Genomic DNA, 71,922 nt, shown 5'->3' with positions numbered 1-71,922 from the left:
GGGCTGGGGGGGGGGGGGGGGGATGTTCTGGACCGTTGCATATTGGTGGAGGTGGGGCTGAGAGGTGGGGGATGTTTTAGACTATTGCATATTGGTGGGGGTGGGGCTGGGGGGGGGGATGTTCTGGAACGTTGCATATTGGTGGTGATGGTGCTGGGCGGTGGGGGATGTTTTAGACTGTTGCATGTTGGTGGAGCAGGTGCTGCGGGGTGGGGGATGTTTTAGACTGTTGCATATTGGTGGGGGTGGTGCTGGGGGGTGGGGGATGTTTTAGACTGTTGCATATTGGTGGGGGTGGTGCTGGGGGGTGGGGGATGTTTTAGACTGTTGCATATTGGTGGGGATGATGCTGGGGGGTGAGGGATGTTTTAAGACTGTTGCATGTTGGTGGAGCAGGTGCTGGGGGGTGGCGGATGTTTTAGACTGTTGCATATTGGTGGAGCAGGTGCTGGGGGATGTTTTAGACTGTTGCATATTGGTGGGGATGGTCCTGGGGGGGGGGGGGGTGGGGGATGTTTTAGACTGTTGCACATTGGTGGAGCAGGTGCTGGGGGGTGGGGGATGTTTTAGACTGTTGCATATTGGTGGAGCAGGTGCTGGGGGGTGGGGGATGTTTTGGACTGTTGCATATTGGTGGAGCAGGTGCTGGGGGGTGGGGGATGTTTTAGACTGTTGCATATTGGTGGTGATGGTGCTGGGGGGTGGGGGATGTTTTAGACTGTTGCATATTGGTGGAGCAGGTGCTGGGGGGTGGGGGATGTTTTAGACTGTTGCATATTGGTGGAGATGGTGCTGGGGGGTGGGGGATGTTTTAGACGGTTGCATATTGGTGGGGGTGGTGCTGGGGGGTGGGGGATGTTTTCGACTGTTGCATATTGGTGGGGATGGGGCTGGGTGGTGGGGGATGTTTTAGACTGTTGCATATTGGTGGAGATGGTGCTGGGGGTGGGGGATGTTTTAGACTGTTGCATATTGGTGGAGGTGGTGCTGGGGGGTGGGGGATGTTTTAGGCTGTTGCATATTGGTGGAGATGGTGCTGGGGGGTGGGGGATGTTTTAGACTTGCATATTGGTGGAGGTGGTGCTGGGGGGTGGGGGATGTTTTAGACTTGCATATTGGTGGGGGTGGTGCTGGGAGGTGGGGGATGTTTTCGACTGTTGCATATTGGTGGAGATGGTGCTGGGGGGTGGGGGATGTTTTAGACTGTTGCATATTGGTGGAGGTGGTGCTGGGGGGTGGGGGATGTTTTAGACTTGCATATTGGTGGGGGTGGTGCTGGGAGGTGGGGGATGTTTTAGACTGTTGCATATTGGTGGAGATGGTGCTGGGGGGTGGGGGATGTTTTAGACGGTTGCATATTGGTGGGGGTGGTGCTGGGGGGTGGGGGATGTTTTAGACTGTTGCATATTGGTGGGGATGGGGCTGGGGGGTGGGGGATGTTTTAGACTGTTGCATATTGGTGGGGGTGGGGCTGGGGGGTGGGGGATGTTTTCGACTGTTGCATATTGGTGGAGATGGTGCTGGGGGGTGGGGGATGTTTTAGACTGTTGCATATTGGTGGAGGTGGTGCTGGGGGGTGGGGGATGTTTTAGACTTGCATATTGGTGGGGGTGGTGCTGGGAGGTGGGGGATGTTTTAGACTGTTGCATATTGGTGGAGATGGTGCTGGGGGGTGGGGGATGTTTTAGACGGTTGCATATTGGTGGGGGTGGTGCTGGGGGGTGGGGGATGTTTTAGACTGTTGCATATTGGTAGGGATGGGGCTGGGGGGTGGGGGATGTTTTAGACTGTTGCATATTGGTGGAGATGCTGCTGGGCGGTGGGGGATGTTTTAGACTGTTGCATATTGGTGGGGGTGGGGCTGGGGGGGGGGGATGTTCTGGACCGTTGCATATTGGTGGAGGTGGGGCTGAGAGGTGGGGGATGTTTTAGACTATTGCATATTGGTGGGGGTGGGGCTGGGGGGGGGGGATGTTCTGGACCGTTGCATATTGGTGGTGATGGTGCTGGGCGGTGGGGGATGTTTTAGACTGTTGCATGTTGGTGGAGCAGGTGCTGCGGGGTGGGGGATGTTTTAGACTGTTGCATATTGGTGGGGGTGGTGCTGGGGGGTGGGGGATGTTTTAGACTGTTGCATATTGGTGGGGGTGGTGCTGGGGGGTGGGGGATGTTTTAGACTGTTGCATATTGGTGGGGGTGGGGCTGGGGGGTGAGGGATGTTTTAAGACTGTTGCATGTTGGTGGAGCAGGTGCTGGGGGGTGGCGGATGTTTTAGACTGTTGCATATTGGTGGAGCAGGTGCTGGGGGATGTTTTAGACTGTTGCATATTGGTGGGGATGGTCCTGGGGGGGGGGGGGATGTTTTAGACTGTTGCACATTGGTGGAGCAGGTGCTGGGGGGTGGGGGATGTTTTAGACTGTTGCATATTGGTGGAGCAGGTGCTGGGGGGTGGGGGATGTTTTGGACTGTTGCATATTGGTGGAGCAGGTGCTGGGGGGTGGGGGATGTTTTAGACTGTTGCATATTGGTGGTGATGGTGCTGGGGGGTGGGGGATGTTTTAGACTGTTGCATATTGGTGGAGCAGGTGCTGGGGGGTGGGGGATGTTTTAGACTGTTGCATATTGGTGGAGATGGTGCTGGGGGGTGGGGGATGTTTTAGACGGTTGCATATTGGTGGGGGTGGTGCTGGGGGGTGGGGGATGTTTTCGACTGTTGCATATTGGTGGGGATGGGGCTGGGGGGTGGGGGATGTTTTAGACTGTTGCATATTGGTGGGGGTGGGGCTGGGGGGTGGGGGATGTTTTAGACTGTTGCATATTGGTGGAGATGCTGCTGGGCGGTGGGGGATGTTTTAGACTGTTGCATATTGGTGGGGGTGGGGCTGGGGGGGGGGGGATGTTCTGGACCGTTGCATATTGGTGGAGGTGGGGCTGAGAGGTGGGGGATGTTTTAGACTATTGCATATTGGTGGGGGTGGGGCTGGGGGGGGGGGGGGATGTTCTGGACCGTTGCATATTGGTGGAGATGGTGCTGGGCGGTGGGGGATGTTTTAGACTGTTGCATATTGGTGGGGGTGGGGCTGGGGGGGGGGGGATGTTCTGGACCGTTGCATATTGGTGGAGGTGGGGCTGGGAGGTGGAGGATGTTTTTGACTTGCATATTGGTGGGGGTGGGGCTGGGGGGTGGGGGATGTTTTAGACTGTTGCATATTGGTGGGGGTGGGGGTGGGGCTGGGGGGTGGGGGATGTTTTAGACTGTTGCATATTGGTGGGGGTGGGGGTGGGGCTGGGGGGTGGGGGATGTTTTAGACTGTTGCATATTGGTGGGGGTGGGGGTGGGGCTGGGGGGTGGGGGATGTTTTAGACTGTTGCATATTGGTGGAGCAGGTGCTGGGGGGTGGGGGATGTTTTAGACTGTTGCATATTGGTGGAGCAGGTGCTGGGGGGTGGGGGATGTTTTAGACTGTTGCATATTGGTGGAGATGGTGCTGGGGGGTGGGGGATGTTTTAGACTGTTGCATATTGGTGGAGATGGTGCTGGGGGGTGGGGGATGTTTTAGACTGTTGCATATTGGTGGAGCAGGTGCTGGGGGTGGGGGATGTTTAGACTGTTGCATATTGGTGGAGATGGTGCTGGGGGGTGGGGGATGTTTAGACTGTTGCATATTGGTGGAGCAGGTGCTGGGGGGTGGGGGATGTTTAGACTGTTGCATATTGGTGGAGATGGTGCTGGGGGGTGGGGGATGTTTAGACTGTTGCATATTGGTGAAGCAGGTGCTGGGGGGTGGGGGATGTTTAGACTGTTGCATATTGGTGGAGATGGGGCTGGGGGGTGGGGGATGTTTAGACTGTTGCATATTGGTGGAGGTTGGGCTGGGGGGTAGGGGATGTTTTGGACTGTTGCATATTGGTGAAGGTCTGGCCTGGGGTGGGGGGGGGGGATGTTCTGGACTGTTGCATATTGGTGGAGGTGGAGGAGATGTTTTCGACTGTTGCATATTGGTGGGGATGGTGCTGGGGGGTGGGGGGATGTTTTGGACTGTTGCATATTGGTGGGGGTGGTGCTGGGGGGTGGGGGGATGTTTTGGACTGTTGCATATTGGTGGGGGTGGTGCTGGGGGGGGGGGATGTTTTGGACTGTTGCATGTTGGTGGAGGTGGTGCTGGAATGAGTGAACGGTGCAGTATTGAGTGTTTGACCTGTATTCTGACATTTTCCCAATTTTTTCGCAGCCGCCGGTGATTTCGAATTCTCGTCTCAGGACGTTTTTCGAGGGTCTTTCACACATTTTGATACCACATACGTCCAAATCTGACTTACTGTTGAAGTGTCACATGACAATCGGTTGTCAATGTCCTACCTAAAAAAAACTGCAATTTTTGCACATGTTTACGTGCAACAAACACATGTAAATATGGGTTACATGCATTCCAACACTGATGGTGTAAATTAATTGGCCTGTAATTTCTTCTGAGTGTTTAGCAAGTTATCGAAGACATACTGAATAATTATAGAACTATAGAATTGGGAAATAATTAGACATATTAAGACATTAAAAAAATAATTTTACCATCGCGTTCATTATGTGATGATCAATGCGTGTGCGAATTTTCAAGTTAATCGGACCATCGACAGCCAAAATCTGAGCCTTCCCAATCAGGAAAAGCTCAAAATCACCCAGTGCAGGTAGGGTTAAGACCCCAAAGACCCTTGAAGACCCTTAAGACTCTCAAGACCCATTATACCCTTTTCACACCAAAGACCTTGAAGACTTTGAAGACCCTTCATACCTTGAAGACCTTTCAGACTCCAAAGACCCATAATACCCTTAAGACCCCTTTAACCACTGGCATCACCTCAACTCACCATTATATAGAAAACCCAAACCGACATCTCCTCAACTCAGCATTTTAAATAAACACAAACCGGCATCACAACTCACCATTTTAAATAAACCCTCCTGCCTCTGCCTCACCTGCCCCCCCAACCCCAGTAGTTATCCTGCCCATTCACGGTTTGCCCCTGCCCCCCTCCCTCTTGGGCTGTTCTCATACCCCCCCTTACACCCACCCCGTCGGCTCTCCTGCCGCTGGTCCGCCTTGGCCTTCTCAGTCCCCCAGGAGCTATCCTGCTCCCTGCCTCTTTTGCTCCCCCCATTCTCCTGCCCCATTCTCAGTTTTCCCCCTACGTTCCTCCACTCCGCAGGCAACCCTGCCTCCTTCTCGATCCACCCCTACCCCAGAGAAACGCTGAATAACCCTGCTAGTCGAGAGAGAGAAAAAAACAGGACTGGGCCGATGTCCACCAAATTTTGCATACATGTTGCTGGAACCCAGGGTCAGGTTATGTACATGTGCCACAGCGCAAGTGGTTTACTGACCCCTGCTGCAGACAGGGGATATTTATTAGCCATGACACAAAATATATTTACCCCACTATCCTCCCTAACCACCCCAAAGACTGCTCCATAATGGAATGGGTGTTTCTAGTTCATAGAATTCTCTATTTCCGAGTATTTACCATATGTGGTCACACTGCCTTGTTTTCTACGCTCTCGCTCGATGGAAGTGTTATGTCATCATTATCATTCTGAGCCAAACTTCCACTACCTTGCAGGTTATGGTATGAGATGTTGAGGTTTGTGCGGGGTACCAATGGATAACTCTGCACGTCATGCCTTTGTGTGCTCATTCTGTTCTGACGGTGGTTTGTTCTGATAGACGGTGGCTTTTCTTCTTCGTTTCGACTTTGCAGAACATCCACAACGTCCATTTCATTCGGTCTAAGAAGTTTGCTAAAGCTGTCGATGTGGCGTCCTTGGACTTGAGGCATTCCATTGATCCTTAAACATTTTCAGTCCAGAATTATTATTATTTTTAATCATCCTTCTCTTCTGTCATTGTTCCCATTGTCGACATATTTGTTGGCATCATAGCATCACAGATACATACCTTGAAATGGAACATCTTTCAATGGAAAAAGAAGACAGAAGAAAAAGGTGGACATAGGAGAAGGCCTCGCCTAAAGTTACCTTCCAAAGCAGGTACACTCCATAATTAATGTATGAACTTTCGAGAAGAATCCTGAAACCTTATAGGGACCATCTATTTATTACGTACACACATCGGGGTTTTTGGGAAGGGGTGATGTATTAGTTTGAGGAGTAAGGGAAGCATCACGGAGCCTTTGATGGCGTGGATCAAAACTTGTCATATTTACGTACTTAATAAGTAGATGTTTCTGACTGTATTTAGTCAGCAGACGGGACAAGATGATTAATTGGTATAACAACGCAAGTACGCAACCGCACAACGCTAATCAATCATCCCTTCCATCCCATGAGGTTTCAGCAAATTGTTAACCCTCGTTATCCCCACAAGGTTACTTCCGCGGGAGCTGCCGGCACTGATTTTACCAATTACTAATTAGGCTTTTCCCCAGTCACTCACCAGCACATAACTGCACCACGTAAGCGAAGTACGACCAGCAAGTGAGAGCAGCGAGCAGGAGAGCGGGCACAGCCGAGACGAGGTGGCGTAATGTTCGAACAACCGGCAGAGCCATACCATACCAGCTTGCTACTCTTACTCTTCCTCTTCCTCTTCCTCTTCCTATTCTTATTCGCCACTCGCCAGCCTTCCTATGCGTCGTCTTCTTCTTCGTTAGCTACAAACGCACGCACGTGGCGTGCGCGAAGGAGGGGAGGGTGAGAGCTGAGAGAGAGCAGGAAAGTTCTGCTCGAAGTTTAATTTCTTCTCTAGTGTATGGTTACTTTTTCGTGATGATTGTGTCGTTTATCAAGTTTTCGTTGTTTTCTCAACATGTAAGAAAATAATTGAGGAGGATTGTTAAATTTGAGAAAAATAAGATGAAGGAAGATGCGAGAAGTGGGAGAGAAGGGGCGGACCAGGCAAGATATGGGAGATGGAAAGAAGGAAGATTCGTTACAGATACAGGTTTTAGGGGTGAGGGAAGCTGGGAGGGGGCGAGGAAAGCTGGGAGGGGGCGGGGAAAGCTGGGAGGGGGCGGGGAAAGCTGGGAGGGGGCGGGGAAAGCTGGGAGGGGGAGGGGGTGGGGAAAGCTGGGAGGGGGAGGGGGAGGGGAAAGCTGGGAGGGGGCGGGGAAAACTGGGAGGGGGCGGGGAAAGCTGGGAGGGGGAGGGGGCGGGGAAAGCTGGGAGGGGGAGGGGGAGGGGAAAGCTGGGAGGGGGCGGGGAAAACTGGGAGGGGGCGGGGAAAGCTGGGAGGGGGAGGGGGCGGGGAAAGCTGGGAGGGGGCGGGGAAAGCTGGGAGGGGGAGGGGGCGGGGAAAGCTGGGAGGGGGCGGGGAAAGCTGGGAGGGGGCGGGGAAATCTGGGAGGGGCGGGAAAATCTGGGAGGGGCGGGAAAATCTGGCAGGGGGCGGGAAAATCTGGGAGGGGGCGGGAAAATCTGGGAGGGGGCGGGAAAAACTGGGAGGGGGAGGGGCGGGGAAAGCTGGGAGGGGGAGGGGCGGGGAAAGCTGGGAGGGGGAGGGGCGGGGAAAGCTGGGAGGGGGAGGGGCGGGGAAAGCTGGGAGGGGGAGGGGCGGGGAAAGCTGGGAGGGGGTGGGGAAAGCTGGGAGGGGGAGGGGCGGGGAAAGCTGGGAGGGGGTGGGGAAAGCTGGGAGGGGGCGGGGAAAGCTGGGAGGGGGCGGGGAAAGCTGGGAGGGGGCGGGGAAAGCTGGGAGGGGGGAGGGGTGTTACAAATACAGGGTTTAGACCTTAGGGGGTGAGGAATGCTATGGGAGGGATGTTACAAATACACCCTCTACCGTGACATCCCTCATCTTTCATATGGGCTCCAGCGTCTTCCCTCTCTGACCATGAAAAAATTCCTAAGCTGGTCAAACACTTGGAATATGTCTTTCAATCCTGACAAATCTCACACTCTCACTATCTCTTCGATAGGACAATCTGGCAAACCCAACTATATGCTTCCTTAACAATGCTCTTGAGGAAGTTCAGTCATTCAAATTCCGGGTCTCACTATCAGCGATGTTGGGCAAACCACATTTCCAAGTTGGCCTACAAAGCCAGCCACCGACTAGGCGTCCGCCATCATACAAAGTCCTTCCTTGGCACACCTGAACTATGCACGCACTACTGCCTCCTTTCTGGTCTTGCACCCTCTGTTCTTTCCATGCTTTGTCTCCCCAGTTTTCTGCAAGACTCACACGGTCCATCATCAACACCCCCCTCTGCTGAAACTACCTAAATCCAAAATCACTGCTTACCTACACTCATTTGTTCCTCTATTTTTCTGCCTGTGGAACCAATTTCCATATCCTCTTCAATTTCACTCTTCCCTCCAGGTTATCAACACAGCTGTTCACCACCACCTCAGGTTGTCTCCAATCTAAAACGATGATCTTTTCTACCCTTGTTAACCCCACACAAATCCTTCCTCCTTCAAATTTTCCAATTCATCGAATCTCTTTCTGCATCCGTTTGGTCCACCCTAAGTATGTGTGTTTTGCGTCATGTTTTTGTATGTTATGCCCTGATGATCCGTTTTACTCTACTAGCTCTTCCACATGCCTTGAATACGTATTTTAAAAAACTATAACGGCACTCTTCAACGTCATGACGTCGACCGATATGTCTCCGCCCACATTATTACATCATTCTACATACTTGTACTAAGTTTGATTTAAATCCATTCAGCTGTTCTCAAGTATCACATTTTTACCTAACATGACCTCTGACCTTTGACTTTTTATACAGAAGTCTAATCACTTCATCTTTTCATCATAATATATACTTGCACCAAGTTTGGTCAAACCCCATCAATCATTCACAAGTTATTGCTGTAACAGGATTTTTACCTAACATGACCTCTGACCTTTGACCTCGTGCCCCCAAAATCAAATCAGTTCATCTTTACCTCATCATACATACCTGCACCAAGTTTGACTTAGATCCCTTCAACAGTTCTCAAGTTATCGCGGGTAACGAAAACCTATCACACACGGACGGACAGACAAAGGACGGACAACCCGAAAACATCATGCTTCTGGCGACTTCATCGGAGAAGGCATAACAAACATTCCCTGACTTTTTTTTCTGCTGATTAACAGTTTACATAGACATATGTGAGCTAACATATTGAACATAAGTACAGAGTACAGATTGTACAGAACATAAGATAAGATAAGTACAGAACATAAGATTGAACATAACATAAGTACAGAGCATTGACCTATAAATAATTATCAATGTAGGCCTACAGCTAAATTGTACTGGCACTGGTGGAACTTTGGCATCAGAGATCAATTCTTCTTCCGGCATGGTTTTCTATTAGTACATATGCTATCTCACTCAAGATCAACAGTGTCTCTAATTTCTCTGATCATTGAATGTTGCAAATTAACCAAGGCACAACAGAACCGGGAACTTTTAGTGGATCCAGGGTCCAGATTCCCGGAACAGGTCCCGGGATCCACGAAAAGGTCCGAGGGTTCCAGACGGCTTCTCCCCAGAACCGGTTGGGCTCCACGGAACCACCGGAACCCGTTTCCCGGAGCCCACCCAGTTCCAGGGAGCAGCCACACCGGACATAGTGAACAGTTCACGGACGCCAGGACATTTGCCCAGGGAGAGGTCCCGGCTGTTTATCAGTTGCCCTTCTGCGTCGCCTGCGCCACACGGAAATGCTACGCGAGGTGGTGCATATTCCAGGAAGTGGTTCCAGCTCTTTTTCGGTGGGCCTCTCGTGTCGCTTGTTCTCCACGGAAATGTTACACAAGGTAATCACTATGTTCCATTCCGTGGCTGTACTCCAATGAAAGAGCTGGTGAGCTGGGCAATGTACAAGTTTGTGCAGTTCTGACATGGTTTCATTAGTGAGGTAAAAATTTGATGTTCCAAAGTAATGGAGGATTTTCCATCCTCTGAAGTGTACAACTGAGTCTTGAAAACGTCGCACATAATCAGTGACAATGGTGAAAATTGTTTTATTTGGGAGTCCTGACTCCATGAAGACTACATCACCTGTCAATGCATCAACGGTGTATCTTTCCTGCCTGTAGTTTTATTTTTGTTTGAGTTCATTCAGCTCCATTGTTGCTTCTTCTAGTTGCACTTTCAAAATGACATTGTCAACCTTAAGTCTGTTTTGTTCGTCTGTAGCTGAGGCAGATGATGTTGAGCAAGAACCAGGGACACTGGTACTGGTAAAAGCTCCTCCATCATTCACTTTTTGTTTCTTGGTATTTATCTTGGGCAATTCAGTGCATACTTGAAAAAAGCTTGTCAGCATTCCTCTGAAATAACCTCTGGCCAGTGCTGGATCTAACCAAGGGCAACTGGGGCAAGTGCCCCGGGGTCTCCACCACCCAATCTTGTGTCGCTTAAAGGGTTGCATACTTTTGTGGAGTCCATGTGCGGCAGTTTCTAGCACTTTGAGAAGCTAGCTGTGGAATAATGCGGCAATTCAGAGTGTGTTGACATTCAGAAACGTGTACACCGACGCAACGTTCGTCAGGATAACTCAGGAACACCATAGCCAGACAGTTAAACAAACTTATCAACACTCTGCTGCTAGGCATTTTAAAATTACCTCATTTTTGCCAGTTATTGATAGCCTATTAAGTGCGCTACAACAGTAAATAGTAAGCATATGACAAGATCTGCAGATTGTTTGGTTTCTTCAGAAAGCTACACTCACTGATGAAATTCAAGCTACAAGCAAATGATGTCTTTTATCCGTTTTATTGAGTTTTCCCTGCCTGATCTCGGCCAACGATGGTCTGATGAACTTGAAAATTTGCACACAGTTTGGAGCCATACTTTCAAGTGAGGTATTTGGTTGGTGGGTTTTGTTTGACGCTCTGAGGTTCAAGGCAAAGGGGTGTCCGCATTGGATGGCCCATCCAAGGCTGGGGAAATACTGGGAAGGGACATTTTGGACTGTGGGGAGGGAGGTTCCCCCAGACATTCCCCCTTTGTACCTCCCCATTCCAGCTCTCTTCAGAGAAGCTCCCCACTCCAGACTTTGGTTCTCCCTCCAGGGGCATTTAAGGCCATGGAAATTCAGAGGGTGGATGAGTGAGGGTTTTCTTGTTTATTGTTCTCTGATTTTTTTTATTCCTCTGTTTCTGATTCTCCTTTCTTGACTTTGTTTCTGTTTCTTGTTTTGATTTATTTTTGTTGACTTGGATTTGATTATCGCCTTTGTTTTCTTGTTTTGATTTATTGTTCTTTGATTTCCTGCCTTTAATTCTTGTTCTTTGATTCCTTTTTATTTTGCTTATTGTAGTTTTTTTTTTTTTTACCTTTTTTTCAAATAAAAAAGGCTGCGGCCATTAAACCGTCGAATAATTTGTTCCAACACGTCATATTTCACGAGCTTTTTACTCGTATATAATATATATATATTTTATTATTATTATTATTATTAATGTAGAGCGACCAGAAGGATTATCGGGAGTCAAATGCACAGAATGAGAGTGAGTACGCAACTTCTTAAACGTCAACTTTTCCACTTTTCCAATCGATTTTAAATTTGTTTTAAAGAGTAGAAGCGATAAATCACCTTATTTGTTTAATTCATCGTTGTTTAATACTTGGTTCCTTCGGAAAACAATAAAAGCTGCAGGTGTGACTCTCCGATTGGTGATTACAATCTGGAACGAAACACTGCACCATCTTCACAATGCTACCGTGGCCATATTATACGAGGGTTTAGAACCGGGCCGTGCGTTGTCATGCCAATGTGACGTCATCGCTTCAGCGCAGTCTTATCACTTACCATTTACTACCCCCCAGACATAGATATATTACTAGATGCCGCATGGCCTATCAGCGCTTGTTGTCGCGATACGTCGGAAGCGCCGCCATCTTGCGGAGGTACAACCAGCATGTGTGATCATTGGATCCAAGGCTAAAAAATTGACTCCTAGACCGTAGCTCGGTTAATAATGAACGGATCTGTACAATTAATACCTCATTTTAATGCTGAGGAAAATTTCTATTTAATAAGAGCAAAGTTTTTCATAGGAGGAAAGTTGGGGGTACTGTAAAAAGCAGACCGGTCAGAATAAGCAGACCATCCAGATTCGCAGACCACCCTCACAGCAGGAGCAGACCAGACACTGAATAAACATTCTCTGTGACACTCAGGAAATTAATTAAGATTAGATGTACATATAACATGATGTTAAATATGGACTAACCAAATAATACTTTTTAAAAAGGCTATCAATTAAGCGAAATCAATTACTCCCTACCTCAAACAATTGTTGTGTTTAAATGCATGTACATGTATAACATTTATATATATTTATAAGATATTGTACTGTAACCTCTTCAGCTTTTGTTTGAAATAAAAAATCTATCTATCTATCAATTAAAGAACTATTATATTGTTGCAGATCCGGGGGTCGGCGCTCCCCTTACCAAGGGGGGGGGGGGTTAATCCCCTTGTCTATTAAACTGGCCGATCCCCCAGCCCTGGAAATTATAACGCTCCTCCGCGGTCGAGATTGGCCAGGATGATTGGTCAAGATGGATTCCCAAATACCTGCGTGCCAATCCCTCCGCGAAGCAGGGAAATAACTCCCGCTCGAACCACGGACAGGTGGAAATTGCCGAGCGGTTTAGCAATCCGCGATTCGAGCCGTTACCAAAAAGACTAACCCGATTCTGAGCGGTTCTGAAATCGTGCCACCGGTACTCAATTGAGGAAATCACGAAAGCGATCGAATAGAGGAAACCAAAAGGTAAGAAAGAACAAATATGATTTATTACTACAATAATAAAAGAGGAAACGAAAGAAGGGAATGTACAAGAAGAAAAGCAAAAGGACACAGGGCAAGCTTATACCGTCTTAATTAACACGCCCAGGACAATACAAACAGACTTACACGAAAGGGGAATAGCAGGAAGGAAGGTCCAAGCAGATGGGCCAGCGTTGGCTTCGGCCCCGGTTCACACTCCACTCCGGTCCACGCTTCACTTCGGTCCACGCTCCGGTTCCGCGCCGAAACCCGGCAGGCAGCGTGGTGGCTATTGTCGGCACGAGTGGACCTTACATGCGGGGGGGTTCATATGTCAGGGAGGAATCGTGTCTCGTGCCTCTCCAATGGTCAATGGTCAACTCTCCAATGGCAGACTCAACCTCCAACCGACTCGTGTCTCTGGCTCGCTCTTGTCTCTGACTCACCGACTCCCTCCCACTCAACTTCGAAAGTAATCCCACGCAAGCGCTTATATGACACGCTCGCGTATCAAGCCGCGTGCTTTTAGGACACACCCACCGGTGAGCTCCCCTCGGCCCTGGTTGGTCTCGGGGGCTCACCGACTCCGCCCTTAACAGGGCTACGCCTCGCTCTGATAACTCCTCCCCCTTTTTCTCTGCTCTGACCGCATGGTTAATGGCGTCTTGAGCCAGGCAGCGAACGCTACTGGCAAGCAAGGGAACACAATTTGGAGGGAGGGAAGCCGCAAAATGAACGGGATTGAACAAGGGGCCTAGGTTATTTGATTAATGCAACGCAGAGTCAAACTATTGGAAACACAGCCTTGACTAAAACACATACTAATGAAATAGCTGAAGAAGTTCCTATCGTATCCTACGTGTTGCAATATGGACTAACTAGGGTGCGACCTTTGACCTTTAGAAGATGGGGATATTTACAGGGAATTATTTACAAGGCTTATTATTTTACAAAGTGAAGGTTCTAAAAACCGCAACAATATTAATTTATTTGTTATAAATGGAAAAGTCCATAACTCATTATTATAATGACATAAAAAGTTATTTATCATGTTTAGAGGTCAGGTTTGGTTCAAAGTGGATGGCCACAAATATGCACTAGTTTTAAGATATTTCTTCACCAGCCTAACCTGAAAAAATATTTTTCATACTTTTCAATTACTTTACATTTATAAAATGAAGAAATGAAAGATTTGCAGGAGTTATCTTGGTAACAATGGCCATATGATACCAAGGGCAATTCACAAATCTGGCATCATGTATTCACACCGAGTTTAATTGAGAATTAATGGATTAATAGTTGAAGATATATTTTTTAATAGCCACATGGATTTTATAAGGGTAAAACAGGAGTGAGGATTGTTGATGGTCATTTAATATATCTTGGTATAGTTTTACCATTAACTGGTAGGTATAAGAAATCTGCGTTTGGGTTTTAGGATTTCATGGGCAGTTTATGACTTACATTCAGTCATTTTATGCATGCCCCAAATTTATACAAGTTTTAATTAAGTATTTAAATAACCCTATAGTTATAAGATTTCACCAAGGATAAAATGGTGAACATGACAGATCTATATACTATTGAGATATATTATCACTGCTAATTTTGCCAAAATCAGGCTTGAGGTCCTATTTTATCCTATGCCACAGATGGAATTCAAAATTATAACTTTAATAAGTGTTATATATTATATATATATATATATATATATATATATATATATATATATATATATATATATATATATATAGGTGTTCTATCGTGCCACAGGTGTTCAATGGGTAAAAGACAGGGACGATCGGACGAGCATGAAGAAGGCAAAGGTAGGAAGAACAGATATTTATTAATTAATGGTGTACAAAACCAAAGAAACCAAGGGAGAAGGAAAGAAACGAAAGTAACTTACAGAAGAAGAAGAAGACACAGTGCAATCCTTATAACAAGCTTAACTTATAGCCCAGACAACACAGAGGCCAGACGACGAGCAGACTCACACGAATGGGGGATGAAAGGAATGGCAGAAGGTTCGTTCAGCTGGCGAGGTTCCGTTCCGACCCACGACTCTCTCTCTCTCTCTGTCGGTAACACTGGGATTTTACTCTCCAGATCCTATTCCTCCTCGTACCTCGAACGCAGCTCTAGCCTTGAACCAACTCAGCAGCACGTACCCAGCTCTCGTACCAGCTCTGAACCAACGCAGCAGCACGTACCCAGCTCTCGTACCAGCTCTGAACCAAAACCCAGCTCTTGAACCAACACAGCAGCACGTACCCAGCTCTCGTACCAGGTCTGAACCAAAACCCAGCTCTTGAACCAACGCAGCAGCACGTACCAGCCTTATGCCTGTGCGCGATCGTCGCACGCATATATCAAGCGGGGTCGTGACACGCCCTCGGCCGTTTGGGTACCGCCCCCGTGCTCTGTTTTGTGGCCTTATATGGCAATGCCACGATATTGTAACCTTATTTGGGCATGGAGCTGAACAGCCCAGCCCCCATGGCGAGCCACGGGCTTGTAGCCTTATTTGGGCATAGAGCTGAACAGCCCCGCCCCCGTGGCGAGTCACGGGCTTGTAGCCTTATTTGGGCATAGAGCTGAACAGCCCCGCCCCCGTGGCGAGCCACGGGCTTGTCTCTTCTCGGCGACCCCGCCCTTCTTGCCCAAACAGAGCACGGAGCACATGTTCACAATGGCGGCGAACGCCGCTTTCAAACCAGGGCCAGTTGAGAGGGCACGCGCCCCACGCTTGTCAAGCTGTTTTGCACGGAGAGAGAGAGTTTTGCTGGGAAATGAAATCCTTGAAGGGGACCTATCTTATTTTATTCGGTGCAATGCAATGAACTAGTGGAAAAACAGAGCCTTATACTGACATATAATAAAGAGATAACTATTGAGGGAAGCCTATGATTTGCTACGTGATGCGATGGACTAACTAAGGTGCGATCAATTAACAGCCAATTAAGGGGAAATGTACACAGGAAATTTACTACTAAATTTACAAAGTGAAGGTTCTAAAAACCGTAAGTATATATATATATATATATACATACATACATACATACATACATACATACATACATACATACATACATACATACATATATATATATATATATATATATATATATATATATATATATATATATATATATATATATATATATAGGATTTAATATTGCTTTAATTTTAATTTTATTATTTATGAATGTTTAAACTATTTATGATATATTAATCAGAAACACATAAACACGTTATGTAGGCATTACATTTATTTCTTTAATCAGGGCATTTACATGATAAATAAACTGGTTCCCAGTGAAAACAAAATTACCAGATAATTATTGAGACCTATTTCCACACTAAAAATATAGTATATCAGTATTATTTTAAATATCAGTATTTTTATGAATGCTGTAGCATTTCTCTGATAATACCCTTAGTTATAATAAACCGTCATGTAAAACACTCATAAGTTGATTGGACAAAGATCAATAATGACACTACAAGATAACTCACTTGGATTTAAATTGAGAGCTATATTTCATTTCATTTGCAAATGGGACCAATAACCTTAAAGATTAACTTTAGTCTTTTTAGTTCTATTTTCATATTTATAGAATTTTTCATTACATTGTATTTTTATTGTACTTCTATCATATTTTAAATGACATGCATCTCACCATGATGCCCAGTTGTCAAATAAAATCTATATATGTATGAAACAAGAGCACTGCACAGCCAACTACCCAACTTGGTCTTCCAGGAAAAAGAAAAACAAGAACAATCGATATATTGACATGAACCTTTTAATAGTGAGACCAAACACATTATTAATAAATTATGTACAAATTAATATTCACATTGCTTGATTGCTGATATCACTTTAAAAATTTATTTCTTCTCCTTAATATGATATTGTCTGTATACCAAGTGGTATAAATAATGACAATAATAATAACTAGACAGCTGTCACAAGGACAGTTACAAAATCTAACTCCACACTATGTGAGTGTGAAGTTATATTAATATTCAAACAATTTCATGCAGAAAAACATCACTGAAATGTACTGCTAACACCAGAAAAGCAGGACCATTATTACATCTTCATATAACAGAATCACAATGGGTAATCCAAAAGCCTGCAATTATCATAAATATGGATTGGAGTTAACAAAACTAGTAAAAAAAATTCTCCTCTTCATGTAATGAATATTAACACTTGTTACTTCTTCATAAGTACATGTCAAGAGCAGTAAATCTTTTCAGGTACAGTTATTAAGCAGAAAAACTGCATATCAAATGTAACAAACACCAGGAATGTCAGTCTAATGGCCTTTAAAGTGTAGATTTTTACCATGCACTTTTCTCAGATTACCACGTTGCAAATCACTAAAAATATAGTTTTTTTTTTTCTTTCTTTGTTTGAAATAAGTTTTCTTTGACCTCTTCTCTCTGTCCTTTGCATTCCTTAGCTCTCGCTGCAATTGCTCAACACGGGCCTCAGCCACCATTAACTTATCCTTCAGGTTGTCGAGCGAAGATGGCAATGCATACCCATGGTCCTCCGAATGACTGGAGGCAGAGGAGCCCTGATTGTCGCACTCAGCCTCTACAAAGGACCCAATCTGGTCACAAACCACAGCAGCCTGCCTTGATGTTGAGGTGGTTCTCAATTTCTTAGGTTCCTATAAGAGTCAATGAATTTTCAAATCAATGAATTTTAACTGGTATAACTGCAAAAAAGCAAAGTAAATAATTTTGTGTCTGTTCTACTCTCAAAAATCAACTCACTTTAAACAGATGTGATGGGAAATTAAACACCGATGGTGTCACCCCATCTCGGAGACGGACAATTTGACCCGTCCGGTCAAAATTCTCGGACTCAAAATGGTCACTGCAGAGGACGCTGTACTTGGTTGCCTTGAACCCTTCTCTCTTGAGGGCTACTTCCCACAATCTCTTTTGGTGTGCATCTGATGGAAACCTGCATCAAGAAAAAAATTATATATATATATATATATATAACTGTATTTCTATGAAATTTATTTTTGACATAATTATCAACTCACTAATTCATTAATGCATTTCCAACAGTGCTTGGTCTGGAAACAGGACCCTCTAGAACCTTTCATAGACTATTTGTTATGTTTTTATAGGACAATCTCCAGGAATAACCCATTATCATGTGACAAAACTAGTCAAATTGCGAAACTCGTACACAAAGAATCTACAAATAACACCCAGCTCTCCAAATTAGGAAATAACACCTAGCTCCAACTTAACACAGTTAGCATAAACGACAGAATAGATTTTTGTTACTGTTAGTCAGGGAATGACTGAGCTGCTGTCAAACTGCCCTGTTTTCTATTGACACTGACAGTGACAGTACTGTTGACAAGTGTTGTGGATGTATGGCAACACATATCTGGCGGTAAACTTCCACTAAAATTAACGTAAATACACCTGTAAAGCATGACTTACTTGTGGAATGTGATCCCTTTGTCCCTCGACTCCAATGTACGTTTATTTGTACAGCCGTACGCGGCACAAATTGCGGCATTTCGCCGCTTTTAACTGCACCAGCGCGTCAGCTTTGAAGGACCTCCCCAAGATGGCGGACTGTTCTATGTATCCGGGGGATGTGTCGCGCGACATCTAGTGTTATATATATCTATGCTCCCAGATCCTTTTCTTGTATCGCACGCTCCAAGATTGCTCTTGCATGAAAATTCCTGCCGAAGTTTTCTGATTGCAAATGTATGATTCCCACTACTGACATTATCTGGAAGTGCGGATATCACACAGGCATGATGGATCAAAACTCAAAATTCCATTCCCAAGCGATATGACGGTGTATTTATAAGCGGTGTATATCGAACGCTCAAAACACCGAGCACTTTTTTTGTGTAAAATGTAATAAGCTTTTTGAGTTTTCGTCGCTATAGTTTCACTTATTATATTAACGAAAATGTCGTTCAAACCAAGCTATAAGGGTAGCCTACTGTATACTGTAGAAACAATGATTTTTCCCGCTCACTTTCAATAGAATTTTACCAAACTATTTCGCAATACTTTCAATTTATACATGTGTTATACATTTTCACTTTTCTCTAGAAAACTTGGTGGTGACGTAATTGCATTTTTTTATAAACACTTGCGGAACTATTTGTACGGTGTATATGCTGATGTGTTGTTTTTATGGTCTGTTTTTATTGGTATACGTTGATTTACGTAATTGGCCCATAGAATACACGAGTTCTCACAGCATCATCAAACATACCGAAAAAGAGAATAATAATAAAGCTTATTTGAGCTATCCACCAATGGCGTGAAATGTTGAATACTCTACGTGGTAATAACAATGGCGGAGAAGAAGATGGAGCATGACGGGCAGGCTGTGGTAGGGTTTGGCGTATTATTTATTTAATTCGGTATTTTCGTGTGGTTGTGCATTAATTAGTTGAATGAATACTTTTTTCATGGTATTTGGAAACGACGTATTGAAATTGAAATCTGAGCAGCTTCCAATTGAACCCAGTATTATGTACAATGCAGATCGGGAGATCTACACGACTATCAGTATCGGTATCATGATGATTTGGTCGTCTCTGATTTATTCCCTGTACTCTGATTTACCGGCTGTGACTGATACGCTGGCGAGTTCTGTTCTTAATGAATAATGGTGTGGTTAAAGGCACACCAAAAACCAATGCTGATTTATTGTCTGAAAATAAAATATTCGAGTTGCAGAAACAACTTTATCTGAACTACCGTACTTCACACTTGATGCTTCTCACCGGGAGGTTTTCCACCGAGCCTTGTGGATACATTGATCCGGTTTTGCCTCGATTGAGGATTTGCATCGAGAGAAGCAATTGGAGAAATGGCAGTTCGAGTTGCTTGAGAAACTGCCACGCAAGCAAGCTACGTGCGTGCGTGCGTGATGCATGGTGTGTGTGCATGCGTGGTGTGTGTGCGCATGCATGGTGTGTGTGTGTGTGTGTGTGTGTGTGTGTGTGTGTGTGTGTGTGTGTGTGTGTGTGTGTGTGTGTGTGTGTGCGTGCATGCATGCATGGTGTGTGTGTGTGTGTGTGTGCATGCATGGTGTGTGTGTGTGCATGCATGGTGTGTGTGTGTGTGTGCATGCATGGTGTGCGTGCATGCATGGTGTGTGTGTGTGTGTGCATGCATGGTGTGCGTGCATGCATGGTGTGTGTGTGTGTGCATGCATGGTGTGTGTGCATGCATGGTGTGTGTGCATGCATGGTGTGTGTGCATGCATGGTGTGTGTGCATGCATGGTGTGTGTATGCGTGGTGTGTGTGCATGCATGGTGTGTGTGCATGCGTGGTGTGTGTGCATGCGTGGTGTGTGTGCATGCGTGGTGTGTGTGCATGCGTGGTGTGTGTGCATGTGTGGTGTGTGTGCATGTGTGGTGTGTGTGCATGCGTGGTGTGTGTGCATGCGTGGTGTGTGTGCATGCGTGGTGTGTGTGCATGCGTGGTGTGTTGTGCTTGCATGGTGTGTGTGTGTGTGTGTGTGTGTGTGTGTGTGTGTGTGTGTGTGTGTGTGTGTGTGTGTGTGTGTGTGTGTGTGTGTGTGTGTGTGGTGTGCTTGCATGGTGTATGTGTGGTGTGCTTGCATGGTGTATGTGTGGTGTGCTTGCATGGTGTGTGTGTGTGGTGTGCTTGCATGGTGTGTGTGTGTGGTGTGCTTGCATGGTGTGTGTGGTGTGCTTGCATGGTGTATGTGTGGTGTGCTTGCATGGTGTATGTGTGGTGTGCTTGCATGGTGTGCGTGGTGTGCTTGCATGGTGTGCTTGCATGGTGTGTGTGCCGTCCTCATTTGAACAAACAACTCTTGTGATTAGTAGAACGTTTAGCTTGCTTGTAATAGCTGTGACATTCTCGTTTTTAAACGATTGTACACCATTTCAAATATCTTTTTCAAAGAAATGTTAATTACACTGTAACGAATATTGTCGAGGCTCATGGAAACGCTAAATAACCTAGAGTTCATAACTTCATAGAACACCTTGCACCGCACAGCCTGGAGAAACAAGAACATGGGCGAGGTCTACGAGCGGAAAATTAGTTTGGTTGTGATGACATATCTTTTCCAAGTACTGCTAAATGGGAGGGTTTTGAAAGTGCCAATAACCTGATTTGTGTTCTGCAGTGTTCGAGTATATAATTGAATTTAAATAAGATAGAGATTTAAAATGTCAAAAACAAACAAAAAAAAAATTACCGCCATTGATGCAGCGTTTTTTACACCACCTTATTTAACACATTACATGAGTTATTTGTGCCTGTTGTTTGTGTCCTTTATGACGTCCTTACAAACAGTAAGTTTCATGTTTGGAATGATTTTCAGTTTTGTTTTCAGTACTTGAACACTGTAGAGCACAAATCACCTTCTTGGTATTTCCAAAAAATATCCTCATTAGCAATACTTGGACAGAATATTACAATATGTCGACCAATCAATTTTTACGCTCGTGCACTCAACGTTGGGGAGTATCGAGATTCGGACAAAATTGCAGCTTTTAGGAAATGTAGTTTGTGCCCAGAAACGCAAAGCAAGAGTTGAAACGACGACCCTTTCCATATCCGTTTTACCCAAGACCGCCTGGGTAAGGTGTTCTATGAACTCTCTAATGTCATTCGAATCTACATCTTTAGAAGTTACAAACTTCATCTCCTTTTTTAGATGTTTTTGGAATTTATTGTTTTTGCATCTTTAAGCTTGTCCTCTTGATGCAGAATTTAGAGAGTCGATGCGTAGAGAACCATTTTGATAAGAAGGGAGTAAACGGTGAGTGATGTTGATGATGTACATCAGGAAATTGTTCAACACATGACACATATATGTGGTGAAAATGGGAGAGAGACTGAGGAGAGGTCAAAGGGTTGGTGGACCAACTTGAGGAAGAACTGCAATGATGCAGCGGAGCCTTACTCGTGGAAATATTTGAGTATGGGGGAGAAGCCTATGGAGAGTATCAGTAATAATTTGGGGATGCACTTTTGTACTGTGTCTAGCCACTGTCAAGGACATTCCATTGGTCAACTATTATGGAGCGGGAAGCATGGAACCCAACCTTTCTGAACCCAAATTTAATTTGCCTTTTTTGTATAGAGTCTATGCTTGTGGAGGAGTGAGAACACAGAACGGATTAGGAAGTAATGGCATGAAAGGAACAGTTGGAAGGGAGGGCAGGAGAATGCACCAACAGCAGGGTTGAGGGACAAAATAGAGGAAAACTTGGAGGGATAATGAAATTGGGGAAGAATGACAACAAGGAAGGACACAGAGTGAATAAGACGGATGCAGTCATGAACTCTCAATAATACAAGTTGAAGGAAAACTGGAAACCTGGAAGGAGATGGACTTGGGGATGGTTAGTGGGGGTAGAAAATATAATGGTTGTGGATGGAGGATGACCTGAGATTGTGGTGAAGGGGTGTCTTGAAGCTGTGGAGGGAATAGTTACATTGAAGAGACTGAGAAAGTTGTAGGTTCTACAAGTGGGGTAGGGCAGGAGAAAGAGAGGAGCAAATCGGTGGAGGTGGGATTTTGCGCAATTGAATGGCTGGATGGAAATTTGGGAGGCAGGAAATAACTATGGCCCAAAATCACTATTTTGACACGGCGCATCAATATGAATTGGTACGGGCTCAATGGCAACATTTGAAATGATGGCTCCGGATATAGAGCAGTCCTTGACAACTCCATATTGTGACCTGCTTACCAACGCATATTGGGAATGTTGGCACAAGAGATTTCTGTCTGTTCTCTCGGATAAGAAGATTAGCATTATCGTGGAGCTCCAGCTGAATGTGCAGTGAAATCGATCACTGAGGAGACCCAGTGGACTGGACCAACTTCGGCCCATGATTCACAGGGTAGCACCTGATCTGAAAGAGCAGGGAGAGGAGAAAAAAAAAATGCTTTCCACTCTCTTAAAAGGACTTGACATCAGCAGGTTGCTTCAGCAGCAAGCAGAGCCACCAGGAGATGGTCTGGAGTTTACGTGTTGTTGGCTTGTCAGGTGGTAATATATGAGTGGTAGACCTAGTTGTTGAGGTCATAATTTGTGGTCACAAATATTGCCTACAAGTGTGGCAGTGAGGGCCACATGGAGAGATTATTTTGAGTGAGTAGACAAAAAGGTCACATGGTCTGCCTGGGCAAGGTGAGCTAAGGCTCGACCAATCCAGGAAGTAGGCCCAGGGCAGGAGACCTATCTATGACCAGGGAAACTGGTAGACGCTGAGCACACAGGTACTTATATTGCTCTAAATTGCAAATTCTACCCTCAAGGGTTTACTATAGGTGTATGAAAAATAAAACAAAAGGAGAAAAGTGATCAGGTGCTGTGTGGCAAAGTTGTTGGGGCAAACTCAATTTGGTACTCTTTGTGAAAGGTGGTGCCACAATAAATTGGTGCAATGAAAGGTAGTTTGAAGCAGCTGGTTGGTTTAAATGTAAGGAATTTTTAAAAGGAGCTAAAAAGGTTGATCACACTATAATGCAGAACGATATGGGATTCAGATTGGAAATGGAAAGGGTGAAAAATTTTTATTTATGTACTTGGATGTGTTGGTTGTCAGAGGGGGAGCAGAAATGACAAAGGATGAGGATAAAAGTAGGTTGGACTGAAAGGAAAGAGTTAGGAGGTATCCCCTAACCAACGTCCAACAGGTATGTCCCAAGTTAGGGCAGTAAAGGCACGAGTTAATTTAACCTGTATAAGGCCATCCCCATTGTATCGTCGTGAAACTTGAGCAATGATAACGGGAGGTGAAAGAAGAATAAAAAGAACAGAGAAGTGAGGATGTTTATGAAGTGGTGGAGTGATGTGAGTGGTGGAGTGAAGATCCAAGAAACAGTAAAAATCTGCATTATGAAGATTGAAACGAGAAAGAGAAGGCTTAGACGGTTTGATCCATGCACAAGTAGCTAGAAATATAGGATAAACCTCTAAGGAGATTACAAGTTTTGAGTTGAATGGAAAAAAAAAGAAAAAGACACAGGCCAAAGAAAACGTGACAGGAAGGTGTGAACGATGACATAAAAGGAGGTCTGAAGAAATGATGCAAATGAAAGAACAAAATGGAGCTATTCCATCAATAGGACCAATTCCCTAAAATAGGGGAAGAATATTATTAAATTAATATGATGATTTATCTACACTCTGCAGTATAATTTTTGTATTATATTTGAGCTTGCACTTGTTTTTGTCACTTTTATAGTTGCAATTGCTCAAACATGCTGTTTTTTTTTTTTCCAGGATTATTCGGATTTATTGCCGGAGGAGAGATGGAAGTATGTTGTTTTTTTTTTTGTTTTTTTTCCAAGACCTGAAAAAAAATCCATTTTCTAGCTTGTTTTATGATGTCTGCCTTCAGCAAGGTTAATCAAGGGAAAGGTGCTGAGTCGTAGGGCTAAAAAATATACGTTGGCATTGTTACCCCGTGGGTGCGAAGTGAAAAGTGGAGTTAAGCAGTTTGTTCACTTGGTCTGTTTGTCTACAAACGGTAGTTTATGATCGATGAACAACTTTATTTCAAGTGACGAATCGAAAAACGAACCTGCAGTTGAGCAGCACTTTGACTCTGAATTTGACTCAGTCGCACATGCATAGAGAGGAATGAGATCTGGCAGTCAAACAAAATTGAAAATCATTCCAAACAGGAAAGTTTGTGTTTTTAAGGATGTCATGAAGGCCACAAACAACAGGCAGGAAGAACTAATGTAACATGTTAGATAGGTGGTGTAAAAGACACTACATCAACGGTGGTAAACTTCCGAATCTTTTTTTTTTTTTTTCCTCCAACTTCTTACAGCTTTATTTTATTTCAATGAAATTATATACTTGAGCACTGTGGAACACGAATCGCCTTATTGACAATTTCACAACCTTCTGTCTAGCAAACTTCAACAAAATATTACGGCATTTTACATCAACATGACGAATCAAATTTGCCGCTCTCGGACCACGCCCGTGTTCTTTTTTTTTTCTCAAGACTGTGCGGGGTAAGGTTTTCTCTAGTTTTCCATGAAATAAAGTGAATTGCTCCAAGTTGAGATTTTATGCTTCATGATGGTGTTGCCATAGTTATTATGGTCCCAGAGGGAGGCATTAAGTGTTTAGTCTTGGTGTCTGTGGCGTTCCGCTCTAAAATAGAAGCTTTTTTTAATTGAGGCATAATTTAAAGTGCGACCATTGGCTGAAATTACTCTATGGGGAACCATCAGCAATCACCAATCGCTGCCCTCTAGTTGGAATGAGATTGTGGTATGGTGAACAAACGTATAAAGTCAGAGCATTGGTTTTATTTATTTTTGTGATCCTACTCTTAACCCATAAAGCGCGTCGGGCCATGATCGTGGCCGACACACACAGGTCAACCGGCCACGATTGTGGCCCCACCAAATGTGGTCATTATATGGATGTGTTCTAGCCACTATTTGTATGCAAATGAGTTTAAACTCCAACCCAAAGAACGAATTATGACCTTTCTTACAAATGCGTATGTAATTCCCAGGCTAATGTATGAAATCTTGCTTCTAATTGGTGGAGAAAAGCCGATGACAAAAAAGCATTTCTGGGCTACTAACCATTAAATCCAGCACTTTATGGGTAAATGCACTGTGATGGTTGTCGTTGGTGGTTGATGTCTTAATGCACTGATATGTTTGTGTTGTGCAGGTTGGAGCATGCACGTATGCATGTTCGGCACCGTGGTCACGAGGCGATGCACGCAGAGATGGTGCTGGTACTGCTGGGTACGATGGTCATGGCACAAATTTTTCTTGTGCAGTGGAAACAACGACACCAGCGCTCCTACAATGTAAATACGCAAAACATGATCAATCGCTCCACATGACTTGTACTATTCATTCAGCTGTACAAGTTTTTTTAAAGTATTTTTAAAATCGCTTGATGCTCCTTGTTGGTTTGTTTTCTTATGAGGTAAATACTGTTACATTTGTGGGGTATGGGATGACAAACCCTGTACCATATTTGTAGGGATACAGGTAGAACTGTGTAGGGTAGCATGGACCACGTGCGATTAGGAAGCCAATTTCGATGTATTTAAGTAGAAAAACTGTGACCTTAAGATCGTTTACGTGCCTTCACACGGGGGTGGAGTGTGTGTTAACTAGGTAGGGTTAAGATTAATCTCCCCAGTGTGTAATTGCCCTCCTGTGATTTCCCCGACGTTTTATTTCATCAAAAAGGGCCGCCAATACCACAACAATTACAACAATGGCCATCGCATCGTCATGCCGACAGAGACCCGAACATTTGCCGGTCGGCAAGTAAACCCCGCCTGGCATTGGTCCATTCCAGAAAGGACGGCTAGACTCCATCTCCAAGAACTCGTAATGGAGAAACCACTCTCCAAGCTTTGTGACTGGTTATGGGGCCATGGGATGATGTAATGGGATGTCAGGATTGGTCGGGGGTGACGTCAGCGAGAGGCAAAGGAGGTTGAGTCCCTCTCTCACTTTCTCTTTAACTGGCTGCGTGGCGGACGGTCGAAGCATTTTTGTCTCTCTCTGTCCTGGGCTTAATGGCGGGCGGTTGCATTTAATCTCTCTCTCGTTCTGGGCTTTGTCGCATTGTTCCTGGCTCTTGTGGACTGTGGAGGAGGAAGAAGAAGCGGACTCGCTCTTTCTCTTGTGCCGGCTTTGGGATCGAACGGGGGGATGTTTGGCTGCCTGCTGCATGGTTCAGGTGCGCTTGACCGGCGCTATTGTTCGGGGGCTTCGACGCGCGGTCCTCCCAGTGACCAATCATACCAAAGTACTCATTGTGACCGCACAGCTGCATGCCAAATCAAAGGGGGGGGGGGGGGGGGGAGTTATTTTTATTTTCTTTATCCATTCATTCACTTGTCTGTTTCGTGTCTGAGTGGAGACTTCTAAAATTAGGATTTAGTTTTTACCTCGCATTCATTTTTTATCATCTCACAATTATTTCATTAAATTCATTATTTGTTGCATTTTACTTTTGTGACGCGTCTGTTTACTTGTTTGTGGGTTCGAGTAATAAAACCCGTGGCAGCCTTCCGATTAGATAAGGCTTCGGGCCTTTCCCGCGCGCACGAAAATATAATCCCGCCAAGTTCAGGTATACGCCTCAGAGTTGAAGCAACGTTTGGCTATCTGTCCAAGGCTGGTCTTCATCGGCCACGGACTTGACAATATTATTGTGTCATGTACGGTGTGATCCCAAGTTAAAACATGCCTGTACCCCAGTAGCGACATGTGCTAAGGCGAGTGTAACGAGCCGATCCACGCTATTTTTTAAAATTAGGATGATTTTTCCTCATGTACCCTGGTGATCAATCAAAATACAGTATTGATCGCTACTTCTGTCCCAGGACCATCTAACTATAGGGACTGTGGGCCTAGCTCCAGCTCCCTTGGAATTATACATTAATAATTGTGATAACCACAACGATAACCACGACCACGTCGTATTACCACGATAACCACGTCACGTCACGTCACGTCGTGTGATAACCACGGGGATTGGCCGTAAAACATTGCTTCAAATAGGGGACCGAAAAACAACAACAACCACGGTTCCCGAAAAAGGCCAACCCCCGTTTTGCGGGGAAAAATGGCCTCTAAAGGTGGTTATAATTGTGATTGCAAATATGAATGAATGCATATGGAGAAACCATGTAATCGTAAAATACAAACGATCAATATTTCTTGGATACATATTCGTTGTTCAATGTGAGAAGGGATAATGAGGTTTGGGGGAAATGTGAGTAAGGGGAAGGTAAAAAGGAACGAAAGGAGGCATAATTTGTGCGGTGGTTGGAAGGGGACGGTTGTTCAATGATTCCACAATATTAGCATGGTTATTAGATGGCTCATAATCACTATTTTTTTTGTAGTATACATGGTCGACGATGGGAACAAGTACAATAGTTCGGTGGCCGGAGGCATTATGTTTTTGGGTTGTCCATACGGGCTAAACCTCGTTTTTCTCAGCAACCACATGTCCAATTGAGACGAAACTTTGAGGGAAGGATTAACACCCATGTAGAATGTTTTTATGACAATTGTGATGTCGTAGGTCATGTGGTATGGCAGCCATCTTTGATTAAACTCGAATAATGAAAAAAATATTTCTCAGAAACTGCTGAATGGAAAAATTTTAAACTTGGCACATTAAGTACTCCCAGTGGGGAACAAAATCATGATAATGATGAATTCATCAGTGAAGTGGTATACCAGCCATAAATGCTTTCATTGAATGCCTTATCCTAAAAATCTGAAATTGCAAGCACATGATCAATGACCCATTTGTATTGAAATATTAAATTTATGACATCATAGGTCACATGGTTTGGCAGCCATATTGGGTTGAAGGAAAATATTAAATAATTATATCTCTGAAACCGCTTACCCTATCGATGCAAAATTTTACAAATATCATCTAACACCATTGTTGCTTATTTATAGTTTGACTATAGTCACTATAGACTATAGTTTATAGTTTGACTATAGTTTATAGTTTATAGTTTGAATTATGACGTCGTAGGTCACGTGGTTTGGAAGCCATCTTGGATAGAATAACTAACCTCATCCGATCAACACGAAACTTCACAAACTTGATCCCTTACCCATACATATGCAGAGTGTACATTTTGATGTCGTATGTCACGTGGTTTGGCAGCCATATTAGCTTGAAAGCCGATATTTAAAAAAAATTCCCTCTCCAAAAACACTTCACCGATCAATGTAAAACCTGTCCTGTGTTAAAAATGTGATACTTTAAAACAGCTGAAGGGATTTAAACCAAACTTCTTTATTTTTAGGACAGTGAAAGAGGGCATCTACCCGTTGTAATGGGCGGGCACTGTGTGGAAGCATATTGGCGACACAGTCGCATTGCTCTAGTTATTTTTGTGTTTTGGTGATGATCATTGCATCTCAACCTTTCTCTCCCGCCAGCTGGCCACTCTGTTTCAAATGTGGGCTGTCCCTTTATACTTTACCATGAAGCTCTACTGGTGGCGTTTCCTCTCTCTTTGGGGCATGTTCTCAGTCATCACAAGTTACATCATCTTCCGAGCAACAAGAAAACCATTATCTGGCACAACTCCAAGGTGTCTCAGATCATCAGTATTTTTCAACTGCATCCATTTTCCTCATACTCTTCTCCGAGTATTACTGAATTAGCTTCCACCTCTCCTTTTCTTATAACTTGTTGGTCCTCTTTTCTAATCCGATTCTCTTTGTGCACCAGGTTGGTGTACAAGTGGTTCCTGCTCATATACAAGATGAGCTATGCTACAGGAATTCTGGGCTACATTGCTGTCATGTTCACAATGTTTGGCCTAAACCTCTTGTTCAGGTTTGAGAAGTAATTTGTCAAGTTTACCGTTGTTATGCTGCTATCGTTGGCATCAAATTATGTTGTAGGTGTGATTAATGGCAGACTGATACATTTGTATGATTTTGCAATTCCTACAAGCATAAGCAGTCTTTTATATCTCTATCTCTTCCATTTTGATTAACCGTTGGATAATGTTTCTTAACGTGATCTGGGCAGGCTTCGTTCTGAGGATTCGATGGACTTTGGCGTGGTTTTGCTCTTTTACGGCCTTTATTATGGAGTTCTGGGGAGGGATTTCGCTGAAATCTGTACAGATTATATGGCTTCAACCATCGGAGTGAGTTTCCCCACCTTCCCCCATTCAATTTATTTCTAGAATGGATCGTCTTTGAGCTTTCCCATCGTTCATTTCTTGATGTAAATTTCAGGACAGAGTTGTTTAACTATTTTCCCTTTTCTGATAATGCAACATGCTTTTAGTTTATTATGTCCATGCCTTTTGTAAAAAAAAAAAAAAAAAAAAAAAACCAGGGGGATATTGTAATCGTCTCCGTCCGTCCGTCACGCTATCTCCTCTTAAATGGTTGGACAGAAATTCACCAAACTCGGTCGTTGTGATCAGCACATGGTACAAAAGGTGCAAGAGCAGTGGCATTTTGACCCCGCCCTCTGGGTGGGGTCAATATGTCAGACACGGAAAAACGCAATTATGGGCAAATTTTAAAACATTTTAAATGAAACTTTGTGTGCGATCAACGTTGGGGGCGCATGTAATATGTAACTTTTTACGGCGTAGCCCATAGGGCAAAGCCATCTAGAACAGTATGTGCCTGTCCATATGTCCCCTCAAATATAACTTCGGTACATCACGGGTGATGAAGGTTGTGCTAAAGTTTCATCGAAATAGTGTGTGTAGTTTCAGAGGATAAAGCAAATTCCTATTTTTGGGGGATCAAACCTGGATCCACTTTCACCCCCCCGGTAAACCCCCCTTAGAGCCCAATTTTTTTTTATTTTAAATGCTGTGAACAAACTTAGTCACAACACAACAAATATCATTTGTGCCAAATTTGGTCGCAATGCTATCAGCGGTTTCGGAGGTGTCAAGTGTTTAAGGACTGACGGACAACACGCCATCGCATAAGCTCCCCTGAACGTCGTTCCAGGTGAGCTAAAAATCGGGCCCTAAAGGGGTCTACTGGGGGGGGGGGGGGGAGGAGGGAATGTTCCTCCCTCCACCCCCCCCCCCCTCCCAAAGTAGGTATTTGCTCTTTTCTCTGGAACTACACACACAATTTCAACCATCTCGCTTTGTATTACTACAACCACCAAGGACACATCGACAAGGTATATTTGTAGAAATTCGAAAATTATTTGCTGGTTGAGTTAAATCGTTTGTTGATGTTATCAGTAGACAATAGAGAAGTGGCGGTCGCTTTCACTAGGTGACGTCAAGGCCAAAGTAAAACAGAATATTTTGACTTTTCATTGCCAAATTACCCACTTTACAAACCAGCAATCGGAAAAAGACATCATATCTATTTTGTAGGGTATCAACGGATAGATTGGCATCGAGGTGGTCTGAGCATTTGGTTACCCTTTAAAACTTGTGGCTGTTTCTGTCAATGCAAACTCTGCTTGTAAAAACCCTAATTTTTGGTACATACTTGTTTCGTATTACAATGCGTGTACGATTACATTGTCGACACAATATCTAAATATCATAAGCAGCAAGAGGTCAAAGGTTAAAGGTCAAAGTCTGTAATAGGTCTATAACTTGAGAATGGCTAAAGGGATACAATTCAAATTTGGTACAGATATGTACAATGATGTAAAGATTAACTGATTGGATTTTGCGGGTCCCGAGGTCAAAGATCATGTCAGGTAAAAATGTGAACTTGTGAACAGCTGAAGGGATTTAAATTAAAACTTGGTACAGGTATGTATAATGATGTAAACATGAACTGATTAAATTTTGGTGTCAATAGGTCAAAGGTCAGGTCAGGTAAAAATGTGCTAACTTCGGCACAGCTGAATGGTTTTAAATCAAACTTGGTACAAGTATTATAATGATGTAATAATGTGGGTGGAGGCATATTAGTCGACGTCTTGACATCGAAGAGTGCCGTTCTAGTTGCCTTTAATATTTGCTTTGATTTATCAGGCTGTACCCATAACTATGTGTAATAATATCCAGCTGAAAATTTACAAACACTGAAGATTGTGCTAAATCCCAATTTAAAATAGTACATCACAAAGCAAAACGTTATAAGTCATCTTGATGATAAAATCTTTAAAAAGATTTTTAATGGTTCAACATTCGTCCACAAATTTGCTTATTGTGACAATTAGACACACAAGCTTGTTTCAAAATATTTAATTGTTACAAAGTTAAGAAAAACCAAGGATATCTTGCTTGTTGTACTTTGACCGAGAGCCTTCTTTACCTCTGCCACCAAAGGTGGACGGAGGTTATATTTTCACCCTTGTGTTACGTGGTCCCCTCGGTGACTACCTGGTCTCGGTGACCCCCGGACCGTGAGAGGAACTTCGCCAGAAAGTGGTATTATATATATGCGCTTTCGCAACGCAATCCCTATGAATTCCACCCAAGAGAAAACGGATTTTCAATGATATATTTCAATGGTAATGATACCATACAATTTCAATGATACAATCAAGGATATATTCCCCGAGCAATCCACCATCCACAATTCACACTCAACAATCAATCCCCTAGATGATTAAGATGGCCATCTTACATACGTGTGTCCCCTTTTGTACTCACGACCCCCTTTGGTCTCTGTCCCTCACAATGTCTCTGGGCCCCTCCTGACCAAGATGATGGTCGGCTTCGCCGCACTCGGGCGGTTGAACGAACCCCGGGTGGACGTTTTTCCACCGGGCAGGTATCGTACCGGGAACCAAGGTTGCAGCCCCCTCTTGGCCACGCGAAGCGGGTACTGTACCGCAGGCAAAAGCCACACGCCGCTTGCAACGCCTGTTAGGCCCCAACGTGCGACCCGTACGCGTCTTTGTAGACGGTGCCGCGAACGGTGCCAGACGCTGGGTCGGTGCACGGCCCCACGGCAGCTTGACGTGTCCACCGGGCAGGTATCCGTCCCGGTAACTCCTCTCGCCAGACGGGCTCGGGAACGCCGCTTTTCCACACGGCTCAATATCGATCCCACCTCTCGTCGGAGCGGGGCGAGGAAGAAGAAATCTCGTCGCTTCTCTCGACCTCGTGTTTTTTCTTCTTCCGTTTCCGGTCTCTTTTTCCAGAAGGGCTCCTGACCCTCCAACCACAACAACCCTTAATCGACTACCCATTGATAAGCAAAGACCTGAATAGTAATTCACATACATTCCCATAAATATGTAACACTTGTCTCTTTGTCTGTAAGTAGAATATCTCAAAAAGTTGTGGACGGATTTGGACGAAATTTGATGGACAAGTTGGGTGTGCGACAAGGAAGAATTGATTCGATTTTGGTGAAGATTCGAATGCGGATCCAATAATTTTTAAACGACACAAGTGATTCTTTGAGATATGGGGCCAAAAACTATATGTAGCATGATATTTCAAAAAGTTGAAGACCTGTTATGACAAAATTAGGTGAATGAGTTGGTTATGTGACAAGAACAAGCCAATTAGATTTTGTTTCAGGTCCGGATCCAGATCCGGCCTATTGGTGGGATACAAAATGTAAACTGTTCAGCCTCGCAGAGATATGCTCTCTAAAGAGTGCTGCTCCAGTTTATTTGAGACACCGAGATGTAACTGAAAAGTTGTTTCAATTGACTGGAAAGCCCACTTCTGGTGATTCTCTTTAGCATGCCTTATTCTCTCATCATGTTGCCTTCTCCACTCAGTACTACAGTTCCAATGGCATTCCCAGCAAACAGCCAGCCTCTGACATTTGCGCTGTTTGTGGACAACGTCTCATTGTCAACGTCGATGATGAAGGCATCATTGAGAATACGTATCAGCTCTCCTGTGACCATGTGTATGTCTTGCATTCAATTTGGAGCCTGATTTTGTTGTAAAATTTTAGCGGTGAAGTGGTGGTGGTAGGGTGGTGGGGTGGGGTGGGGGGGGGGGAGGGGGAATATTGAGATTAATTGGGGAGAGTTTGAGACAATGTTTGTTCTTCATTACTGATGGCAGGTTCCACGAGTTCTGTATCAGAGGATGGTGCATTGTGGGTAAGAAACAGACCTGCCCTTACTGCAAGGAAAAGGTCGACTTGAAGCGGATGTTTAGCAATCCGTATCCTTTTTATGTCTGCATTACTTTAAAATGAAAACTGTTTGCTTTCAACATTTCTCGGATGGATGTTTTTACACAATGCAATAGCTTTGGGTACAGTGAATATCGAGGTTTGAGACGTTACTCGTGATTTGGCATCTTCATTTTACTCAACTTGTCAGATTATATCTATCACTGATTTTTAAATGTTATTTTAAAGTAAAAATAAAAAAACAATTTCGATCATAAACCTCCCAAACACTATCCCGGATATCTACCAGGATCTTTGTGTGGCAGTGCTGCACAAAACATCATTGGTGCATTTGGTCCTTCTGCAAATAACATAGTTGGAGAGGCAAATGTGGATGACAAGTCAAAAGTATTTGATTCCCAAATTGGAACTCATTTGAGTAAGCTTCATTGTGATGGAAAACCTGAATGGAAAATTTTAATTTTATGTATGCTTCCTTCTGGAAATCTTTGCCTTCCTTGGGTGTTTAAAAGAGAAGAGTATATATTGGACAAAAGTCGTAACAAATGAGGGAGTAAAAGGTAATGGAGGGATGGGGAATGTGCAGTGGAGAGGGAAGAAAAAAAGGAATTGTGGATTGAGGCTGTCCATATGCTATGACAACATAATTGCTTTTTGCATATGTAATATGTAGATTGTATCTGACAACACGTCCTGTTTTATTGATTTGGGAAACGTTGGAGGAGGCTGCAAATTTTAATTGCGAAATCCTTTTCTCACTAAACCTTTTCCCAGAACTTGTTACCACAATGCACACTGCATTTTGTACGCAAAGCCTCGCTTGTGTACGATTTAGACACTACCAGTCAAAAGTTTAGGTACACCTAAATGATTCTACTAAGATATTCTACTGTTTAATGTGCAAAATGAATATAAGACGTGAACAAAACTCTTTCCAAATATATGTGTATATATATATATATATATCTATATATATATATATACTTATCAACTGATAATATATTGTGCTTCAATGCATCTTTCTTGTGTGAAACGTAGGTTTAAAGCAATTTTTGGAAATAGGTCAAAAAGTGCAACACTGAATCCAAACTGAAACGCGAAGTTAATGTTATTAACGTTTCATCTCAGGAGCAAAAACTGTTTACAAATACTCTCCTCTGTGTGGAATGAATGTTTGTGCTTAGTTTCTTCATCACATGCAATGTATATGGTTGCCAGGCATTGCAAAAAATGTTTACAGAAAGGCCAGCCATACAATCTAATGAGTGTTTTTGTGTTTCAGATTGAATGAACATGGGTGCCAAAGCTTGGCTAACGCCAGAAAAAGACAGGCAATTGTAACTTTGAGAAAAGAAGGCCAATCCTCGAGACAAATTCCCAAAAAATTACAAGTGTCCGTAAATGCAGTTGTTTGTGCCATTAAACAACATAACAAAACTGGTGTGGATAGAAAACGTTCTGGTCGACCAAGAATCACAACAGAATCGCAGGACAAGTAATCCGAGTCACCAGTCTGCTAAACAGCTCCAGCATTGTAACTATTTGAAGGCCTTCTTTTTTCAGTTACAATTGCCTGTCTTTTTTCTGGTGTTAGCCGAGCTTTGGCACCCATGTTCATGCAATATGAAACACAAAAACACTCATTAGATTGTATGGCCGGCCTTTCTGTAAACATTTTTTGCAACGCCTGGCAATAATAGACATTGTATATGATGAAGAAACTAAGCACAAACATTCATTCCACACAGAGCAGAGTATTTGTAAACAGTTTTTGCTCCTGAGATGAAACGTTAATCACATTAACTTTGTGTTTCAGTTTGGATTCAGTGTTGCACTTTTCGACCTATTTCCAAAAATTGCTTTAAACCTACATTTCACACAAGATGCATTGAAGCACAATATATTATCAGTAGATAAGCAGATATATCTTTGGGAAGACTTTTGTTCATCTTTAGTTCATTTTGCACATTAAACACATTATGTTGGGTGTACCTAAACTTTTGACTGGTGGTGTACGTCCATCTGTGAAAATTCCACGTGTAGCTACACCATTTTGCTCTAGCTCTTATGAGAGCCTCGATCATGTATACAAACACTTTTTTTTTAAAGACTAAAGCAAAAAATTACCAATTAAAAAAAAAATAATCCCTTTTGGGGGGCAACCCCAACCCCTCCCTCCCATCCTGTATGCCTCCTCAGAATCCAATTTTTATAATGCCTTGCAAACAAACATTGGTACATCATGGGTGATGAAGGTTGTGGTCAAGTCTCATCAGAATTGCGAGTGTAGTTTCAGAGAAAAGAGCAAATACCTATTTTGGGGGACATCCCCCCCCCCCCCCATACACCCCCTCAGGGCCTGATTTTTTTTTTTTAATGCCATGAACAAACTTTGGTACATCATGGGTGATGAAGGTTGTGGTCAGGTTTCATCAAAATAGTGTATGTAGTTTCAGAGAAAAAAGCAAATTCCTATTTTGGTGGGTCAAACCTGGATGCACTTTGACCCCCGGTAGACCCCCTTAGACCCGACTTTTTTTTAATACCGTGAACAAACTTTAGTCACAACACAACAAATATAATTTGTGCCAAATTTGGTCTCAATCCCATCAGCGGTTTCGGAGAAGTTTGAAGTGTTTACAGATGGACTGACTGACGACACGCCATCGCATAAGCTCTCCCCTGAACTTCGTTCCAGGTGAGCTGAAAAGCTCACCAGTTCCCAATACACTGAAGAATTAGCTACAGTTCCAGTACACTGAATAATTAGCAGAAAAACTTTTTTTCCTTTGTCGCGGTGAAGTCTGACATTTACCCGAATCCAACTCGTTTCCTGAAATTAGCATCCTCACCATGTCCATCTCCAAGCCGGCGGTAGAGCATTTTCTAAAATGGCGTTTAAATGAAAGGATTGCGACTCGTCGTGCAATCCGATTATGTACGAGGGTAGTTCAGTGTTGTGGACTTTTTATAGCAGAACATACAAATATAATAATAGTTCAATGCTGACATTTTGTGCATCGATCTTGTCTATTCTGAGCAAGTTAGCATGAAGTGATGTCAATGCGAGTGTTTGATGTGGAAAAGTTGCATAGGATAACATTACAAGGTGGGCAACAAAGGATTTCCCATTTGAATAAAAGATAGCATGTGTGGGTATTCATTGCAACAGAACTTCTGGAATGCTACCCTCGCTTCACCTACATTTGACCCTTTATAATTGTTCCCGTCACCTTTTGACCAATGGCCCTTTCATCTCGGGCTCGAGGCCCTTTGATCTTCAACCCATACACAACATTTTATAATCTTGTCTCCCCCCCCACCCCCCCAAATTTTCTTTTTTGTGTAGATTAAGGGCTAACACTCTGTCAGCCATGTGTCGTCTCCCATGACTGTAAACCAACTCAACTTTTAATTGGATTACATCCATTATCTTCTTCGACAAAATACACTGACGCTAACCTTCACATACAATCGTATTTCAATATACTAGGGCATGCCCGTACTATATATAAGCTAGGACGTGCCCGTACGTGGGTGCCCGTTCCTTGCCAAAAAAAAAAAAAAAAAAAAATTTGTGTAGGGGTGTGTGTGTGTAAACATCCTAGGGCGTGCCCGTACGTGGGTGCAAAAAAACATGCGTGCAAACAACAGCAAAAAAAAACTTTGAAACCACGTGGCAGTAACGACCACAGAACCCCCCCCCTCTATTTACATGAATGGTTTGGTCCATTCGCAACGACCACAGAACCCCCCCCTCTATTTACATGCAATGGTTTGGTCCATTCGCAACGCCAAAGCGAACGGCGAACGGCTAAATCGCCATAGCTCGGTAAGTACTTGTCCGATTAATTTCAAACCTTGAAAAGGCACATCCTCGGGTCCCCAGCAATATACCTGGCAAGTTTAAAGTATATCGGACCCGTGGTTGTCGAGAAACAGCGGTCACAGACAAACAAACGTACAAACGTACAGAGATTACTGGAATTATAGATAGACTAGGGCATGCCCGTACTATATATATATATCTAAAATTATATCCCCCCCCTCTATTTACATGAAATGGTTTGGTCCAAAGCGAACGGCTTGCGAGTGGTGACAATCCCCCCCCTCTATTTACATGCAATGGTTCGGTCCAAAGCGAACGCGGAGTTTGGTAAAGAAATCGCCATCGCGTACACAAACGCGCAGGAAAGCGAATGAATCGCAAATTCGTTTTTATTAGTTGTAAAACATAGTTTAACGCCAACATAGTTTGCAAACGTGAAATAAATGAATACGCTCTCAAATGTGCCATCCGAGGCAGAGTGTGCCCGCCACGTTCGGCACACGCGATCGTTCGCTGCTCTCTGATTGGTTGAATCGTTTTTTGGACATAGCTCGGTAAGTAATTGTCCGATTAATATGAAACCTTGAAAAGGCACATCCTCGGGTCCCCAGCAATATACCTGGCAAGTTAAAAGTATATCGGACCCGTGGTTGTCGAGAAACAGCGGTCACAGACAAACGTACAGACGTACAGACAGACAGACAGAGATTACTGGAATTATAGATAGACTAGGGCATTGCCCGTACTATATCTATATCTAAAATTATATCCCCCCCCCCCCCCTCTATTTACATGAAATGGTTTGGTCCAAAGCGAACGGCTTGCGAGTACGGTGACAATCCCCCCCCCCTCTATTTACATGCAATGGTTTGGTCTAAAGCGAACGGCTTCCGGAGTTTGGTAAAGAAATCGCCATCGCGTGCACAAACGCGCAGGAAAGCGAATGAATCGCAAATTCGGTTTTATTAGTTTTAAAACATAGTTTAACGCCAACATAGTTTGCAAACGTGAAATAAATGAATACGCTCTCAAATGTGCCGTCCGAGGCAGAGTGTGTCCGCCACGTTCGGCACACGCGATCGTTCGCTGCTCTCTGATTGGTTGAATCGTTTTTTGGACACAGCTCGGTAAGTAATTGTCCGATTAATATGAAACCTTGAAAAGGCACATCCTCGGGTCCCCAGCAATATACCTGGCAAGTTAAAAGTATATCGGACCCGTGGTTGTCGAGAAACAGCGGTCACAGACAAACAGACGTACAAACGTACAGACAGAGATTACTGGAATTATAGATAGATGATTAGAGCGGCACTCAGTGGAGCACATCCCTCCACCAGGCTGAATAGTTTGTTTCGTATCCAACTGATAGGCCAGATCTGCATCCGGACATGAACCAAAATCTAATCGACTTGTTCTTGTCACCTACGCAACTCATCCGCTGAATTTTGTTATAGTCCGTTCACAACTTTTTGAGATATCATGCTTTGTCGTTTTTGGCCCTATCTATCAATGGTGAAGAATTACTTAAATGTTTTTTTTTCAATTCTCAGATCTGGATCCAGATCTTCACCAAAATCGAATCAATTTGTCCTTGTCACACACCCAACCTGTCCACCAAGTTTTGTTGGAATCCATCCATAACTTTTTGAAATATCGTGCTGTATATCGTTTTTTACCCATATCACTCAATGGTGAAGAATCGCTTAAAAATTCTCGGATCTAGAATTGGATCTTCACCAAAATTGAATCTATTCGTCCTTGTCACACACCCAACCCGTCACCAAAGTCCATCCAAATCCATCTACAAATCTGAGATATCCTGTTCCTGTTCACACACAAGTGAAAACATAACCTCCGTGCACCGATAACATGATTGAGTGAATCGGTTTCAGTCTGCATGTGTCAAAAAGCAAGAGTTTAATTTTTCCACCCGACTTACGCATTGCTATCAGGGTTTTGCTGTTATCTGTATGTGCACACAACTGATAATAATCATTTTTTCCTTGTAATGTTTTTTTAAAAGAAATATTGCATTGCAATATTGGATCTTGTCCAAAAGCAAGAATCCATAAATATTTATAATGCAGGTAGGCAGTTTGCTTTCCTATCTGGACTTGCTCGTCCTGGTTGGCTGTGTTTCGGTTTGCATAAATGATCGAATTGTATTGTTCGTTGTGGACACCTGCGATCCCTTTTCACACTGGTGATATATTGTCAATGCAATGCTTTTCGGCGTGATGTTCGGTTGGAGATATTGCCTTTGTTTCGGCCTTGATGGTTCGTCACAGTTGGGAACGTCCACACGTATTGTATGGGCAACTGCTGGACTGGCTGCGCTACCTTGTTGCTTGGCAGCCGGTTATCGTCGGTGTGGTGCAAGGCATCAATTTCTCGCTTGGCCTCGAGTGAGGCTGTGATGATCCCATTTCCTTTTCCAGCATCTACGGTTGAGCCACTTCTGTCTCTTGCATCTGGAAAAGTGACTTATGTGCAAAGGAAGGAGTTTGGTGCTGTTGTCACAGCATTACCTCCAAAGTGCTCACCAGCCGTGCTATGAAAGCTTGCCACATGGTCCACCTGGTGCGGAGGCAATTTTAGTACCATTTTTGATGTCGCACTTTCATTGTATATAGCTTGTATACATATGGGAATATTTGAGGTGGTTTCAAATCCTCTTAAAATGTGTAACTTATGAATCACTTAAGCAGATAAACCATGGAATATTTGTGATGCACATTTTGGAGATTAAATTAAATGGCTGCTGCAAGTGGTTGGAACAGGTGGCACATGCTGTGAACATTGTGCTGTTAGGAAGGAAGACATTGTTGTTAATGCTGCCATATCTTCCTCGCAGCTGCTTCGCAGAAGGCTGTTTTGGAGTTCTGCAGCACCACTATTTTTTGAGAAGGTGGTCCCAAGTCTTTGGATTAGGTATTTTATGAGAATCACACAAAATATTTCTATTTGGAAATGCAAAATAAGATTTAATTTACTGTTCCACAAAGTAAAGATTTATGGTGAAAGCCTTATTGGAATAAAAAAACTTTCCACACGAGTTGATGGATACTTGTGCATCACCAGACATACACTGGTAATGCTATTCAATATTTCAAAGGCATTTGGCCATGCAAAAAGCAACATTGACAGGACTTTTCATGGTTGAGATATAAATTGATGTTCCTTTGGTGAAACTAATCAATTTTTAAAGTTATCATCCTCAAATTGTTCTCATTTGGCAATTAATTCAAATTGGAATTGGCTAAGAAACTTAATAGTCCCTGTTTTGGCTCATCTATCCAAAAAAAAAAAATCCTGGACAACGCATGGTTGTTTCCACAGCAACTGTTGGGAGATTTTCCAAGGTTGCATTTCTTGCTTAATGGTCCCCAAGCTTCCCACCGAGGTAAGGACGTGTGATAATGATATCACTGTATTGCTTCCTTTGCCTGAAAGTAGAATTTGTTAGATTTCTTATTTCTTTTTTTGTATACAGGGTCAAAGGCTTGTGTCGTAAGAGCTAACGCATTATACACGAAAACATGCACAGACCCATAAAACATACAATAAATAAAGGGAGTGTGAGACAAGAGGGGGAGAGAGGAAAGCATACAAGCACAACGACAGTAGAGAACAGGGACGGCGGTAGATCTGTGGAAGGGAGAGGGCTGGGGGGAAAGGGGAGGGTGGGGGTACATATTATAAAGCAAAGGAACACTACTAGGAATTTCAGGAAAGAAGTTGGAGATTGAAAGAGATGGATTTGGGGTGTTTTAACAGGGGTAGAAAAGATCAAGGTTTTGGATGGAGGAAGATAAGAGATGGTGGTGAACAGCCCATCTACTTTCTCAACAGTTTGCTGTAAGTTCCATCACGAGCTTTTGGATCTCACTATCTGCAATGATATCGCCTGGAAAAGCCACATTTCCAAGCTAGCCTCCAAAGCCAGTCACCAACTGGGCATCCTCCATCGTGCAAAGTCATTCCATGGCACAACTGAGCTGCTCACCACTTACAAAGCTTTCATCTGTGGCTTGATGAAATACTGCTCTCCCCTCTGGGCTGGTGCTCCTGCCTCACACCTAGCTCGGCTTCACGCTGTTGAAACCAAAGCTCTCTGAATCATTGGTATCTCCCGCGATGAAGCCGATTCTGAGGGGTTTCACTCTCTCACCATAGGCAGGTTGGTGGTCTTTCTGCCTTCCACCGACTCCTCTCCGGCCTTGCACCCCCTGCTCTGTCCTCACAATACTTCTGCAGGACACACAAGATCTGCCAGCAACCCCTTTCTGGTGAAACTTCCAAAATCAAGACTCTCTGCTCACCTTCACTCTTTCATTCCCCTTTTTCCCTGCCTTTGGAACAATCTCCCACACTATCTTCAATCCCACTCTTCTCTCCAGGTCTTTAAAACAGCTGTTCATCACCATCTCATGTTCTCCCATCCAATACCTTGATCTTTTCGACCCCCATTAATCCAATCCAAATCCACCTCCTTCAGATTCTTTTTCTTTCCTGAAAGCCCATGTAGTGTCCATCTTGTTTATCCGGTGTAACCTGCCCCAACCCTCTCTCTTCCACAGATCTCCTGATGTCCCTGTTCCCTGCTGTTATGCTTATCTCTCTCGCCCCTTTTGTCTTCTGCTTCTTTTAGTACATGTTCTATGTGTTAGCTCCTAAACGAGCCTCGACTTGGTATACAAAAAAAAACAAAAAAAAAACGCATCACCAGGAGAGGCATCATTGGCCCTGTTTGTTAAGATACTGCAAATGACAATGGCACCCACGTGTGCATTGTATGATCTTGGTGTTGGCAGCTCTTGGTTTCCAAGAAGTCTGATGGACCAGTACATCTGGTATCACAATGCCCGCTTCACCTGTAAGTTCATTGACCATGTCCTGATCTCATGTTAATGATTCTCAAGTATGCATTTCTACAGGGTTTACAGAAGTGCTGAGATTGGTTCGTCAAACCATTGATTTCTGTGTTCTTTGCCTCAAACCAAGACCATCACATGCTGTAAAAATAGTGCAACAACCAACAGTTGTGCCATCAATACAGTTGCTCGATCACATCCTACCCACAAATATACGATTCATATATCCAACTGTTTGACCTTATTCAGCTGCTCCCAGGACCCCAAGACTTAATGGACAGATTTTAAGAGGGATGTAGACACCACCACCAAAAAGACACTTGGAAGGACCTCCTGTGCGTAAACAAACAAAAACGATAACGGCATTCAGTAGAGAGCATACCTCTGCCTGGTTGGCCATATCGCTCAATGGTGAAAGAATCACTTTAAAATTATACTATCCGGATCCGGATCTTCACCAAATTTGAATCGATTCTTCCTTGTCACACACACAACCTCTCCACCAAGTTTCGTCCAAATCCGTCCACAACTTTGAGATATCGTGCTATGTATCGTTTTTGGCCCAATCTCCCAATGGTGAAGAATCACTTTTAAAATTCTAATAGCCGGATCCGAATCCGGATCTTCACCAAAATTTAATCATTTCGTCCTTGTCAGATACGCTACATCTCTGCCAAATTTCGTCCGAATCCATCCACAACTTTGAGATATTTTGTTCACAAACGGACAAACAAACAAAGACAGACAGGGGTGAAAACATAACCTCCATCCATCTTTGGTGGCAGAGGTAAAAAAACAAAAAACATGGGTCTCCAAGCCTGGTCTCGGTCAGCATTTTTGAAGCTAGGTTAAAGGTTTGAGGTGATGGTTTGAGGTTTGAGGTTTGAAGCTAGGTTTGAGGTGATGTGAAACAAGACGACTGATTTGTGATAAATGTGGCACTTCAGCAGGATATTGCTACCTATTTGGATAAGGAGGACGAAACCCTCATGGCTGTTACTGTTCACGCACCCTGACTTGAAACAGTCTCCTTGTCCTGCCAGAAGAAGCTAGCCACATAGGGATGAGCATCAACTTGTGCGAGATCAGGGTAATGGCAATACCACTTGAAAACGCCATCCCAGCCCCGATATTGCTTATGAAGGGCACCAGCGATTCCTCAGGAGGAATTTCCACCAACCCTCTCCCAACGACGTAATCTCCAGCAAAGTGGTTTAATTTGTCAAGTTTACTTACTTGGATCGGTCATTGACAAATCTGGGCCGTTGTCCCGTGACACCACTTCCTGTATCACTAAAGCAGCTGTTTATCCAGACTGCTTTTCAAGAAGCTATTAATCCAAAAGAACACAAAGCTGAAGATGTATTGAGTATTGATCATTTGTGTTATCGTATGGATCTGAGACCTGGACCACAACTGCAACACATTTACAAAGGCTTTGGTGCCTTCGACATGCGGTGTATCTGACACATTGAGTGAGCGTCAATTTCACCATGTCAAGAATCATCAGAACGTCAAAGGACACATCAGCCTCTTGCCTAATCTCTCCTAGACCAGTGCAGTCTCTGTGTGGACATCTCCATTGTATCCTAGCTCATCTGCCATCTCACCAACTATTCAACTTCAATCCTTCCCAGGCCAGATGGTGTCGACCCAGAACTAGGGAGCTTGAGTCAATGAAACATGACTGGCAGATAGCAAATATCGGCTCTATCCTGGCCCCCTCACCTCAAAGATTGAACAATATGGAGTCAGATCATCCACGGAGTGCCAACGCTGAATCCCCAGCAAAGAGGTCCTTCCGTCAATCAAGTCATAACCTAAAAGTAAAAAAAGGCAAGTTAATAAAAACTTAGATGACAGGTATTGTGTACTTCTTCCAATACAACAAGTCATTAAAGAATGTGGTAGATGATTAGAAGGTAACTAACAGGGTAAGTCAGAGGAAGTATACTTGACTTTGAGCTGTCAAGTCTGGATTCTATTCTTGGCCCAATTGTAAACTCACTAATAATTTGCAGGCAGGTTGTTGCATCAATTGCAACACTGTCCAGAGGGACATTAAGCCGAGTGTCCTATCTACCAGCATTTTCTTGCGGAAGATGCCACAGTGCCTTCTGGGGAAAAAAAAAAAGTACGCCATTGTATTTATAAATAAAGAGTGCACCATTATATGCTGGCAGCTTGATGAAATCACTGCCCTAACCTACAGCCCCCTGGATAACGGCAACCCAGCTGCCAATAATTGGTTCAAGCCACAGAAGCAATCACTTGGGCCCTCTGCTATGCTTCATAAGGAGTATTATTTTAAACTGCCAGCTCTGCTGTAGTTAATCATGATGGTACCGTGAAAGCAAACACCTGCTTATAATACAACAACAACAACAACAGGCATTTTAAGGCCATTTTCCCTGCGAGGTTAGCCTTGCGGTCCCCAGGACAATCTTCTCCATTTTGCCCTATTTTCTGCATCTCTCCTTGTTAACCCCCTTGCCCGCATTTCTTCTTCCATCATCTTTAGCCAAGTCTTTCTCGGTCTTCCCCGTCCTCTACTTCCTTCTACATTCATTTCCATCACTCTTTTCAACCAGTCACTTTCATCCTTCCTCAACACATGACCAAACCATCTCAACCTGTTCCTCTTCACAGCATCCTTCAAAGGCTCTATTCCCATCATCTTTCGCAATTCATCATTTGTCTTTCTCTCTCTCAACGATACTCCGCACATCCACCGAACCATTCGCATTTCCACCCTTTCCAGCCTTCGATGCTGCTCTACGTTCATTACCCATGTCTCGCTCCCATAAATCATAACGCTTCTCACACATGCAGCATACACCTTTCCCTTCAGCTTCAACGACACTCCCCTCATCATCAGCACGCCACTCAGTTCCCGAAACTTCTTATAATGTGTTTGGATAAAAATAAATGCATTTCAGATGTCCACCCTTCCCACAGTTCAAGTGTTATCTCAACATTTCATTTGTATAGGTAACAGATCAGCAAAGAAAGGAAGTTTATTTATTTACAAAACCCACGATAAAATGGCCGGAGCTTTTGGTGTTAACTAAAAGCAACGGAGGCAGCAAGGAAGAAGTTATTTCAAAAGAGGAAGAGATGGGAAGAAAGGTGAACCTACTTGGGACTATTCTAAGGAAAGGAGAGAGATTGCTGGACGGGGGAGGGGGTGTTGGTAATGCCTGAGGGGAGCAGTGGGAGGTGTTGGTAAAAGCTTGTCGGGGGTGCAAGGAGGTGTTGGTAATGTCTGGGGGGGAGGAAATGTTGATAATGGCTGGCTGTTTTAAAATGCATCCAATTGTGGGAGAGCTTAAATTAATTTAGCAGTGACAGGAATGGGCCACAAAGTATATCATTGAGATGGTAAAAATCTATACTGCCAGAAATGTTTACATTTTCTACACTGAGGGAAAGTTTCAACTTTAAAAAAGTAAAATACAATTACAATTTAGAGTCAAATAAGCATTTCCAGCCTAAAGTAGTCGATTTGAGTTATTACAGGGAAGAAGAAGGGATCCAAGATGAGGAAAGGGTTGTGAGCAACAAGAGCTGCAGCTTGTAATGTTTTTGGGAAGGAAACCGACCAGCAAGAGGGATAGCTGAGAAAGTAGACTGTAGAAAAGAATTTGAAGACTAGGTAGTCTTATAGTGTACACCATTACAGAGGAGTTGTATGTCATTTTAAAAATGAGTGGTCGTGATCGGTGGTTTATGGTCACGCAGGTTGCTTCGCTGCTTCGTCCTCAAAAGGGTTTCCTGTACCATTCTGCACAAAGGAAGAACCAAGGCCATATAGGTGGCCACAGTACTTGGCATCATCGATGTGGTCTTCGAAAAACATCTGGAGGCAGACAAAGAGAAATAAATAAATTAGAGTATAAACATTATTGCGAATCATAAATCAAAGGAAACAAACAAACAAAAATAAGCATCCACAGCTATTACCTCTCTCATCTTGAAAAAGGTCATGCCCGTCAGGAGAGAGTCAGAACCAGCCTGGTGCTGGGGCCCAATCCTCTCCAACTCCAATTGTTCAGCCACTTCTTGTAGGCCACCCTATTTGTACCAGTACAAACAAATAATTAATCTTCTCGTCTACACTGATAATAATGAGTAATAACCAATATACATCGTCAGAAGCATAATCACAAATGGAGGCAAGGTGGTCTACCTTCTGACTTCACCTCGTTCCTTTTCAGTATTTCGGACAGACATTTATCATTTGAAATTTCCCAAAATACTATCGGTCAGAGCCCTCTGGGTCGGACGTTCAGGATACCGAGCATACAGTATAACCAGGCAGGTTGTAGGAGGTTAAATGAGCATCACATCTACTAATACTTGAGTAAACACATTAGATAATGAACCAAACCTTTATTGATGCTGTGAGCATATATTGTGGAGTACAAAGCAGGGTATGTAAATATTGAAGGAGAATAATCAAGTTAACAAATTTAAAGTGTATTTAAAAGGCTGGAATAAAAGAACATGAATGACTGCACTGCGGTCACAACCTGCGATAAAATCCGGTAACGGGCCAATTGAGAAATGCGCATTTAAAACACTCTTAAAAGATGAACAGTGATTGGGAAACACACATTTGATGTGCTATTAAAAGATTAACTAAACACCTCATCCATGTCACCCTCCACCACGGTTATATCAGAACGAGCTGATTCATCACATGATCACGGATTTTTAAAACTCCAATATGGGGCCATTCAAAAAATACGTAGCACTATTTTTTAGGGGGCCGCATGCATGCTGACAGGCTTGATTATACCTTACTAATACTTTTATTCGACATTAATTTGATTTTTTGGGGGTCCCTCATTGTGAGTAACAAAGCCATCTAACGCAACAAACCCAGGCAGTGTATCATCAGCAGAAGCCTACAGGCCTGATGTCTTAGGGCCCTAATTTTTTAGGGAGGCACATACTGTGCATGCTGACCGCTTGATTAAACCTTATTAATATTGTTTATTAAACTAATAAACAACCCCCCTGGTGTTGGCTTAGTGGTTAGGGTGCCGGCTTGGGATCCTAGGTTCGAATCCCGGTCGATCGCTAAATTAACACCAGGGGGGTTGACTCAGCCTGTCATCCTTTCGAGGTCGGCACATTGAGTACCAGCTTGCTGGGATAAATGATCCCGGTGTGTACCCCGGTTTAGAATAGGTACACCGTATCCCTGCGCATCGTAAGAGGTGACCAAGGGTTGGCGTCAGGAAGGGCATCCGGCCATAAAAACATTACCTCAAACAGGGAACCATGTCATGGGACCCGCAAGGCTTACCCCCGCTCTAGCGGGGAAAATGGCCTTAAAACGATCATTCATTCAAACTAATATAAACAAGGATGGGTTTCAGGGTAGATGATGTCGAGTCTCCTCGGGCAATTCATTGCCTTTCTATGGCTGGTACACATGGGTAAGTGTGTGGTATAGACGGGGGTCGCCACTCCTCTCCTTCAAACCAGTTATCTGGTACTCATTTTGCCGACCACGGAAGGATGACAGGCTCAGTCAACCCCACCCGGCGTTAATTCAACGGGATTTGAACTCAGGACCTTGGGATTCCAAGCCCACCGCCCTAACCATAAGGCCAACACCAGGTATGAGGATAGAGGAGTAGCAGCTGAAACCCAAATCCTATCCAGGTTCCTCCTGATGACTCCATCTTTGCTCTTTACTTCTTCTGGTTCCTTCTGATGACTCCAATGCAGTATTTGATTTTCCGTTTCAATACGATTAGATTTTTCGGGGTCCCTCAGCGTGAGTAACACTCGACCCAAACAAAACCAATGGAAATTTGACGCAACAAAACCTGGCCGTGTATAATCAGCAGAGGCGTACATGCCTGATGTCTTAAATCCACCAGAAAACCGAGATGGCAGCCATATAATTTAATTTGGGTGCCATGGTGGGTGGAGTCAAGCAACAAAGGGGTAGGGGGAGGAAAGGTCCGGCAGCTGTCTGACCAATGGGTGTACAATTCAAAAATTGACCAACAAGAACCACAACAACAACAGCACCAACAACCACACATAACTAACTCAGGTAGACCTGGGGCACATCACAGGTAAAAAGTTATTTCATATGAAACAAACCAGTTTACATTACACAGCTGTACATTTTCAATGAAGATTAATGTTATGCACACTTAGTTATTAAAGGAAATGTTTATCCTATGTTAACCTCGCAAAATTAAACATTCACTCCCATCCAAAACCAACTGTCCTCCCTAAAACTGAATACCAAAGGAAGGAAAGCAGGAATAACAAAACCCCCATAGATCCCCAAAGAGGCAGATTTTTTTTAATGCCGTGAACAAACGTTGGTACATCACGGGTGGTGAATGTTGTGGTAAAGTTTCATTGAAATAGTGTGTGTAGTTTCAGAGGAAAAAGCAAATTCCTATTTTGGGCGGGTCAAACCTGGATCCACTTTGACCCCCGATAGACACCCTTGGACCACTATTTTTTTTAATGCCGTGAACAAACATTAGTCACAAAACAAAAAATAAAATTTGTGCCAAGTTTGGTCGCAATCCCATCAGCGGTTTCAGAGAAGTAGTTTCAAGTGTTTACGGACTGACGGACAGAGCGCCATCGCATAAGCTCCGCTGAACTTCGTTCCAGGTGAACTAAAAATCGAAGCCCGAGTGATTGTGTGGGCTGTTGTCTTGTATTCATGTATCAAATTTCAGAACAATCAGACGGGCAGCAAAAGGGGAAATAGCAAAAAGTTGACGGACGGACGACCGGATGAATATCTGAACATCGCGACCCATTTTACAAAGTCATAGTTTCAAGAATTGAGATGAGATGACCTAAAAATGTACCATTTAGCATCAAGTGCAACTTTGGTGACTTTCCAAGTATTTTTTGTGTAGGCAGTCGTTTCAGTGCAGACAGTGCATTCAGAAAGTATTCAGACCCCTTCACTTTTTTCACATTTTGTCATGTTGCAGCCTTATGCTGAAATCGTTTACATTCATTTTTTCCCCTCATCAATCCACACTCAATACCCCACAATGACAAAGAGAGAACAGGATTTTAGAAAGTTTTGCAAATTTATTAAAAAGAAAAAACTGAAATATCACATTGACATAAGTATTCATACCCTTTGCTATGACACTTGAAATTTAGATCAGGTGCCTCCCATTTCTCTTGATCATCTTTGAGATGTTTCTACTCCTTGATTGGAGTCCACCTGTGGTAAACTCAATTGATTGGACATGATTTGGAAAGGCACACACCTGTCTATATAAGGTCTCATAGCTGACAATGCATATCAGAGCAAAAACCAAGCCATGAGGTCGAAGGAACTGCCTGCAGAGCTCAGAGACAGGATTGTGTCGAGGCACAGATCTGGGGAAGCCTACAAAAAAATTTATGCTGCATTGAAGGTTCGCAAGAGCACAATGGCCTCCATAATTCTTAAATGGAAGAAGTTTGGAACAACCAGGACTCTTCCTAGAGCTGGCCGCCCGGCCAAACTGAGCAATCGGGGGAGAAGGGCCTTGGTAAGAGGTGACCAAGAACCCGATGGTCACTCTGGCTGAGCTCCAGAGATCCTGTGTGGAGATGGGAGAAACTTCCAGAAGGACAACCATCACTGCAACACTCCACCGATCTGGGCTTTAAGGCAGAGTAGCCAGACGGAAGCCTCTCCTCAGTGGAAGACACATGAAAGCCCGCTTGGAGTTTGCAAAAAAGCACCTAAAGGACTCTCAGACTGTGAGAAACAAGATTCTGTGGACTGATGAAACCAAGATTGATCTGTTTGGCTTCCTTCAAACTTTTTGAAAACTTTCTAAAATCCTGTTTTCTCTTTGTCATTATGGGGTATTGAGTGTAGATTGATGAGGGAAAAATGAATTTAAACCATTTCAGCATAAGGCTGCAACATAACATGCGAAAAAAGTGAAAGGGTCTGAATACTTTCTGAATGCACTGTATTGGCATCAATGATCCCTGATTTACTATAACACTTGCGAAAATTAGAACGGCACTCAGTAGAGCGCATACCTCCACCAGGCTGAACAGTTTACATTCTGTATCCCACTGATAGGCCGGATTTGGATACGGACCTGAACCAAAATATAATCGGCTTCTTCTTGTCACCTAACCAACTCATCCACCGAGTTTTGTCATAACCCATCCACAACTTTGAAATATAATGCTATATATCGTTTATGGCCATATCACTCAATGCTGAAGAATCCCGTAAAAAATATCGGATCTGGATCTTCACCAACATCTAGTCCACTCATCCTTGTCAAACACCCAACCTGTCCACCAAATTTCGTCCAAATCCATGCATAACTTTTTGAGTTATCCTGCTTACAGCCAGACAGACAGGGGTGAAAACATGACCTCCGTCCACCTTCGGTGATGGAGGTAATAAAAGCAGAATAAGGATGAAGAGATATCAGCATTCAGACAAACCTTCAGGTTTTTACAGCTCTTCATCAGATACTTGACATCATAGATGATGGGGAAAAAAAGTCGAAGAATCTCGAAGAACTCCGATTCTTCCTCTGGGAGGTTACATGCTGTCAATATCTTCACCAGGTAGCCAAAATCATAGCCACTGCACAGACACAAAATGGCAAGACAACAATAGTTTTCATTTCTCACATTTACTCGTGCATGGCTTGCATAATCCACCCCATGCGCACGAAGCAAAACGTGGGGTTAAGCAATTGGTTCACTTTGTTTGTCTCCAGGCATCAGTTTATGGCTGAAGAACCTCTTAATTTCAATTGAATTTTATACGTATTTTGAACACTATAGACCCATCCGTAAAGATTAAGAAGAACTTTTCTAACCCATCATGTTTAATTCTAAAGGGTTCTAAAGGGTAATTGTAAAGGTTTCTAAAGGGTAATTATAAAGGTTTCTAAATGGTAATTATAAAGGTTTCTAAAGGGTAATTATAGAGGGTTGCAAAGGGTATTTCTAAGTGGTCCTAGAGCGTATTCCTATAGCCTTCTAAAGGATAATAATAACGGGCTCTAAAGGGTAATTCTAAAGGGTTATATGGGTATTTCTAAGGGATCCTAGAGGGTATTCCAATAGCCTTCTAAAGGGTAATTATAAATGGTTTAGTCGTTTCTAGGCTTTGCCTATTTCATATTTAAAATGTCAAACTGAACCGCTTCCTTCAGACGCGGGTGTTTAAAAAAAAAAATCTTTCTGTCTGTCAAACTAAATTGAAAATCATTCCAAACAGGAAAATTAGTTTTTAACGACGTCATAAACAACACAAACAACAGGCATGAATAACTTATGTGTTAGATAGGGTGATGGAATAGACTGCGTAAAATGGTGGTAAATTCCGGAAATTATTTGTATGACTTTTACAATCGTTACTATATTCATATTGAATTATGTACTTCATCATGTTATATAAGGTGACGTACAAGACCGCTTCAATTGCCCTAATCTTTCGGAATTTTTTTTAATGATCTTAAACATCATTATTGTATTTTAATTGAAGTATATACTTGGTAACGTGTTCTATGTACTCTACTTTAGTCTTTAATAATGCTCTCCTCAATATGAGATCAAATTTCCGTGCTATGTCGTCGTCTGTCATGCTATATCGTCTTGATCCTTCCAGGTCAGGTCAGTTTCTTGACTGCCACTAATAACATGTAACCTAGTAAGTACTACCTGCCGCATGTCGGGTCGTCGGCAACTAAACCGACTACCCTCACTGGCTTGCCAGTCGGGAGGGTGACTGCGACACCCTGCAGGACTAAAAACAATACCTGTTGAAGGGTGGAAGAGCCCCCTTCAGGAGCCAACGACCATCCAGTATGGAGATTGTCTCCTAAAAAACACCCAGCCAGTTGGACCGGTTTTTCCAAGTAGTAGGTTGTAGACAGCAACCGCTCATGGTAGTACTACCGTTCAGACTTAGGAGCGTTAAGGGGGTGCCTGGAACCATCTTTCACACTCCGGGTCAGGATTGCTGGTCTTATTTTCTGTCTCACTTAAACTATCGCTCCCGGACTAGCTTTAATCTCTCTTTCTTACAAACAAACATCATACACTTTTCATCAAATACACTTTTCATCACAGAATTTTCACGGCGTAGCCCATAGGACAAAGCCGTCTAGAACAGTGTTTGTCCATATGTATGTCCCCTCAACCATATACCAATCAGAGCTGAGGATCTGGTCATACGACGGGGTGATGTGATTACGTCTGTCATTAGGACGGCACGGCGGCTGACTCTCCACACCGCCATTTTGATTCCAATTTTGTTCAGGTCAAACATATCGTCGAACCTGTCATACATCACAATCGCCATGCTCTACCTTTACGTTTTTCATTCAGTGTGAAACACAAACAAACCGATTATCAAAATGACCATCAAATATCGAAAGAATCGGCGTTACGTCCCTTTCAACAAAACGGTACGTATAGGCCTTAGGCTTAATGCCTCACCTTCGGAACGCTTCGGACAAATTAAGCCCAGGTTTCTTAATACAGTAGTGTATCGTTTCAGTCGTATCGTTTTCGTAATAGTAATAATAATATAGTAAATATGACCATAACACTTTAATCCCAATGTCATGAATACAAAGTTAATAGATTGAAGCGGTGTATGGTTCATGAATCAATGATAAGCGGTGTACGGTACTAACAACCGCGGAAGTAAGGAATTATCCTTTGTTTTTTGATAGGATGTTATTAAACCAATCCTATGGGGTATATAGATTACAGTAGATTTTCCCTCAGTTCTGTAAGTAAAACTTACCTCATGGATGTCTGGATTCCTCCAAATTTCTTTGTTTGATGTTATAAACAGCATTAGCGACTGTTTAAAAAGCTAATCATGTGTGTTTGTGGTTTAAAATATTTTACAAGCCCAGCTACGCCGCTGTTAGACTTTCGGTCTTGTTTTTTTTAGCTTCTCGCCAGAAATAAACTGCACCCTTACCTCTCTGCTCGCGTTTTCATAACCCTCGGAATGTCAGAGAAGTGCAAGTAAGACACCATTAATACAAGGAAGTGATGCTCATGCATCGAAGAAACGTAAGACCCCAACGTTGGAAATTAAATTAGACATTATAAAACGGTCAGAGTGGAAACTCCTTGGTGAATCGAACGGTCACTGTCTTTTACTTAACCGGTCTAAAATTGGGACAATACTCGAGGCAGGAATTCTCAAACCCATGAAAGGATCTGCACCTTTTAGCTCTGCATGCATGGGGTAAATAGAAACAGACCAATCAATACCTTCGTACTTTTTTTTATCTTGTAAATGTCGATGTGAAAATGTCTGAAATAAATCGCTTTCGAATCACTGCCTTGATAGCGTAATGCATATTGACATGGCTGCAATGTTTCATTGATAAACTTTAAACACACTATCACCTACTAAACCTATTTGGCCGTGTTACCTCTGCCAACACAGGTGGGCGGACGTTATGTTTTTACCCCTCTGTCTGTTTGTCTGTGAACAGGATAGCTCAAAAAGTTGTTGACGGATTTTGACATTTGGTGGAGAGGTTGGGTATGTGACGAGGACGAAATGATTCAATTTTGGTGTGGAATTGAATCATGATCCGTATCAAAGTTTTTTAGTGATTCTTCACCATTGAGTGATCGAGCCAAAAAGGATATATAGCATGATATCTCAAAAAGCTATGGACGGATTATGACTAAACTTGGTGGACAGGTTGGTTAGGTGACAAGAGCAAGCCAATTCGATTTTGGTTCAGGTCCGGATCCAGATCCAGCCCATCAGTGGGATACAGAACATCAACTGTTCAGCCTGGCGGAGGTATGTGCTCTACTGAGTGCCGTTCTAGTTTTGCCTTTAACCATGTGACAAAAAAGCTGATTGTGTTATGCAAACAATAGTCTAAATTAATTCAACAATAACAAATTTCAATGATTAAATATCAAACATACCTGTGGAAGGAAAGCCACTTGACATTATCACAGAGCACGATGCCAGAAGTCATTAAGAGTTCAGCAAAATATGCCGTATCAATTCCCTCATCTTCATGTTTCCGGAATTGCAGACCAGAGTTCTGCAGAAGGTCAATGGAATCTTGAGCATACATGTCTTCCCTAAGACAAGGAAAGAGTAGAATTATTAAAATCAAATGAAGAGGAATGGCACTAATTTTAACAATTTTTTGAATATCAGTTTGTAGATTTCTTCAAAAGTAGATTACTATTTGAGAAATACATAGTACAAATTTGTATTATTGTTGCATACAGAGTTGAAGCTTATATAAGAGCTAGAGCACAAAACAGAGCAGTACAGAAAAAAAAACCAAGAACTATGGGGGACAAAAGGTCATGAGTTATTGATGTGAGCATGACACAAGGAGGAGGTGAACAGCCATCTTGAAGCCTTAGAGGGAAGAATGAGAGTGAACAAACTGAGGAGGTCGATTCCACAGGCAAGAGTAAAGTGGAGCAAATGAGTGGAGGTGGGCAGCGGGCCTGGATTAACATTAGAATAATTTTAGGGTTTTATTTGCGGGAACAACATACTCATTTTAAGCAAGAGCATATCTTGAACTAGCCGAATGCACCCGGCGTTGCCCGGGTTCTTTTTGAATGAATTTACTACTATAATTCAGCTTTTACTCGCGGCCGTAGAAGATTGACTACTATAATTCCGCTTTTATTCGCGGCCGTAGAAGATTGACTACTATAATTCAGCTCAGCTTTTAATTGCGAAATGGGCCCAGCCCGGCCGAGGCAGCCTCGACCGGCCTCGCCACCTAGCCTATAACCTTCCCGGAGCCCGTCCCGACATTTTTTGTTTCAGAGGTTTCCTCCTATCTTTCACCGTTCAGGAGATTAGCGCGTGCAGACATAAAAAAAACTTTCTTATGTATATATATCGAAGAAGAAGAAGATAGAAGAAGATAAAGATAATAAATGGCACAAATATTTATTTATTTATTTAAACATGGTCTAAGGCTCGTAATGAAGCACACATGTGTGTATATACACACACACACACACACACACACACACACACACACACACACACACACACACACACACACACACACACACACACACACACACAGCAGAGCATGCAATATAAAACAAAACAGAGATTCTAAGTATCGTGCCAAACATGCAGATACAGATGTGCAAGCTAATTATAAGTGCAGATGTCGAAACACACGTGAGGTTGAACTTGAAGTTGAACTGCCATGTTGACATGCCAGGAGGGTGTTCTCCCTGAGCATCCATGAAGGTAAGACCCAGCTGGATAATTTTGAGGAGGTCCACATTGCAGCGCAGCAACTGGTATTGATACTCTGCAGTGCTACGAAACTCACCTATCGGCCTGGCTACCACACCAGGAAATTCTGTGTCCTGTGAAAGACCAAATTGTCTAATCAACAACCTGAAACAAATGTCACATTTTCAAATCTAACTTCTCCAGCATTCTAAAGCTAAAGCATCTGCTTGAGAACACCATACTTGATTATGTAGTGTGGAATGTTTCAGGCATTGAATATGACTTGACGATTGATCGATTGATTTGATCGACTTGATTATGTTTCAGGCATTTATTGATACTGCTACATCCATAGGAATCCGTTCACCCACATTTGATCCACTTTATAGTGCTTCCAGGTAAGCAAAACACTTATTAACTAGAACAGCACTCAGTAGAGAGCATACCTCAGCCTGGTTGACCACATCACTCAATGGTGAAGAATCACTTAAAAATTAAATAATTCTCATATACTAATCCATATTCCGATCTTCACCAAAATCGAATCGATTCTTCCTTGTCAGACACCCAACCGGTCCACCAAGTTTCGTCCAAACCCGTCCACAACCTTTTGAGATAGCCTGCTATGTATCGTTTTTGGCCCGATCTCCCAATGGCGAAATCACTTTAAAAATTCTAGTAGCCGGATCCGAATCCGGATCTTCACCAAAATCTAATCATTTCACCCTTGTGACATATGCTACATCTCTGCCAAATTTTGTCCGTATCCGTCCACAACTTTTTGAGATATTTTGTTCGCAAACGGACAGACAAACAGACAGGGGTGAAAACATAACCTCCATCCCACCTTTGGTGGCAGAGGTAACTCGATATCCTCTCCAGCACCTGTGATCCAGTGATTGACATATTTTTTTGGACCGCCATATAACCTTGACCTTCAACATTTAGGGATAGAGTGTAAATTAGGAAAATGGGTCTCCATCTACAATCTACCCATCAAACTCAACATCATGAAAATTGGAAGAAAATTATTAAAGTTATGAGCAAAAAGGTGTTTTTTGTTAATTAGGTCACAATCCTAAAAAAGTAGGTCAAGGACATTAATCAAATATCAGGTGCACAACTTCAGTGCAGGTACACTACTATGATGCAAGAAAATCCTGGAAGGCCAAGCAGTTTTTGAGATTCCGCATTGCCAAAATTAAGCGACGACAAAAAACGCGTTGTTTTTTTACAGACCGCCATTTGACCTTGACCTTTAACCCAGTGGGGTATGATGTCAATTAATCGTGAATGCACCTTGCAGTATGCCATCCAGACAGGGCAATTCCGTTTTGTTTTGGATACTGTCAGGTTTTGGTGAAAAATGTAATATTGTCCACAATCAAGTCATGACCTTAAAATTAGGTCAATGTCAAAATAATTATGTCAATCTCGCATAGTTTGCGTTCCCATTATAGATGCAAATTTTCATTCCGAAAGTCACAGCTGTCTCCTCAATAGGTAGAAAAAAAACCCTCAATAGTAGTTTCATACTCGGTGGTCAAAGAATCACTGAGGTGCCATTAACAATTGGGGGCACCAATTGTAGAAACAAACCCTACAACAGATGTAAGCCTCCCCCTATCGGCCTATCATATGGGGGGGAGGGGCTTAAAAGTCCCCACCACGTATCATATGGGGAGGGGCTTAAAAAGCACATTGGTATCAGATACCTCTGATAAGCCGTTCGGGCCGTTCCTCACCATAGCCACGTAGCTGTATTTTCGTATCACCTGCCGAATCTTCCTCATCTCATCCTCCAAATTGAAAGCCCAAACCTCACGGATGCGCTGGGCGCCCTCTGTGGTAGCCGCAGGCATTACGGTGGGGTTTATCCACACCGTCTCTTCGCCTTGGTACCCAAGGGTGCACAAAGCCACCCTTGGCTTCCAGATCCGCCGACACCCACGGCCACAGCTACAGAGCTACAAGACGATGCAGGATCCGAGTTAGTCCAAAAATCAATGTGACATTCTCCTCATCACAAGACTCTCCGAAACAGACCGCGATCGTTCGTCCACCATCGCCATCGGGCACTGAATGGACAAACATCCGTCTTCACACAACGTTAAAAATATAATCACGCAAACGCCGCCAAATGATTACACAACACTTCAGTGAACGACGCCGGCCGAAGCGACATAAACACGCATTTGAATACTTCCCCCATTTCTGGAAATGCACAGAGGCCTAACTAGTTTAACAACGAATCGCTCCCGCGTTTTTTTCAATCGAATAATCCTCGAAGACATTGCAGAATTGCTCCAAATTTAACTGTAGGTGTAACATAATGTTGACTTACCTTACCTTCTTTTACTTGGCGAGAAAGCGAACGTCAAAAAGCATAATAAACTGATCTTTTACAACATGAAAGAAGATGTTTCCGTCCTAAACAATCGCAACGAACCGGAAACCGGCCCTGACGTCACCGTGACGTCACCGGAAGAATACAATATTATTCTGAGTTTTTTTTCTTCACCGTCCCGTGTAAGGCGGTTGTTGTTGTTGTTGTAGTTGGTGTTATTCTTGTTATTATTGATATTGTTGGTCTGTTTTGTGGTCCTGTCCTCAAGTAACAAACAAGGAAACGTATTCATTAAAAACACCTACAAGTCGCTATATACAGCAATTCAGAGGTCAGTGGAGCAATTTTACACTCCAGAGCACACCTCAGACTGGTAGGGTGACCTGGAGACATGCACACTCGTCCCTCACCTATCTATAGCCTGGGTTCGAATCCCGACGCAGCTCTAAACTGTCATCCTGGTGTTTCACAGGCAGGGTGATTCATCAATGTGTGTGCCGTCCCTTGGATGGACGTTAAACTGGGAATCCCGTCTGCCGGTATTAGTTAGTGGACGTTAAACTCGCCGAGCTATAGGTGAGGGCGAGACTACCGGAAGTAAGCTGTAACACGTGCCCTTTTGTGGTTTGTTTTCAACGTATCCAAGCACGTGACTGTTGTCGCGAAGGCTGCACTAACCGGAAGTTACGTAGTTCCGCGGGCGCCTATCGCCGGCATAATGGCCAAATTACAAATTCCTGTCCTAACCACTACCAGGAAGACACTGGAGCATTCTTAAGCTTCGCTCTCAGCTCTCCACACCGTTTGCATTGCAAGAACTGGTGTTTTACACTTAGGAAGCACGCGAACCTGTTGCTTAGCAACCAATGCGCAACAAGGCTTGTCGCCATGGAAACCAAGGCTTTCAAGATCGGTGGAATCTCTCGCGATGAAGCTGAGTCTATCGTTTTTCAAATTTTGCTTTTGTATCCATCTTTGTCCACCCCTTGCGCTCTCCTCTAACCCTCATCGTTACCTGCATCCCTTATTTGTCCGTCTCAATCTACCTTCTCCCTCCGCCCTGCGATTGGCGCTTCCCCTTTCCTCCTGCTGTTCTCCTTGTTATGTTGTCTCCTGATCTGTTCTGTGTCCTAGCTCTTCCATGAGCCTCGACTATGTATAAAACAAAAATATGTCCTACCACCTTCTGCACCATTCCAATAGTCGTGTGACTGTTTTACCGTAAAGCGTGGTTTTACCAGTGAGCTTATGCGATCGAACAGTGTCCGTAGCGTAGGTAACAGTGAGTGAGTGAGGTGAGTGACTGAGTGAGTGAGGTGAGTGAGTGAGTGAGTGAGGTGAGTGAGTCTGTAAACACTTCAGTCATTATCGCTTGAACCAAACACACGATTTTGATGAAACTTCATATCTGATGCCTAATAGACAGGACGGATTTCTGAGAAATGTGAATGTTAGGTGCATTTTTGGGTAAAAGTTGGGAACCTCATTTTTTTACATAATTAGGGTATGATGAATTTGATTAACCCGGTTCCTAAGCCCAAGTTTGATTTTTGAATTTTGAGAATTTTGAGGGTTCCTCTGTTGATTCAGCACGACATATGTTGTTCTCCAAGACTGGTAAACCAGAAGCAATGTCACTGACAAGTGATGCTCTTCATTTCCATTTGATGCGAGTATACCATCAAGCCATGGTATGGAGAAATGGTCATTGTGCCATACCTGACCTTCCTGCACCTGTGGAAATGGGATGGAAACGTGGTGATTCAGGACTAGAGCCTATTCTGATGTCACTGCGTCCAATCCCAGAAAGTTGCCTCGAGATGATTTGTTGTGCATGCCAGAAGCAATGCAAGACTCGACGCTGCAAATGTCGCTATTCAGAGTTGAAGTGCATATCAATGTGTGCCTGTCAGAAACAGAGTGATGATCAGACCCCTTGTATGAATTTGATGTAGTTTGGCAAAACAACATGTGTGACATTCCTGAATGTTTGTGCTTCATGGCCATGTATACTTAATTTTAGAATAAATGGTTGTATGAAACATTGTCTTATTAAAACCATTTCCCATTTTATAGAGTCCAATTTCAATATCAGTTTGAATGTCTCTTTCAATATGTCACCAACCATAATATAGACGAGATGGATTTATGAAAAAAGGCCATGTATAAGCTTATAGGTGCATTTTGGGGTAAAAGTTGTAAAGTTAAAGTAAAAGAGCTGCATGTACAATGTACATACATGATATATAAATGCTTGCTGTTCAAAGAAATTGTCCAAAAATGGCAATTTGGCGGCCTTTTTGTTTATGCAAATTAAAGGTCAAAAACTCAAAATTCGGCTTGGGAACCGGGTTAATCAAATTCAGCATACCACAATTATGTTAAAAAGTGAGGTTCCCAACTTTTACCCAAAAATACACCTAGAAGCTTATCCATGGCCTTTTTCCATAAATCCATCTAGTCTATAATAAAGGTGTATTTACGGCATCAAAATATGCGCTCAATATGGGGTCTACGGGGGGGGGGGGGGGTGTGGTAGGGGGTTTGACCCCCCAAAATCGGTATTTGCTTTATTCTCTGAAACGACACACACAATGTTGGAGAAACTTGGCCACAAGCTTAATATCGAATGCCTAACAAAGGTGTATTGACCGCATCAATATCTGAGCACATTACAGGTGTTTATGGGGGAGGGGATGGTTGGCTCCCCAAAATTGATATTTGCTCTCTTTTCTGAAACTACACACACAATGTTGGAGAAACTTGACCACAAGCTGCATATCTGATGCCTAACGACAGTGTATTGACCGCATCAAAATCTGCGCTCGTTAAGGGGAACTATGGGGTGTTTGACCCCCCCCAAAGTAGGTATTTGCTCCCTTCTCTGAAACTACACACACAATTTCAATGAAACTTGATCACAACCTTTATTACCCACTATGTACCAAAGTTTGTTCACGGCATTTACAATAACATGGTCTGAAGGGGTCTGTGGGGGGTTTGAGTGAATGTTGCCCCTGATCCAGGTGAGCTTCAGGACCCACTGTCTCATTTTTTATTTTATCCACCAATTATCTTTTTCCTTTGTAGGTTATTTTTCCAATCTCTGACTTGGCTTCAGAAGAGGAAAAGGCGATTTCTTTTATTTCTCGGCAGATCTTCATGGAGAGAGAATTAGGCCACTTGGAACAACAGAAAGAACGTCGCGACATTGAGGAACAGACTCACGGCGTTGCGAAAAGCTCAATTATTATAGTTCCTGCCAAATGAGTTTTACCCAGTGGAGCATAATTTCCAAGGAACGTCTTTTCTGTAACCTGGGGTATGTGTTCTGTTAACAAGCGGCAAATTGATTCACAGCATTGAGCAAGCACTCCAACAGAATGGAAGGTTCCCAACTTTGTTCCCAACAGCACACCATCTTATGCATCCATCTTGTCCCTCCAACAGAATGGAGTGCTCGGCACCACTTACCACAATGGCAGTCTCCATCTAATTCTCAACAATGAAATTATGGAACTCGAGCAAATTCTCTCCGGGCCATCGTTTTCAGTTTTATCCTTCGGGCACTATTCCCAATCTCCTCGCCATCTCCTCATTTCTCTGTTTGAGTTCTCCCTCTGTTTTATTGTGCTCTGTCTCCGTTGCTATTTCTGTCTCTGTCCCTGCTTTAATTTATCTGTTTTCTCTTCATCCCAAATTGTTTCTTATTTTGTTACTCCCCTGGCAGCTCTGACTGCGACCCTAATTCCCTCTCCTATCCCAGCCTGATTGGCTGCCATTCCATGCTACCTGTCCCACATGTCAGCCAAACACGCTGCTAACCTGTCATGGCCAGCCTCAATCTTAGCCATTAGCTTGGTTCCCATGTTGTCCTGCTTAGCCTGGCCTGCCTTGATATCCCCTGCCAGCAATGTCCTCGCCAGCCTTCATTTTGGCTCCCATGTGGTCCTACGTTAGCCCAGCCTTTAATTTCCCCAGCCTAGCCTCCAGGTTTTGAAGCATAGTCATTAAGGGTCTCATGCCCATGGTTTCTGGTGATGAGGGCCTGCTGATTTTTATTGGGGGTTCTCGACTTGTGGAGGGGCTCAGGCCACCAGGTAGACGAGGCAACTCCATTGCACCCTCAAATGCACCTTCCACTTCCATTTTTACTGGGGCTATTGTGGTGTTGGTGGTTTGGGCCGACACGATCCTCCGCCTTTTTTAATTAATTTGGCACCAAACCTTGCACTCAAATTTTTTTTAAATCATATTTTAGGGGGCGGTTTCCCACTCCTCAGGTCCAAATCCCACTCATCACACTAGTGTTACAGATGCCGCTTCGACCGAGATGCACCAAACCGGATCGAGGGCCTATTCGCACCTTTACCTAGTTCAATTTCGTATGTCCAGGGTCGATCAAGTGACACGCCGGAATCCTCCTCAGCACCGAGCCACTCAAAATGGTGACTAGAGCTGTTGGTCGCCCTCGATGAGGGAGGAGTTTAAGCTTGGATACTAATCGTCCTGCCAAATCTGTCCTTTAGTGAACTAATTGTAAGGTATCTCGACAGACTACGATCGATTGTTGCACATTTATTGACTCTGCAGATACAGGCCCGATTCACCCCAGCGCCGTCTGAGCTGAGCCGTAACTCCCGGAAACGGAAATAAACCCGCGGTCACGGTGTCGGGATAAAACGGGGAATATATGCACCTTCATACATGACACAAATGAAACTGAATGGTTTCACTGATAGTGTTGATTCAAAATAAATCATAAAGACCCTCTAAAGTCTAAATTAATGTGTGCCTTCAATAAATAGAGCCTGGTGTTGGCTTCGCGGTTAAGGTGCTGGCCTGGGATCCTATGGATCCTGGGTTCGAATCCTGGTTGATCGCTGAATTAACACCAGGGTGGCTGACTCAGCATGTCATCCTTCTGAGCTTGGCAAATTGAGTACCAGTTCACTGGTAATTCACTGTGTGTCACAAGAGGTGACCAACAGGGTTGGCGGCAGGAAGGGCATCCGGCCATAAAACATTGCTTCAAAAAGGGGACCACAGTGCCCGAAAACGGCCAACCCCCGCTCTGTGGGGAAAAATGGCCTCTAAAGGTGGTTCTTTCTTTAATAAACGGGGAAGGGGCAACAAATTAATCGAGAACATTTTCGACAACAATTCTGTTTACAATGAACATGCCCTGGATATCATAAATGTGGAAGTTTCTTATCAACCTCAGCCTTATTGGGTCCCAGGCACACCATAAGAGAAAGACCAGAAGAGGTAACAGGATTGATAATACCCGTTGTGGCCCGTATATGTACGAACAAATTCCGTCTGGAGCTCATGGCTGCACTGTCCTGCCAGGGGCTCACCGCACTCCCGTTCGCTCAGCACACACCATTCTGTTCCACAATTGGTTCCACTCTGCCACCACGACCGTGATATGGGCACACCGCGCTTGGCACTCTGTCTGGCCAACAGCTGAACTGACCTGAACTGGACTGCCAATGAATGAACCAACCATGTAACGGAATGGGGCAATGAACTAAAGAAACAACCAAAAACCTGGGACACCAGAAAGTCTGGACTGGATGTGCGCATGGATTTTTATGGGCTCCTGTGACACTCCACCCCATGATGTAGTTCCAGCCTGTCTACCCTGCACTGATTGGCAGTTCGGCTGTGAATCAATGGAAACAAATCCTGACAAATCTCACACTCTCACTATCTCTCTCCAAAAGGACTGTTTGGCAAACCATCCTATCTACTTTCTTAACAATCCTCTTGAGGAAGGTCAGTCATTCAAACTCCTGAGTTTCACTATCAGCCATGATCTTTCTTGGGCAAGCCACATTTCAAAGTTGGCTTCCAAAGCCATTCACAGACTGGGCATCCTCCATCGTACCTCCATCGTAACCAACTCATCCATATTTGTCCCCCATTCTCTTGCAACCTAACCAACTCGTCCGTCGTACAAAGCCCTTCCTTGGCACACCTGAGCTCCTATCCATTTCTATGGCCTTCATCCACAGCTTGAGGGAGTACTGCTCTACCCTCTGAGCCCCTGCCTCACATCTTGCTCAGTTTAACACTGTGGAAACCAAGGCCTTTAGGATTATTGGAATCTCCCATGATGAAGCTCATCCAATGGGCTTATCATTTTGCCATCGCAGTCAAGTTGGAGGTCCCTCTGTGTTCTACTGCTGCCTTCCTGGTCTTGCACTCTCTGCTCTTTCCGAGCTTTGTCCCCCATTCTCCAGTTTTCTGCAGGGCTCACACGGTCCACCATAAACCTTCTTCTGATGAAACTACCTAAGTCCAAGATCACTGTTCATCTCCACTCACTTGTTCCTCTTTTTCTCACCTGTGGAATCAACTTCTACATCCTCTTCAATCTCATTCTTCCCTCCAGGTCTTCAAGACAGATGTTCACCACGCAGGTCGTCCCCAATCCAAAACCATGATCTTTTCCTGCCCCTACTCCTCCCCACACCCACTGTTTGCCCAAGTTTTCCTCTATATTGGCCTTCAACGCTGTTGTTGGTGTTTACTCCTTCCCACTACTGCTCCTTTTGTGTGCGTCTTCACTGTTCCCTTGCATCTTTGTTCGCAAGTTTTCATCCTGTTTTTGTCTGTTACGTCCTGGTCCATGCAGTGGACTAGCTCTTCCACATGCCTCGACAATGTATACAAAAAACCCTCCCCTGAGCTTCTCGACTTGTCAAATGCTCGGGGAAATGTCCGGGGCTCGCTCTTCATGCCAAAACTTGCGCCTTTTTGCCAAAACTTGTATCTTCGAGGCATTATAAAATATATAACCACCTTTAGAGGCCATTTTTCCCCACAAGCGGGGGTTGGCCTTTTTCAGGAACCGTGGTTGTTGTTGTTTTTCGGTCCCCTTTTTGAAGCAATGTTTTACGGCTGGATGCCCTTCCTGACGCCAGCCCTTTTTGCCGCCTTTAACGACAAGCAGGGAATTACCAGTGAACTGGTACTCAATTAGCCGACCTCGGAAGGATGACAGGCTGAGTCAACCCCCCTGGCGTTAATTCAATGACAGGCTGAGTCAACCCCCCTGGCGTTAATTCAGCGATCGACCGGGATTCAAACCCAGGATCCTAGGATCCTAAGCTCCTAAGCTGGCACCCTAGCCGCTAGCCCAACACCAGGCCGAATTTTCCCCTATAAGAGGACATTTAGGACAAATTACAAAGGAAACAACATTAAAAGGGAATTTGAGGGAAAAGCTGTTTGAGACATAAACAATAGGGAGGGTAGACAATGGCTTGTTATATAATTGTTGACACCTAATCCAATATAACAACTAGAACAGTACTTGGCAAAGTGCGTATGTATACCTCTGCCAGGCTGGACAGTTTACGTTTTGTATCCCACTGATTGGCCGGATCTGGATCTGTACCTGAACCAAAATCTAATCGGCATGTTCTTGCAACCTAACCAACTCATCCACCAAGTTTTGTCATAACCCGTCCATAAGTTTTTGAGATACCGTGTTATATAATGTTTATGCATGGCCCTATCTCTAGATGGTGAAGATTCACTCAAAAAATTGTCTGATTCGGATCTTCACCGATGTCTAATCAATTCTTCCTCGCCACACACCCAACTCATTCACCAAGTTTCTTCCGAATCTGTCCATAACTTTTTGAGATATCGAATTCTCACAGACAAACAAACAGACAGACAGACAGACAAACAGTGGTGAAACATAACCTCCTTCAACTTTCGGTGGCGGAGGGTAATAAGAATTTTCGTTAATCGGTCCTCTTTTTCCTGCACGTATGGAACCAACGTCCACATTCTCTTCATTCCTATCCTTTCACCACTATCTCAGAATATCCCCCATGAAAAACCATTATCTTTTCTACCCCCATTAACCCTATCTAAGCCGACCTCTTCCCAAGTTTACAGTTTTCCCTCTTGAGAGTTTGCTTCTGAACTATCCATCTTCTCCACTTCGTGTTTCCTCCCCTACTCCTCACCCCCCCCCCCCCCCCACACACCTGACATCCCTCATTCATCCAAGTCTCCCTCTGTATTTTCTCCCTCAATCCTATTGTTGATGTTCCTCCTTCTTTATACTGCTTCTTTCGTTCTGTTGCGTAATGATGATCCTTTACATACTGATTGATCCCTTACCTATTAACAGCTCAGTGGCTGTGCTCTTCCACAAGCCTTGGTTTTGTATTTTATGGCGTAGCCCGTATGTATTTATGTATGTATGTATGTATGTATGTATGTATGTATGTATATATGTATATATGCATGTATGTGTGTATGTATGTGTGTATGTATGTATGTGTGTATGTATGTATGGGTGTATGTATGTATGTATGTATGTATGTATGTATGTATGTGTATGTATGTGTGTATGTGTACGTATGTGTGTATGTATGTATGTATGTATGTATGTATGTGTATGTATGTGTGTATGTATGTATGTATGTGTATGTATGTGTGTATGTGTGTATGTATGTATGTATGTATGTGTATGTATGTATGTATGTATGTATGTATGTATGTATGTATGTATGTGTATGTATGTATGTATGTGTATGTATGTATGTATGTATGTATGTATGTGTATCTATGTATGTGTATGTATGTATGTGTGTGTGTATGTATGTATGTATGTATGTGTAATGTGTATGTATGTATGTATGTATCTATGTATGTGTATGTATGTATGTATGTGTATGTATGTATGTATGTATGTATGTATGTGTATGTATGTATGTATGTATGTATGTATGTATGCATGTATGCATGTATGTATGTGTATGTATGTATGTATGTGTATGTATGTATGTATGTATGTATGCATGCATGTATGTATGTCCCTTGCGCTGGAATTTTGCTGGTTTATTCCCTTTAAAATTCGATTTCTCTGCGACCGTTTATCCGATTGACACGAAATTTTCACCAGAGGAGTGCCTCCTCCTGTAGAATTTTAAAATAATTATGACGTCATGGGAGACGTGGTACGGCGCCATCTTGGAAAACCCGAAATATTTTGCACCTCACAATCTCCGAAAGGCGGCTCATTGTAAAGTACTTCCCATGAGGTAATAGGATTGTGTATGTATGTGTATGTTTGGCACTCAAATCCCCATGGGGAACAACATATATTCATGATGCCATCGGTGCCTTCATTATGACACCATAAATGATAAATCGACCAGCAGAACGCTTGATCCGATCAGTATAAAATCTCTTGACCGTGATCTAGGGATAAACTGGTCGAGAAAAAAAAATATTTAAGACGTCATCACGTGGTTTGGCAGCCATATCTTTGCGGCGTAGTCCATGGGGCAATGTCGTCTGGAACAGTCTGTCCGATGCATCATGTGTTGACGCCAAAACTTTCACAAACGTATATCCCTCACAAACGTCCACCAATCAGAGCTGAGGATGTCGTCACATGACAGGGTGACAGCACATCCTCCACTCAGCAGATGCGGGACCGGCTCCGCCGATGTTCGACTATGACTATCACTATCAGTATCGGTCTTGTTTAACCTCCGGACTACAGTTCCGGACCCACGACCCCTTACCTCATTTTTTGTAACATATTTGCCAAAAAAACAAGGAGCGCCCGAACAGGGACTCGAACCCTGGACCCTCAGATTAAAAGTCTGATGCTCTACCGACTGAGCTATCCGGGCTTCATGAGGACTTCTCTAAAAACAATCTATATACGGATAACAAACAACTTGGTAAAACTAACCTTATTTAAACGATAAGTAAAATTTTATTTAACATTACGTGAGATTACATTCTTGATATTATTCCGGAAATGACAAACAATTCCGGAATTTCTCGGTTGTTTTCCTGATTTACAGACGGTCGATTATCCCTGGGGTTCCCTTACCAATCAGCTTACTATCGCTCGCCAAGCCATCCGTTCCTCATCAGCCATTTCGTTGGAGTACTTGCCTGAGTGCGTGAGTCAGCTGTACAAGCTGATTGTTAATACAACACACCCCTTCGTCTGAGGCTTCCATGGCAACGTTGTTTTAAAATGATAACAAAGGAAGGTTGTTCAAGGAAAAGGATTTGCGTGTTCACATTTTTATGGATAGTTTTTCGGATAACTTGTCCACGAACTGTATATTTATCATTGGTTAAAGTTGATCGTCGTGGTCTTGTTACTGTTAGTCCGTGCATGGTGCGCTGCCGGTTCAGGAAGCGCGGGAAGCTTGAGTCGTCCATTCTCATGAAGGTTGTTGTGGTTTTATAATCTCTTCAGAAGACACGTTTTTGTGTTCAAACCTGCAACAGCTTTAGATTTGGGAGATTTTCTGGTAATAATTTTTTAATCAGGTCGACATGGAATCTTCGATGTTTTCGTAGATTGTGAATTTCTCTTTTGTTTTACGTGCAAGGCCTCAGGTGTTGGACGGTGTTTGGTGACCATTCAGGTGTGGATTTCTCCTTGAGGGTCATTGAAGGTTTGTTGTTTTCCGGGGTAGTAAAATGATGTGTACCTGTATATAATTATATATGTATTTAATCAATGCAGTGTGCAGGCGTTTGAATGGAGCCAATGATTATATTGATAGGCCGCGGTTCGTGACAAATCGACCACCGCTCGTTGTTATTGTTTTTTTTTTCTTTCCAGCGTGTCGGCGATAAGTCTCCGACTCCGTGATGTCTTTAACGTCCACCAACTAATGCTAGCACACGAGATATTCAAGTTAACGCCCATGTGAAGGACGGTGCACTCTATGCATGCTGTAACGCCCTGGGACTGAAACACCAATCCGGTAGAATTACATTTACAGACAGGCTGGGAATCGAACCTTGATTGGACCTATGGCTATAGATGGTTTCAGTACCCATGATGCAGTGCGCGGGTGCCATCTTGGTTGGCAGGCTAAACAAAGCCAAATAATTAGCGTAACCTTCCATTGCAGTAAGTGAGAATAACCAGATAGACGTGGTCCATTGTAGTTATTGATGTTATCGTTGCCAGGAAAGTGAATACAACCAACATGGCGGCGCGCACGGCATTGTGGGATAACTCTGAAAACCCTCAACCTGTCTGTCACAGACTAAGGTGACTGTGAATGGTTTTAAAAAAATTGTTACTTTCACATATAAAGTGCTGGATTTATTGGTCAGTATCCCAAAAGTACTATATTGTCATTGACTTTCCTCCATCAATTAGAAACGAGCTTTCATAAGTTACCTTGATATTATCCATTGTAAGAAAGGTCATGATTCGTTCCTTGGGTTGATGCCAGTTGAAACTGATTTGCATAGAAATAGTGGCGAGAACACGCCCATGTAATGACCATATTTGGTAGGGCCACGATCGTGGCTCGACGCGCTTTAAGGGTTTTATGTATGTCTATGTGCTGTTGTTGCAGCATGTGGTCCGACAATGAAGACTCTCTGAGAGCAGAGAAGAGCGCACTCAATCCTGAGACGTGTGATGATTCTGTGAATCACAGAATTCCAAAAGAGTTCCCATTCCCATTTGCACCCTATGGCATTCAAACGGAATTCATGCAGGTGCTCTACAGGGTGCTTGAAGAAGAGAAAGTTGGAATTTTTGAGAGCCCCACGGGCACTGTGAGTTTTATTTGTTCGTGGGTTGACAATTATAAACTTTAAGTTCTTTTTTGTGAATTAGTTCACCATGTGTGCTACACCAGCAAAGAGGTACAGTATCTTAGTGTCCCAAGTGTAAAAGGCTGGTGTCAAATCCACCAGCAAAGAGGTACATGATGATCAGGCACGGATCCATGATTTTAGGTTGGAGGTGGAGTGGGGGCATAAAAATTTTCATTGCACTGAAAAATATAATTTCGATTTTAATTTCCTGATTGAACAATCAATAAAAACAACAAACAATAAGGTTGTTGTTTGTTCAATCGGGAAATTAAAATGACAACAGGTACAGGTACATTCAAAGTACACCTCCGCCATGCCAAATAAATAAATAACATCCTCTTGCGCATAGAGACGGTATTGGGAGTGAGATGTGTACAATAAATAGATTGATTAATTGTGAAATTAAAATAAATATATAATAATCGTAAAATAATTTATTTCTTAATCAATTGGCTAATAGCATACCTAAACCACCACTCTTTCATCCGAATCTGTAACTTTTTGAAAACTAATTAAATAATTGATTAATCAAAAATTTCATTATTAATTGATTCATTGACTGATCAATAAATAATTAATTGATTAATCAATAAATCCAAAATATCCTTTGTAGACACATCACTTGGTTACTGTCGCATCCAAATATTAGCTTCCTAGCTCAAAAGGTAGCTGAGATATTGCGCAGATGAGAAAGAAAATAAAAAAATGATTAATAATGAAAATAAATAAATAATAATCATAAAATAATTCATCAATTGGCTAATAGAATACCTAAACCACCACCGAATACCTAAACCACCACCAAACCATCCGAATCTGTAACTTCAAAAAAAGTAATTGTCATCAATCGAATAATTAAATATTTAATCTATTAATTGATTCATCAATAAATCAAAACTAGCCTTTACAGCCAAATCACCTGGTCATTGTCATGTCCAAATATCAGCTTCCTAGCTTAAAAGGTGCCTGAGATATTGCCCAGATGAGAAAGGAAATAAATAAGTGCTTAATTAATCGATAATAATTAAATAATTAATCAATTAATTGTTTAATCAAAAAACAAAAATAACATTTTGCCAAAGCACTTACTCACTATTGTGCCGAAATTTCGGCTTCCTAGCTCAAAGGATGGCTGAGATATCACCGGGACAAACAAACAAACAAGAAAGAAAACAACCAGAGTGAAAACTGAGTACTCCCGTTCAGCGCGCGTCATTGCCAGGCTCCCTTCTGTGCCCGGCAATGACGTCATGCAGCACTTGGAGATGGCATAGGAAAGGAGCGGTGTACAATAACAGAAACTACACCGAAAACATATATTCATCTTTTTCAACAACGTTTAGTAATTAACAGACACTGGTTTTTGGTACAATGTATTCGTACACTTAAAGCATTTTCTTAAATGTAATCATTGCAGGTTTTACATTTAAATTTTTGAAATGCTATGCAATATTAGGTAGGCCTACCTACCTTATTATAGATTCAGTCTCTACAGTGGAAAATTTTTGAAAAAATTCCTGCACAACAGTTTCTCCCAGTCTGAGACCACATTTTCGGTTATATACACGTCAATACATGTGATTTAAACGATAGCTTTTGTTGGGAGGGTAGGGGTTCAGGATAGGGGCATATGCCAGGTATGCCTCCCTCTCACCACCCCCCCCCCCCTCCTTCCCTTCTTACCCCCTCTCCCACCTCCCTCCTGGATCAGCTATTAATAAGTGCGATGAAATTTAAATTTGGGATTGCAAGTTTCCAAACAAATGTACAGGTTTGGGATTAAAATTTTTATTCACTGTTATTCTGATCATCCCAATTTAATTCTTCTTCTTCTTCTTCTTCTCTGCCCTTTATAAGGGGTGATGTCTAGTGGTACCAAGCTTTTCCCTTGCCATGACAACAATAGTCCTCCACTTCCCTCTGTTCTCAGCCAACTCTCCACTCCCAAACCACCCCACCTTATTGATATCTCTCCTCACACAATCCTCCCATCTCAAGCACGATCTACCTCTTTTCCTCACACCTTGCTCCTTTAACCTATCCACTGTCTTTGCCATTTTCTCTTCCCCAATCCACACCACATTACTAGCCCACTTCAGCTGGCTTTTTACCAATTTCCATCAAGCTCATCTGCACACCAATCTCCTTCCTCAGTTCATACATTCTCCTTCTATCCATCCTCTTCACTTCCGCAATCCTCCTGACCCAGATGTTCTTGCAAACCTGCAGCCTCTATTGTTGTCCTGCTGTCAGTGCCACCGTTTTGAGCCCATAAAGGTAGGCTGGCATTTTGCACAACATCAGAACCATCCCTTTCAATCTTGAAATATTTATGTCTGCCATTACTCCCTCCACCCTTCTCCATGTATTCGAACCCACCTGAAACCTCTTCTGCAACTCTGCCTCTGACTTACCATCACCAGTCACTGTTCCCCCCCAGATACTCAAGCCTATTTCCCTGTCTCATATCCTTCCCCTCTAACCTGATGTTCATTTCTTTCCTCTGCTGCCCGACCACATCACCTCGGTCTTCTCAATACTCATCTTCACCCCTGCTTCCAAAATGCCTTCTTCCATTCCCCCAGTACTTCCTGCATCTCCTCCCGTCTATTCTCTGCCACAATAGACAGATCGTCCAC

At 43.3% G+C, this 71,922-nt stretch overlaps 3 protein-coding genes and 2 non-coding genes across 10 annotated transcripts in view; 2 read left to right on the top strand and 3 right to left on the bottom strand.

Moving 5' to 3' along the window:
• Positions 1 to 16,526: 16,526 nt before the first annotated feature.
• On the bottom strand, positions 16,527 to 18,585 carry LOC137426595 (uncharacterized). The gene is made up of 3 exons (XR_013622038.1): positions 18,220 to 18,585; positions 17,530 to 17,722; positions 16,527 to 17,423 (listed from the first exon to the last, which is right to left on the bottom strand). It is a non-coding gene; the product is annotated as an uncharacterized LOC137426595 (transcript).
• Positions 18,586 to 19,029: 444 nt separating this feature from the next.
• Positions 19,030 to 40,234, top strand: LOC137426976 (E3 ubiquitin ligase Rnf121). Of its 2 annotated transcripts, XM_068116051.2 has the most exons (9): positions 19,030 to 19,138; positions 24,034 to 24,068; positions 25,456 to 25,597; positions 28,725 to 28,879; positions 29,020 to 29,127; positions 29,326 to 29,446; positions 32,983 to 33,116; positions 33,278 to 33,379; positions 39,468 to 40,234. In XM_068116051.2, the coding sequence occupies exons 1-9, from the start codon at positions 19,100 to 19,102 to the stop codon at positions 39,586 to 39,588; spliced, it is 957 nt and encodes a 318-aa protein (XP_067972152.1). In that variant the 5' UTR covers positions 19,030 to 19,099; the 3' UTR covers positions 39,589 to 40,234. The 2 variants fall into 2 exon arrangements, with proteins under 2 accessions (XP_067972152.1, XP_067972162.1); XM_068116061.2 differs by lacking the exon at positions 24,034 to 24,068 and having other exon boundaries at positions 19,046 to 19,138.
• Positions 40,235 to 45,052: 4,818 nt separating this feature from the next.
• On the bottom strand, positions 45,053 to 57,812 carry LOC137426962 (CCR4-NOT transcription complex subunit 7). 4 transcript variants are annotated; one of them, XM_068116041.2, is made up of 7 exons: positions 57,658 to 57,812; positions 57,054 to 57,275; positions 55,249 to 55,442; positions 54,006 to 54,167; positions 50,523 to 50,667; positions 46,017 to 46,127; positions 45,053 to 45,912 (listed from the first exon to the last, which is right to left on the bottom strand). In XM_068116041.2, the coding sequence occupies exons 2-7, from the start codon at positions 57,168 to 57,170 to the stop codon at positions 45,787 to 45,789; spliced, it is 855 nt and encodes a 284-aa protein (XP_067972142.1). In that variant the 5' UTR covers positions 57,171 to 57,275; positions 57,658 to 57,812; the 3' UTR covers positions 45,053 to 45,786. The 4 variants fall into 4 exon arrangements, with proteins under 4 accessions (XP_067972142.1, XP_067972134.1, XP_078631336.1 ...); XM_068116033.2 differs by having other exon boundaries at positions 57,653 to 57,797; XM_078775210.1 differs by having other exon boundaries at positions 57,054 to 57,406; positions 57,653 to 57,788.
• A 9,444-nt stretch (positions 57,813 to 67,256) lies between these two features.
• Positions 67,257 to 67,329, bottom strand: TRNAK-UUU (transfer RNA lysine (anticodon UUU)). Its single transcript has one exon. It is a non-coding gene; the product is annotated as a tRNA-Lys (tRNA).
• A 514-nt stretch (positions 67,330 to 67,843) lies between these two features.
• DDX11 (DEAD/H-box helicase 11) overlaps positions 67,844 to 71,922 on the top strand; it is a 172,491-nt gene continuing 168,412 nt past the window's right edge. The window contains exons 1-2 of one of the 2 annotated variants that reach the window (XM_068116011.2): positions 67,844 to 67,886; positions 69,037 to 69,241. In XM_068116011.2, coding sequence (XP_067972112.2) covers positions 69,038 to 69,241 — 204 coding nt within the window. In that variant the 5' untranslated portion in view covers positions 67,844 to 67,886; position 69,037. Of the gene's footprint in view, positions 67,887 to 67,993; positions 68,116 to 69,036; positions 69,242 to 71,922 lie in introns of those variants that run through there. The other variant, XM_068116002.2, reaches the window with a different exon arrangement.

Source organism: Myxine glutinosa, chromosome 1 (assembly GCF_964187855.1).
Source record: "Myxine glutinosa chromosome 1, kmMyxGlut1.1, whole genome shotgun sequence".
Lineage (NCBI taxonomy): Eukaryota > Metazoa > Chordata > Myxini > Myxiniformes > Myxinidae > Myxine > Myxine glutinosa.
Note: the sequence above shows the minus strand (reverse complement) of the source record. Positions and strands in the feature narration are given on the sequence as shown.

Bases quoted from the DNA above. Each gene is read 5' to 3' on its own strand.
- LOC137426976 (XM_068116051.2), top strand. From the start codon at position 19,100: ATGGCGGAGAAGAAGATGGAGCATGACGGGCAGGCTGTG. The intron at 28,880-29,019 runs GTGTCTCAGATC...TTTGTGCACCAG, and splicing joins TTATCTGGCACAACTCCAAG to GTTGGTGTACAAGTGGTTCC. The intron at 29,447-32,982 runs GTGAGTTTCCCC...TTCTCCACTCAG, and splicing joins ATATGGCTTCAACCATCGGA to TACTACAGTTCCAATGGCAT.
- LOC137426962 (XM_068116041.2), bottom strand. From the start codon at position 57,170: ATGCCTGCGGCTACCACAGAGGGCGCCCAGCGCATCCGTGAGGTTTGG. The intron at 55,443-57,053 runs GTGAGGAACGGC...GGTCTTTCACAG, and splicing joins AATACAGCTACGTGGCTATG to GACACAGAATTTCCTGGTGT. The intron at 50,668-54,005 runs GTATGTTTGATA...GTGTCTGTGCAG, and splicing joins AAGTGGCTTTCCTTCCACAG to TGGCTATGATTTTGGCTACC.